Raw genomic sequence first — 70086 nt, 5'->3', positions numbered from 1 at the left:
GCAAGCTTGAGGACCCGAACCACTCCATATATGAGCCACGGGGGTGGAAGTGCTGGGGTTGCCCTGCAATTTTGCTGCCCATGGCTTGCTCAATGCATGGCCACAGTAGGCCCGGCCCAGGCCATGGCCTCCTCCCTGCACGTCGGGCCCTGTGTGCTCCGTCCCGCTGCGAGCTGACGTGGGCAGAGACCTGCTGTTCGTTGAGAACACTTGCACGGTGACTCCGCTAATAAATAATCTCACGAAAGTTTCCTTCAGCGCTATAAGATGCCTACTTTCATCTGGCAGCGCTTCAGGGCTGGCACTTCATCAGTAGATGAACAAAGCCAAGTAATACAGTACAAGCAAAACTATTACAGTCTGGGGTATTTCCAAAACGAGGTCCCGACCAGAAAAAAATAAAATAAAAGGAAAAAGATGGAAGAAGTAGGCAAGGAGGGGCTTTAAAAGCTGTTAGCTTTGAGCTGTAAATTTAGTTTAAATAACTTTTCTGGCTGTTTTGAACAAGCGTAGAAGTTGCATATCAGCAAGTGAAAGTTTCTTGCTTTGCAGAACAGTTCCATCAGTCTAAATTAAGAGTGTTCAGTGGGAACCAGGAATGATGCTACTGAAGAAATCACAGCCTAAAAACCAGTTAGCAGGCAGCTGTTCTTGGATGCCTTTCCACCACGGGGCTATTTGATCTCTCTGGAGGCTGATACAAGCCCTGCAGATGGGTAATGGGTTCTTTTTGAACAACAGGCCTGCAACGTTTCTGCATCTGCAATTGAAAACACTGTGGCAATGAAAGGAAGCAGGGTCTTTTAGGTCTTGTTTCTGGCTCTACCACTAATTTAATGCATGACCTTGGGCAAGTCAAAAAGCATCTCTGACCTCAGTTTACCTAGTGAGAAAGTGGGAGTGGTAGCACTTATCAGCTGCTGCGGTATCCGAGATTTCACTCAGTGTGTTTCCTCAATCTGCTGAAACAAGTGAATCATCCTGCCCGCTGTAGGCAGCCTTCTGCCCCGCTCTGCAACGCATCCTCTCCTTACGGGGCGCTGGTAACACGTGCTTGTAGCTCGGTGTTGGAGAGAGTTATAACCTGCTGCTGACCTCTGGCAGTTGAGCATTTCCAGGCAGCAAGGGTTGTGCTAATCCATCACGATGCCACTTGGCCGATCACCAAACTCTTTCCATGACATATCCTCATTGCTTTCAACCAAGAAGCAGAATTGTTCTTAGAAAAGCACATACACTTTAAAGCCTGGATTTTCTATCTTTTGCCACATTCGGCTTCCATACAATTAATTTAACACCCAGCTGGTAGTAAAATTAGGTGCTTCCTGAGCATTATGTTTTTTAAATTGCTTTCCTAATGCCTTCTGCTCTATCAGGGCTGTCCTGCTGAGGAAAGGGCTAATATCTCCTCCCAAACTCAACTTTTCACTCAGCATTGCTGTAGGAGAGAGAACAATATCCCTGTTGTAAATGTGGCATTTTATCAAAGATGCCCAACAGGCTCTCCAGCATCCTTACAAATCTTCCTGTCTGGAGGTGGTTTCACATCCCCGGGTTCTGGACTCGTTAGACCTTGCATGACAGCCGGTTAATGGGGACACCGTCCGCTGCGTATCCGAGGGCAGGGAGGGTGACTGCTCGGCCCATTTGCCACAAGGACAGGGAGGATTTTGGCGTCTAGCTTAGCACGTTGCGGCTGCTCTCTGAAATGGAGATCGGATTGTGGCTCCGGGAGCTGTGAAACCAAACCGACTGGCAGGCGTCAGAATCTATAGCAAGTCACAATAGTTTTCCTAACCTGGAAGGGAGGGAAAGAAGGGCCCTACAGAAGACATCCCGTGTCTGATTACACTCCATGCGTCCACGGCTATTGAAGCTCTCTGATTACCCTGTTTGAGATTTAGCTGCAACATCCCATTTGTTACAAGCAGATATGTAAAGTCTCCTTGGTATTCAGGTTCATTTAAAGATTTACATTTTGTATTTCCTTGCTCTTTTTCTGACGATGTACATAAAACAGAATTGTAAATGTTTAGGAAAATCAAAGCTATTCTTAGATGCCTGCAATTCCACTAAGTTTGTATTCTTTAATTTGCGCCATGAAAGGAAAAGGAAATCTGGGAGAGGAGCTTGTAGTTTGCTTTTTGAGGTTTCCTTTACTGCATTTCCATTGAAACTTGGGGCTTGGAGTTATGTTTCCCAAGGCAGTTTCAAAGTCTTCTCAGCAACCATTCCTTCCAAAGGACACGTCTGCAGCCGCCTTTCATACCTTCTCACAGAGCTGTAGTGGAGCATTTTAAGGTTAATTTCAACAGAACCAACTTCAGCAGGTGCCCAGAAGTTCAGCTGGACTTGTCTACCTTGGTGAAATTGGTAAATTTCTGGGTAAAATTCTGCCTACCTTTTTTGTTTTGTTTTGTTTTATAAATGCTACCATTTTCAGGGTAGAAACCAATGCCAAGCACAGTGCTGAGATATTGCCATGGCCATAATAAAATGGATTCTGAATATTGTGAGCCAAAATGCCAATCTCTCTCTCTGCCAAGTACCTCCTAGTCCCGTTGGTACCCGCAGCTTTACTCCAATGCACACACTGGAGATGGCAAATCAGGGGAGAGCGGGAAGAAGCGGTTTCAGATTAGGATCTCTGGAAGAAAATCACTCCCTGGGTAAATCCAAGTGAGATGAAATCTGCTCTTCTTTTCTTCTGCTTCATGCACAGTCAATGTCTTGAGAAAGTTCAGCCCCACAATACTAAGTGGGAAGTGAAATGCTGAACACAGCTCCAAACTGGCAGAACGAGAATTTTTCAAAGGAATGAGAATTGCATTCCCTGAAGCCAGCCCCAGCACTGCTCTTGGTTCTCTGCTTCTGAATCCGAAATTAAAAAGAAGAAAAAAAAAAAAAAAAGGAAAGGGAAAAAAAGAAACAACCCACCACCAACAAAACAAACAACAAACAAAAAAACACCAAAACCTGCTAGGAATAAGGAAGGCTGTTACTTCACCCTTTGCCCAGGTTTGTAGCTCTGTGGGAAAGGCAGGTTATCCAAACAAAAGCCTTGCAGAGGCTGTGTGGCTCGATGAGCAGAGCTCTGAAGTGGAATTCAGGAAAACCAAGCCCTCCTTCCTGCTCGGCTACCAGTCTGCTGGAAAAACTGAACGCTTTCCTCTCGACATGTGTGGTAACGGGAATTTCCAGTCCAGAGAAAATTTCTCATATCTAATATATTCCTCCGAATTAAATAAAATAAAATCGGAGATGTGGAATTTTCCACAATTGGAAAATTTCAGATCTGGAGAGCCCAAAGGCGAGAGCATCCCTGCCAGCCCTGCTCCTCTGCCTGGTGCTGGCTCAAGGTCCTGTGGCTGGGGCTGGGTGGTGAGGATGCAACCCGAGGAACCTGCTCGGAAGCTTGTGTTGGGAACCAGGAGATAGAAATTTGACGTAACAGATCGTTTCTGGGGAAGATTGTTTTTCGATTCTCGTCTTAAACCGCAAACGTGCTACCAGCTGGCATGGAGAGCACGTGCTAAGGACAAACACGTGCGTGCCGTGTGGGACCTCACCAGCCACGTTTAGCGAGGGACGCTGCGAGCTGTGGCCGGCCTTTGGACAGAAAAAGGGTGCTGCGTGTCCCCCATCGGGCTGGCTGAGCCTCACCGTGGGGCAGACGTTCAGCACATCTTGGTGAAGTTAGAGGAATTTGGCACGGTGCGTTACCTTCGCAAGTCAGCGCGGGAGGAATGCTTTGCACATATGAACTATCTCATGCTCACCAAAGCTCTTATTAGTTTCAGGCACTGGCCCCTGTATTATTATGGCCTTGATAACTTTATTAAATTCAGCCCCAGCTTATTCATCTCGCAGAATGGCCCTAACTATTTGTAGATATTTTAAAGTAGCCATCCTTGCATCGTGATCGCTTCCAGACCTCGCTGAGAGACACGCATGTGTTTGAAATGCCTGCTTTCCTTCTCCATTTCACCATAAAGTAGCCAATTTAATTTTGCACAATACCATTTGATAACAACCATGTGTGTGCGTCTTCAACGTTTATATACTTCAGAGAAGGTACTGCTTGGTCAGTGTGAGATAATTTCACAAAGAAAAACGGAACCAGATGTTCCTCCTTTTCATTTGGCTTCCCAGTCCGCCTATCTCGTTTCTAACGTCAATCTCCACTCAGGTTTTCCATTACCTTGGGAAGGGGATATCTTTACACTTTATGTTTTCATTACCAGTGTGTCTGACAACGTGTGCGGAGTAGCTGAGGTAGATGATTATCAGCTTAGCACCTCTGAGATCATTATTAAACAGCAACGATGCCTGCAAAGAGGAAGGGCGTGGATGTGATCGCAGGGAGGAACCCTCGGGGGCTGCATCTTTTGGACCAAACCTGGACGGTGACAGGTCCTTGCTGTCGGGATGGCCAAACACCCCATCTTTGGGGCAGTGACACCCCGGCACCGCTGCAGAGAACAGGACTGAGCACAGGGACCTGCGAGCCTCGGTGGCCCAGCGTTGCCACTGCAAGGCTGTGAAGTTATAAACCATCTCATTTACGGGTGCTTTCACCTTGACACCTCCTGCTGTTAAGCTCCTTTATGAGAGCACCACTTTGTGATCCTCCAGTGACTCACCGGTCTTGTGACACCCTGGCAGGCTGCAAATTTTGGCCGTCGTCCGCGTGCTGGCGGGACGAGAGGCCCTTGGAAGGAGGCCGTCACTGCAGGGAGCGTCCGGCCTCGCTCACAGCCGATTTTGGACCGGCCAAGCCGGGCAGGGACGGATGCCAGAGCAACGCCTGGCTCCTCTGCCCGATGGACCTCTGCGGATGGCTCAGAAGATCAGAGGAGAACTGCAGGAGGCTGTTGAGGGCCTCCAAGAGAAACCAAGTCCTCTGGCTTTGAGGGCATTGCATGCTTTCCGCTCGCTGCTTTTCTTTGCCCCTTTTTCTTTTGGTTGGAATCTGAGCTCAGCGTGAGCCTCGCCTGTATTACTTTTAGCTAAATCACCCCAAATTTGCAGAAAACCTTATATAAGCGTAAGCTGATCTTATGAGTCATGCTCATTGCCGTGAATGCTGTATGACATATGGCAAGGCACTGGAATGGGACACATTCTCCAAGCAGCTGGCTGGAGTCATGCTAATCCAGTTAGCGGGTGGCATGTAGGCCAATGAGCAGAGGTCCTGCCGAAAGAAGTCCCGATAATCGCCATTTCTCAGGGACTAATCCTAAATGGCTTTGCTCCCTGGCACTGCTTGCAGTAATAACAGCAGGTGCCTGTGCAGAAATCCCTTCCCCAGCACCTTCTTCATGTCTTTGCTTTCCAAGAGAGGAGTTGAAAGACTTCCTGATAAGGATACAGGAAAAAAAAAAAAAAACACTATCAATTTTTTAAAGGCCTTTTTCTCTTGAATTGTCAACTGTCTGTGATTTCTTTGCAGTCATTAAAAAAGTAATAATTTTGTCACTCTCTGTGCTTCCAATCCGGTAACTTGTAGGAGAAGGCAACGCCGGCGGGGGCCTGGCAGGAAGGAAGGAGGGATGTTTGCTTAATGCATGCTTAACTGGCAATCATCTTGGCAAGTTCTTGGCCTCTCTGCAGTCAAGGTGGCTTTCATCACTGGAGTTATAATTTGTCTCTGCCTTCCCGATTGCTCCTTCCTCCCTTTCTCTCATCTCCCTCTGCAATCTACCTGAACTAAAACAAATCCAGTTCCTACCCCAGCACACTGAGATGCACAGCGCAGAGCAGTGCCTGATGCTGATTAGCGTGGTCGCAGCTCCAAATGTCCTGTGCCAGCGTCTGCTGAAAAGGAAGCGGTGGGAACGAGAGCAGTGACAGCGGTGTTCATACCCCTCGTACCCTCGTACAGCACCGCCAGGCTGGCTGTGACTTTATTCCCTTTGGGGCTCACCGGAGCAGCCACCCACAGCCAATTGTCCCATTGACTTCAGTGGATATCAGATGAGATCTTTAGCTCCCGAGGGCAGGATTATCAACCTGGGATATCTCAGGTGAGGCCTCAGTTCCACATTAAGGCATACAGATAAGGGAATGGATTTTTAAAAGGGTGAGTTCAGGTATTCAAAGGCTCCGCAAATTCTGTCTACTAATTTTGCTCACAAAATCCTCATCCTCAGGTGTGCCTCACGCATCCCCAGGTATACAGCTTAGGTGACCCAGTTTGGAAAACACAAACTTCAGCTCTCTGCTTCTGTCTGCAAAAAGCAGGTGAAGTACAGCAAGGTGTAAAACCTCACCAGGATGCGCTCGGTGTCACCGTGCCGGACCCGTGCACAACTGTTGGAGTCTGGACCTTTGGGTGCTGCTGTGCCTCGGGCTAGCGAGAGCACCAAAGGGTGCTTGAGCAAATGAAACACAGCAGGTGTTGTGCTGACTTTCACGCAGTTACAGGGATGTTACAGTCTAACCTGACGCTGTGTCATCCAGCGCTCTTTGAAAAGTCCTGGGGAAGTCTCTTTGAAAAGAGGCTGGATAAGATCTCAAAGCCCTCGCTGCTCCTCCTCACCCCACCACGATCCCGACGCCCCGGTCCGTATTTTCTAGGTCATCATCCAGGCATGGCTTTCTCTGCTGTGAAAATGCTCAGGTCATTTGTTAGTGACAACAAGGGATAGATCTTTTGGTGATGTAAATCAATGTCACTTCAAAGCTTCAATGGAGCGATACTTATTTACTTCAGATATCAGATCCTTATGGTTTGCTTTTATGTGTGTCAAAGTTCTTCTTTTTGAAAGGTAACATTTTGTTGCAAATTTCTATAATTAAGCCACCTCGTTTCTATGGCAATAGACACTATAAAAAATAATAAAATAAATATTCCAGCACCGTTTAATTCTGGCAATGCCAGGCTAAAAACCTTTCCATCATTCCTCATTATAAAGGCAGCAAAACGTGCTTAACAGACTATCTTATCAAAATTAGTGAAAACATTAAACTTCCCCAAAAACCCTTCTTTTGAAAAGTTGTTCTAAGCAAGTTTCTAAAATCTCAGAAGTATTAAATCCTCATTAATATAAGCTCAATGTATTTATGGTGTCAAAAATGTGTTTTATAAAAGCCAAAAGCAGAGTTGCACAAGTTGCCTCATTATCAATAATCTAGCATCGTCCCTTTTATGTGTCATTTCTTTACACAATATACTATCATTTATGACTTTTAGCAAATACATCATGGCAAAGGATTACTCTCATCAGAGGCAGTCTTTGAAAAGGATATGCTAATTTCTAGAGAGCAAGAAAACATCAAAACAGTGCCAGCAAATAGCCAAGGGACTTTCATGTCTTAATATCCTTCAGAAGTGCTTTATCTCCTAGTGCAACGTGTATCATAGTATAAACAGGAAATGAAACAGCCAAGGCATCAAAGAACCACCAGTGCATGGCTGTAATTTTAGATCAGGTTTAATAAAGGTTATCTGCAGCAGGCTAATCAAACAAAAGGGTGTATGTTTTAAAGCGCCATTTGATAATTTTCATTTAAGGCTCCCGATCAAAGAGATCCTAACAATGTCTTACTGACTCCAGATAGATCCCTTTGCCTCACTTTTCAAAGTAGCTTCGTTTATTGCTGGTAAAACTGGTTTTGATGTTCTAATTTTTTAGGTGGAGGAGAGATCAGAAACTGCTCTGGTTTCCTGTGCACCTTAATTTGAAAAGCAATAGAAAGAGAGCTGGGGAGGAAATGAGCAAACACAGCCAGGGTCAGGAAGATCTTGGGGTCATTTCTACAAGTTTGCAGTGACCATAATGCCCGGGCAGGGGCTCCCATCCCAGACAGGGATGGTTTCCATAACACGAGGAGAGGAGAAAAACCTGGCCAAGAGAGGGCCAGGCCCTAGACTAGTTATCAGGAAGGCAAAATGGACTGGAAGAGAGGCAGGAAAAAGAAAAAGGGAAAAAAAAAAAAAAAAAAAAAAAAAAAAAAAAAAGGATCTGGAGCTCTTCTTTCAGAGGCAAGGCAGAAGGAGGCAGATGGCTGCTTTGGTGCCACCCCAGACTTGACACTTGTCTGTCCCATCCGCTGGGACAGCTCTGCTGAAACCTTGGTTTGGTTGGGGTGAGGGTGGCTCAGGTGGGCTGGGATTTGAGAAGGGCGACACCTGAACGTGTGGTTCAGGAGTCAGCACTGGCTTTGGATGCCTTTTCTCTGCATTCAGACAGAGCCTGGCTGGAGGTAGACTTGGCCAAAGGTAGGGACCTTTGGTAAGGACCTAAGGTAAGCTGGTGTTCAGGACCCCTGAAAATCCAGGCAGTGTCTCCAAGGGAAAAATTTCTGTTATTAAAAAATAATATATATATATATATATACATATATATATATACACATAAAATTATAATATACATATTTTTAATTTTACAAAATTATCCTTCTGTGGAACAAAACCTGCAAATTTTTTCCCCTTTGCTTATGGTTTATTTCTGGATTCCCCTTCAGGCCAGCTTTGCTTAAAGTTCCTGGAAAAATGGCTGTTTGATGCTTGCTGGAAGTGGAGCAATCCTCACAGTCGAGATTTGGAGAAGCCACCACCTTACAGCAAGGCCAAAGCACTTGTTTGGGATGCCAGGTTAGTCTTTCTCAATCCTAGTTTCTCTGTTATTCTGTCCAGGGAGCAAAGAGAGATGAGATTTTTTTTCCGTGTAGAAGCTTCATCAAAATTGTCATGTTTCTAGCAAGACAGATACGTTCGAGGAATGAAATATAGTTCAAATATTTGGTCAAAGCTTTCTGCACTATTCAAGCTCAGGAATGTTTCAACCTGGGTTTCATACAAAGGAGGCACTCCAGACTAAGCATGAGCTCTAGCCTTGAAAATTCAGGCATGAATACCTCTTGCAGGGGGCAGCAGGAGATGTACGGTGGGTAGCTGGGATGGCAGGAGAAGCCTCTGTGTGCCCACCCATCAGGTCCAGGTGGGTCTGGGTGCTTTGGGGAGAGCTCTGTGCTCTTCGGGACCAGTGGGGAGGGATGGGGCAGCGATGCCCTGCTGGAGGAAGGGGCTGAGCAGCTTGGTGCTTTCTGAAAGCCACTGTGCTTTGTGACTTGCATGTTTGTAAAGCTTGTTGTTATTTTACATGTCCAGATATCCAAAGCACCACAGGGGTTAGTTCTAAAGAAAAATCCAAATAAATAAAAAATTCACCCTTGGGTGCACTTAATATAGTTGGTAAGAAATGTGCTGACTCCCAGATAGTCTCCTTCCCACACACTTCACGAAACACTAGTTTTATACATATACATGTGCATATATTTCCTGCTGTTGCTCTCTTAAATATTTCAAAGTATTCTTATGAACAAATATACTTTTATCGTGGTATTTGTAGGAGCGCAAGACCTTGGTTGTACCCATCCAGCCTTGCTTTGCTTCTTTTCCTTTTCAAGTAAATTTTAAATTACCAAAGAAGTGCTGATAGTCACAAAAATCTAGTTATTGGCCATGAAAACTCAACCATAAGTAATCACCCCAAAACCGGTCCCATGAAATATTCATGTTTCAGGAACGCAGCTCCGTGCAGGGCGGCCTCTTCCGATAGTAAATGCTTCAGGAAAAGCAAAACGGTGATTCCTCTGTTTTGAGGAACGAGAAAGCTGCCAAACCGTTTGGCAGAATAATCTGTTAGAAAACAAAAAGCAGGGCTCGCTTCTCATTAAAAACCCCCAGCGAGAGGGAGGCTGCTGTCCAGGCAGCATCCTCCGTCCCGCCTCACCATCGACCTTCGCTGTACCTGCAGCTGCCCCAGATCCCTCCCTGTGCTGGATTACCGGCTCCAGTGCAGACACGGATCAATAGCGACTGAAGGCTAGTAATGACCAAGTGTCAGACACTTTTTAGCAGCTTATTTGAACTAATATTGGTACTTCCTAATCCCGTTATCAAAGGATTCCATGAAAAACACCATGACGGTTGGTACGAATTGCCAACCTTTCACAGATTCGTATACGTGAAGCCAGAGGAAGCCATTCAATAATCTTTTTCTGCTGACCTTTATTTCATGGGCCATTAAATTTCATCCATATCAAGTCTGGTAACTGGTGTCTGACTAAGGTGCAACTTGTGCTTGGCAAGAGTATATCTTCAAAGAAGGAAACCAGCCTTGGTTTGAAGACACTGGAGCTGGAGACTTCACCGCCCTTTGGCAGTTTTGCTCAGAGGTTATGACAGTTTATTTCTGGGCACTCATCTGCCCAAGGAAGTTAACTCAGGGCAAGGGAATGTGTGCAAGCAAAGCCAACAGTCTCTACTTCATCTGCAGACACAAACACGGGCACAAGAGTCATTCAAAAATACTTTACAATGACTGCTATGTCTACAGGCTTTATTTTGAATTTGTCTGCCTTGGGTTTCATCTATCAGTCCCCTGCTAACCAAAGAGCTGGGTGTTTGATGCTGATGTGCTTTCTTCAGGACTCATCCCCACCTTCTCCTTAATAAAAGTCCCCAGGGCTGGAGCGTGGCGATTTCTCATATCACCTCCAAATGTTTCTTGTCTGTTTTGTGTTGGCCAAATCAGAGAGTGGGTGAACTCCTGGCCTGGCTGCATTCAGAGCGACTGAGACATTTCTGTTGGCTCATGCTTGCCTACCAACCCCAGCTCACCGAGCTTGGAAGATTTTGCTTCATGTCCATGGGATGAGCTTCACCCAATAGAGGACCCACACGAGCCCCGTGCAGTGCCCAGACACCTCCTTTGCCCTCCAGCCCGATTTTCTCCTCCCAGGCTGTGGCCCCCGATTGCCACCAGCAAACGAGACAGACACCACGTCATGCCTGCATTTGTCATGTGGCCATCTGCAAAGTTACTTACCGGAGCCACTGTTTGCAAGGCTGGGGATCTGGCTCTGCCTGGAAAGATCATTTAATAAATTTTGAGTCGTGCCTGTGTGCAAGCAGGGCTCTCAGGCCATGCACATGCAACGCGGGGTCTGGGCCGTAGCAAACGGCTTTGCTCAAGATTTGTCTGTGACCTCTAGACTTTGGGAAAATGTGAACACGAGCTGGCAGGTGGCAAATAAAATATACATGGTCCAAAACATGCCTGAGCTCAGCAAATAGTGTGCCTAAGTCCTAAAATTATTCAGGGCAGTCTCCATAATCTTTATGGGAGAAAATTAAGTCTTCAAAGCAAGAAGGAATTTAAACTATCCCTGGTTCAAAGAAAATTGCCACATGCCGACAAACATGAAGAATGATAATATTTTGCTAAAGCCCCAGTAAATCGTTGTGTGGTTTCTCTGCATTTCCTTTCCCATTGCCATTCATTGCTCATGCATCCACATTCACACTGGGAGGTGAAGGAGGAGAAGCTCCCCGTTGAAAAGATAAGAAAAAACCAAAACATTTTAATTTGATATGATGCCCTGGGATATGGTTTTGACCAAGTAACGCTGCTTCCTGTGCAGGTGGCTTCTTCCAGGTGTCTTTGGAGCATTTGCCAAGTACCAGAACATCCCAAGCTAAACAGAAGCCATCAAGCACCTTATCAATCTGTCACATTAACAACTGTAATTAAAAGCATTAAGCAAATACACTAAAAGCCTCATTGGGAGGGTGCTAGAACCTGCGTATGCCTTTGTGTGCATGTAATTGCTTCAATTACAGTTCTAGGTTGTTAAATGTCTGTATGTACCCGGGGAACATGAAGGAAAATAAGAAAGGCCAAAGAAATGAATTTTTGTGGTGCAATTTTGAAGTGTGACAGCACGCTGCTGATGCCCTCTTAGTGGCAAAGATTTTCACATTTATTTCAATTAATTCCAATTTAGTTTGGTCTAAACAGTGACAGAGACAGATTGCACACACCCAGCAACTGACAGGAGTCAGTGGTTAGCACGAGGTTAACGTTCAGTTGTACAAGCAGCGGTAATTGAGCAATAGGACCAGAAGAGCTCAGGCCGATCCAGCAATGCCTTACTTGCAGAGCTGCACATGGAGACACTGCATCAGCAAAGTCAGTTCCCATTACGCTGTTTTGCCCTAAAGGAGCTTGGCTACTTTGGCAGCGCAGATGACATTAAACAGATGAAGAAGAAAAATGGCTCAAATATGATTATAATACATGTGCGTAGCTGTCACAGCCCCCTTTCAAATTGCACCATATGAAAATAACCTCATCAAAACAGAAAGACTTTTAGGGCTGAGGTTAATTGCAAAAAAAGCTCTAAATAAAATAATCAAAAGGCCCCAAATATTGCCATCGGTGCGAGCCAGCACTTCGCTCCGAACTTTATAGAACAAAAAGTTTGTTCTGCACTTGCAAACCTTGCCATAAAAAAAAAAAAAAAAAGACAAATCAAAACTTTCTGCTGGAACAACTCAATAGCTGTGTTTTAATATGCACCAGGTTGCTTATTATTCATGCACCAAAACTTCTGTCGCTAGCAAGCTTGAAGTCAAGCCCCAGCTCATCCACAAACGATGTCAGGCAAAGAGAGCCACATCTGGACCCAGCGCTAGATCCCCCCTACAACATTCTGTAGAGGTGTTGAACAAAGCCCCCGATCTACCTCCTTTAAACTTTGCAGATATTTGAAGGTGGAGCTGAGCTTTGCTGCCCCCTCAAAGCTCTGTCCATAAAGCTGGGCATCAGACTGCACGGGGCTGTGCATCTCACTGCAAAGCTTACAGCCCTCGTGAAGGGCTATGAATTTTTATTTTTATTCATGGCTATGAATTTTTTCACACGTGTGCAAGGAGCACAGGCCTTCAGAGAAGATTTGTGGCCACCTCGCGTGCGGTTTCCCCTCCCCCTGGTGTGAGTGTGAAGCTGGGTGAGACTCAGAAGCTCCAACAGAGTTTTGCTTTCAGAGTTGGGTTTGTTTAAGTGACTCGAAGCGGTGCTGAGCTGCCTGGATCGAAGCCAAGAGAAATGTTGATGCAAATCCTGCAAAGTAAACCTACCCCCTCCCCGAGTCACGTGCAGCTTAATTGTTTTCTATTTTATTTCACGCAACATCCCCAATCTATCAGTGTGACAAGCAACACGCTTCATGGAAGCACTTCTGATTTTCTTTCTGCAAGGCTGGAAAAATCTGCCTTCTGGCTCTCTCCTGTCCAATCCCTCGTGCTTACATTTTTAAGAGGCTGGATAACAAAGTTGAGCAACTGAATCAGCTTGGAGACCAAAAGTCCCCAGCGTTTATGTTAACTACTCCATATATGACTCTGAAACTAGTCCCTGAAGTTTGACTTGGGCATCCTCTTAACCTCCCATCCCTCAGCCCAAGACAGCTTTAGCTTATTACATCTCTCCATCCGGCAAATCCCCCTAAATCTGCTCTTCTTCCTCACTCTTTAGTAAGATGCAGGGGAAAATGGCCTGACCAGTGAGTTTTGCCCCCTCTGGTTTGTTTTTACCAAATCCAGAAGTTTCCCACCAGCAGCTCATTGATTCCTTAGCACCAAACCATCGAGCTGTGAGGGCTGCCCTTCAGAATCTAAAGCTACAGGCTTGGCAGGGCTAAGGAAGAAGACAACGATCCAGCACTGGGAGATGCAGAGGCTGAAGAAACACAACTGGAGAGCTGACCACAAGCTGCCACTGCGGCATCTCCCCAGGTACTGAGAGCATCTCCTGCAGGCAGCTCCGTTTCTGGCTGCAGCAGCGTTTGTGGCATTCCAGGCCAAAATTCCTCTCTCCTGATGAGGTGGAGCGTCGTGTTTGCAGGCTGCTTCCTTCCAGCACTTTTGGCCACAAATGGCCCGGAGCGTGAAGCTGGCACACAGTTCCACAGCCAAGCTTTTGGGATGTGAGACTGTTATGTGGTCAAACAGAGGGAGGGCACAGAAAGGCGATTAAGGCGAGGAAAAAGGGCTCTGGGAAGTAACATAATTGACTTCAGGCTTCACCCAAGCTGCTTATCAGCAACCAGAAGAGGCACCGTGTAACATGGCCAACTGCTCTTCCCACCCCTGTCCTGCACCAGGAGGTGGCAAGGCAAAACCAGTTTCCCCTGAACCTCTTAGCACCGATCAACCCCTTCCAGCCAGGGGCAGCCAGATTTTTATGCTAACACTTCGGGAGGCGGATTGGGCAGAAATGCTTCTCTCAGCTCTATGTGGGTTTGTTAATTAAAGTAAATGCTCCCAGCTGGGCAGGCAGGGAGTGCTGCTGGGGCTCCCTCGGGATGCCTGGCAGGGAGACTCCTCTGGCACCCGAAGCAGTTGGTCTTGTAGCAGTGTGGCGGTTTTGGAAGGTAAGGTCCTGGATTTGTTCTTCCTTTTAATGAACTTTGTGGGGGTTAAAAGCAAAGTGTGGCTTCTGTTCTTGATGTAGTCCTTATCCGCTTGGTATTGGAGGCACCAGGGAGCTTGCTGCTTCTCTGGGTGCTGCAGGAGCCAGGGCTGGTGGCTGCTGCATTTTGTTTCAAGTGGGAGTGGATGCAAATAAATCCTGCTGTTTTGATCCACGTGGGTGACAGCAGCCCTGGAGGTTCGAACTAATGCTAAGAGCAAACTTCATTAAACTCGCTGCGTGTCATGTGGCTTTCGTGCGAAGCTATAAACCACTGGTGGTGCCTGTAGTTTGCTCCGTGTGCTTACAAACCTTAGGCTGGACTTTGGGTTTGCTTGTCTTTGGGATGTGTTGCCAGTCTTCCTGCACGCAGGTCGCATGCATAAATACGTGCAGTTTTTACTACTGAAGTGCCTGACCTTCTGAAGGTTTTACTGGAGCAGATTTTTTTTTTTTTTCTGAAGGTTTTACTGGAGCAAGCTTTTTTAGGATCGACTTGCAAGGGGTTTGATAGGGCGCGGGAGGAGCGGGAGGAGCAGCCTGGGAACCACCCAGAGGGCTCTGACTTCTCCTGGTTTGTTCAGAGATGCTGGCTGCGTAACAGTCAGCGAAATGGGCCGTGTTATCTGGGCGTGAGAGATCAAGATACGTTTCAAGAGCTGCGGAGAAGCCAGCAGGAAGATCGGAGACAAGGGCCTTGGTCGGAAGAGATTAAAATGCTTTTGTGGGTTCGGTAGATCAAGGACCTGTTTTGTTTTAATTGAATTTGCTCCTAAATTTGTCTATCAGTGGTATACGAGCCATGAAACGCACCTGTGGGCTGTATGAATCAGCTGAGAAGGGATGCGATGCATTTTGCCAGCCTTGATGCTCTTCAGAGTACTTGCTTGTTTTGGCTGCTGCGAAGAGCTCTGGGTTATGACAACACAGAGGGGGCATTTCGGAGCCATTAGTGACATCTGCAGCCTCGCAGGAATGTGTCAGATAGTTAATTATTGTGTTGAAATGTAATTCTATCATGCCGCAACATAAGTAGTTTGTTTGGGCACTCTTTCCTCCCCCCTCACTGAAGATAAAGGAGTTAAGCTTAATCATTAAATCTCCATCTTGATCCATGTAGGTCACGCACCGAACCAGAGCCAGATAGCACAGCATTTAGCAACCTTATCTCCCTCACAATAAAGAGCAAGCAGGAAGCTGACTCTGTTGTCTGCGCTATTTTTTAATATACATTTATTTAAAGAAAAGCCATCTCAAAAATGGTGGCGCAGGGGGGGAAATGTTCCAAACGGCAGCTTCTGTAAACAGGATGAAATCAGATAAAGAAATTACTGTAAAAATATTGCCTCATCTCTAAAGCTCAGAACTTTTTTTTCTTTTGCTCTTTTTTATCTTTGAGAAAGATAATGAAAGAGGAAGCTTGAAACCACATTTCCATTGATGTTTGAATACACAACTGCTGGATTTAAGAACTGGAGGAGATCAAAGAGAATGGTTTTCATTCCGATAAAATTATAGCAGTTCTGGTATAGGGTGATGGGCTCATTTATGAACTCTACGACGCAAATAGTTGTTAAGGCACCTCTTTTTTTTTTTTTTTTTCCCCCTTTCCTTTGCTAAGAACTAAATGAGAAATGCCTGGAATTCCTAAGGATTAATTAGGAGTGTGGCTAATAATGTTATAATAGATACATACTAACAGTGTATGTCTCTCCAAATACTCTCTGGGAGCACAAAACATCTGTAGGATCCGAAGGGAGCAGGAATGTCTGTTCATTGCTACTGTATATTGCAGCTCACATGACGTGAAAACTTAACAGCATTAGGTTACAAAAGCGTGTATCCTGACACCGTGCTACGGTGATTTAACTTTTTATTAACACATAATCTGACATTCATTACAAAGTATAAACTGCAAGCCATTCATGTATGCAGAGCAAACACAATTATTTATCACGTGCTATGTTATGTTTTCGAATTGTGCAATAAAAGTAATCAGAAAGGATCTGTACAAAAAAAAAAAAAAAAAAAAAAAGAAAGAAAGAAATAAATGCATCTCTGATTGAATGGGAGATCTGAGGCTGCGGTCCTGTGGGACATCCAGGAGGAGTTCCTGTGCCTGTGGAAAGATGGAAAGATCTGGTGACCTGGGCAGGCTGTGCTATGGCTGTTGTGAGATTTTTGAGAGCTCAGGATTGTATCGGGGCTTGTGTCTGCTGCAGCGTGGTAACCTCACATTTGCATGCCCTGGGGATGTGAATGTGCTTTAACGCAGTCGATGCAGAAATGAATTTGTCCGTGCCGGTCATACAGCCTGGCTTGCTCTGGAATCCGGTTTGGGGGATATTTATCCGCTTTTCTCATGCTTCAGAACTTGAAGTTTCACACAAACAGTCTGCATCGATCATGGTGCAGATGGGAAACGGGAACTTTCAGAATTAGTTTTTGTCTATTTTGGTTTGTTTGGTTTTTGTAATGTATTGAAACAATTGAAAACAAGCCTGACCATCTCTGCTGTGGACAAAGAATGAGGGGGACGTGCCGGGGCTGTCTTTGGCTGTAGGACACCAATCCACATGGAAATCCGTGTCCGTAATGGCTGGTGTTTGAGCAGGTGATGGCAAGGAGCCTCTTCCTCCAAACAGTTGCACGGTTAATGACAATAATAGACAGGGGTTTAATTTTCTTTTTATTTCATGAATCTGCCAGGTTTCCTCTCCCTTGTTGACTGGAGCCTGATCCAGTCTGTTGGCTCAGCACCACCTCCCCTCCGTTCCCCGTTAATCTCTTTATTAAAACCTTGAGCAGAGCGTGGTTCTCATGGTCTCGCCTCTGCCAAGTTGCTTATCAGATGTGGCTTGTGCCTTAAAGAAGCAGAGAAGTGGGCAAGGTTTTACCCTGAATTATTTTATTTAGTTTCCTTTGCTGGCCAAGTGCCCCGTGTGACGCCACGCTGGGCTTCCCAAAAGAAAGGAAAAAGTTACTTCAACTTAAAAATAGCTTGCGTGCACTGGGGGGGCATGGAGGACAGCTCAAACAATTAAAATGGTGGTTATCCGAGTCATGCCTAATAAAGTCACCTGTGACTTGTTGAACCCAAGTTAATGGCCATGAAATGCGTGGTTAATAACAGACCGGCCGTTAGCCTGATGGGTGATGAGCCACAGGGAGCTGATGGAAGGCAATAAATAGTAGCACATATTTGGCAATTTAAACTGTCACTTGAAAAAATTGATCCCTATGTTGACTGTTTGAAGTTTGTATTTTACTTTTAAAATGCCTTCTAAGAGCTTCTTGCTAGCTTTAACTTTCAGTGAGACTAGTCCTGTATTCAGAGCTAAGCACTGAGATTCCCTGATGGTGCCAGAGCCTGTTCACAGGGGCCTTGCTGCCACTTTTGGAGCTGGCTGGAAGTTAGCAAGGCATCCCTGGGTGTCCATCCTGCTCAGTAGGAGCTGAAGGAAGAGCAGAGATAGGGACAGAAAAGTAAAACTGGAAAAAGGAGGTTGAAAGAGTGGGCAGATAGGCAATAGGACAAGGTTAGGATGTGCTCAGAGAGGTACTCGTGGCTGTCAATGCTGTGAAACGCTCCAGGAATCAGTAGGAGAAATGCCCGAGCTGACTTTGCAGATCCTTGCGCTTGCAGGTCTTGAACTTAGGATGTTTTTGCCCTAAGAATGATGGGGCTGTTAGAGAGCACAGCGCTGCCAAACAGCTTTCCATTCCACTTGAAAAGATGATTTGTTTATGACTTCCCGAACCACGTAAGTCTAGTGCAGGAAGGCAAACCACTTCACAGATGCTGCAGCAATGCTCAGCGATGAACCTGCAGCACGTAGCAATACCTGGTGAGCCGCAGGTATTTCTGATTCCCTGCGATCCCCCATCAGCAGGGCCGTGCTCACCTGGCATGGAGAAGCAGTTCCCTGAGCTCTCCTACCTGGCTGGTTGCTTTGCCATCCAGTGGGCACCATGGCAGAGCAGTGGGGCTCTTGGTGGCATCTGGTAACACTTGCTGGCCCTGGTTTTGCTTAAATCTCAGGAGAAAGACTGAGAAATTAAGAGAGAAAACACCAAAGTAGAAGGGATGTGGAAAAATCCTGTCTCTGTAGGGGTTTTGCTGTCATCTGAGGACAGCGGGAAGCGTCGAGGGGACTCTACCCTGGCAGAGTAAAGCCCCAGCATGGGAAAGCTGAGGTTTCTGAACCCAGAAGGTGACTTTAGCTTTCTTTTCCATTGCCATCTTGTGAAACTCTTTTAAACTGAAAATAGTTCTTTCTTCTGGCTGCAGAATGTAAAACAGCCTTCCTGGAAGAACTGAGGAAAAGTGCGGCACCTGGCGAGGTTACTTTGGTCACTCAGAAATTGCTGACATGTTATTCATTGTTCCTTATCTAACATCTATACACCTCTTTTTTTCTAGCTCAGAATGATCTATAGTTTTTCTTTTTTTTCTTTTTTTCTTTTTTTCTTTTTGTTTAATCTATTCATATGCTTAAAAAAGCCGGGGCCATTAAGCAGTCATTAATTATTGTTGTCGTAGGTGGCTGTGATGTTGTTGTGATGAAATATGCATTCGCTTGTACTTGCAAACTGTAAATGTGCGTGCGTTCATCATGTAGGCAGCGTGGGCAGGGTGGTGGCTATGTTGTTGTCTCTCAGAAAATACAACTTTTTAAATATTTTGGGTTGTGTTCACACCTGTTAACAAGGCTGACTTCCCCTGGGAAGGGTGAGCTGCTGCGTGAGGAGGAGGAGGGCGGCGGTACCCAGCAGATGGGTGCTGCTGTCCCGCAGCTCCTGGGGATGGGGCCACGTCCCCTCCACCACTGTTAGCCTGTCCCGTCCCCTGCCTGGGGACACATCAGCTTTCTCTCCACAAGCCCAGAGGATGTGGCTTCTGCCTCATTTTGCAGCAACCGAGTGCTGTCCTCGCTGAGCAGGGTGGCCTGGTGGCTCCCCGGGGGTGCTCGGGGCTAGAGGCTCAGCCTCGGGACAGGAGCGGCATCAAACCCAGCCTGAGCATCCTGCTGCTTTCACCAGCTCGCGCTCCTCCTTGATCGTAAGCACTCCTCTCGCTGGCTGTCACATCACAGGAAAGCTGCACATCATTCACTGCCGAGGTCTTTGAAGGGGCTTGGGAGGAAGGGGAGACCCTGTGGCTGCCCCCCAGCAGCTCCCCCGAAGCTGAGCGCAGACCTCTTCGGGTGCAGACACCTCCACTTGGTCCCACACCGGCCACATCCCCCCAGAGAGCATCCCAGGGGGCCAGGGCAGGCTCCTGGTCCTTGGGTGCTTCCTCTGCATCCCAAGCAAGCCCCTGGGGGCAAACAGATGCAGAGGCGGTGCCGGGGCCGGAGGAGGAGCAGCACCGCCAGGTCCCTGTGATCTCCTCATGCTGTATCTTCATCTTGAAGCGCTTACAGAGCGCTCTTAGAAGTGCGTTTTCCATATAGATTGTCCACCTGAGGATATAGGATCCCTTTGTAGGCATTACTTAATTTAATTAAGTTTCACCGTGCTTCTTTGAGGCAGGGAAATGATACTCTGTGGGTTTTTTACACCTATGTAAACTGAGGCGCAGGGGTTACGCATCTGCGGGAGCGTCCAGAGGCACTTTGCAGGAGACCTGCTTTTGAGGGTAGTGTTTCCTCAGGAAAGAAGAAAGAGAAGTCCTAAAAATCAGGAGGGGAAAATGCAAAGCACAGAAAAGCCTGAGAAAAGGGAAAATAATGTTTCGGAAAGCTACAGATTGAAGTAATTTTAAATAAAGCATTTGGAAACAAAGCGCAGCAGTTAGTTTAAAATTAAAATCTTCTGGTGGGGCTGTGGGGTGGGGAATAGGTTCTGCTTCAAACACTGCCGTCTGAAATGTGGGTCAGCCCTAGCTTTAGGAAGGACCAGGAGGATTTTCAATGTAAAATTAGAATTGCCAGAAGGGAAACGAGCGTAAACACGGGGAGAGTGGGGAACCCGTGCTGGGGAAAAGGAGAAGGTCCGAGATGGGGCCGTAACGCGTCCAGCTTGGGAGAATCCCCAGCCTTGCATGGAAAATGAGTTTTGTTTAGCTAAGCCCCAACTCAAACACACTTGAAAATTCAGAGTTTTACCAGCCTGGTATTGGGCTGTGAACAAGTCGCTATTGTTCGAGCGAAGAATGCCGCCCCTGTCACCCGCGCTTCGGGGCTGCGGGGCTGCTGAAGGCAGCCTGGCCCCTCCGAGCGAGGGAGGCACGGCGTGGGCTTGGGGTGAGGCTGCCTGCATTAAAAACACCAACATTTATACGTACAATAAACAATGTCAGCCCTTTGTCTTGCCCTGCCCGCTCCCCTTCTCCCCAGGGGCCGATCCGGCACCGCTGGGCGACCCCGGAGCTGCGGGGAGCGGCCGCTCGCTGCTTCGGTGGTTTGGGAAGTGCCTTTTCCTGAAGGAGACTTGAGAAGGGGAAAAAAAATGAAGGAGAGGAAAGCGAGGTGAGCCCTGGGTTGTGGGAGATGCCGGCAGCCAGGACCTGCTGGCTGGGCACCGCTACAAAACCCACGAAAGGCAGGAGCTGTCCTGCCTCGAGGGGTAGCCCAGTAGGCTCGGCTGGTGGCCGTGCTTTTGGAGCTCCCCCAGGGGTATCTCCTCTGCGTGCTGCTCTGCCAGCTTCCACCTGGGCTACCCCTGAGATGTGAGGTGGGAGAGTAGCACTGCTTTGTGGGGTGCGGGTCAGCTTCCCTATGGGGTGAACCCAGCTGCTGACACTTTCCAGGCTTGTTTATAACTTATAAACGACTTAAAAGTGCACCTCCGCTGCAGGAAAACATCATCTAGAGCAGATCTGTCACCATGGTAGTGGTGACATGCTCCGACAATGGCAGTCATTTAAAAGGACCTAGAGATGATACCAGTAACAGTACCCAAAGATGATCCCAGTAGAGCTGTTCTCTTCTTTATTTTATTCTAAAATAAACTAAAATAAATATGGTTGTGGGGTGCAAGTGGGACATGATAGAGTCAGGGGAAAGGAAAGGTCCAACCTTCCCAACACCACTCCTGTAAGTCGCCCAGGAGCAGGCTCCCTCCACCAGTATGACCAGTCCAGCTGGGGACTGGCAAAGGGAGGGCTCCAGTCCCATCCACGAGGTTTTCGGAGCTCCTTGAGGGTTGTGTGGTCCACGCAGCCCCCAGCCCTCACGTGGAGGCTGCGATACTCGGTGTCGCTGTGGGATGGGGAGCGTTAAGGAGTGAAGTGCTGCTGGTCATCGCTTTGAGGAGCAGGGGGTTTATCTGTGGGTAATTCATGGCTCACTGAAGCCGAGGAAAAGAAAGCGATAATTGAAGCTCGTGCCCATTTAGAATACCTTACATCAGAGCTGAAGAACTGAAGCTGTTTTTTCCATTGCAGAAATTATTTGGCCTTGAACCACACAGACCTCACTTGCTATTCTGCAATTGAAAAGAGCCTTTTGTGAGGATTTTTTAAAATAATTACTACAAAGCACTTCAAGAGGAATTCTGATTGTCGTCTATTTTTCATTTCATGCTTTCATGACATTTTTGTTCAAGGATGAATCTTTTATGAAATGTCTATTTTAGGTTACACCCTCCAGAACCTTATTATTTGCCTTAAAAAATCCGTCATGGGCAGGAGCATATTCTTTAAGCTCTCCCATTAGTATAACTAAATTCATCAGAGTAATATCACTATTCATGCAAAATAGGTGTCGTCTTTCTTTTAAACCTCTTGGCAAGTGGTTAAACTGATTTTAACAAGTATGCACTGCCAACTTCTTAAAGCCTTGAAACGTCTGAAGATTCCCAGGCTGCAAAGGACTATTTACATGGTTAAAATTATACACGTATCCCCTCTACTTAAAACTGTCCCCTCATCACATAAGACCCTTGCAAATCCATTCTGACTTCAAAAGGAGGAAAAGTTCCTCTTCCATGAATTTTTTTTTCCTCCTCTTAGCACAGCCTGGGCTTTCCAGGTTGCAAGAGCCACCAAATGTAGCTCGAGGGCCAAATCTAGGTTTTTGCTCCATGGGTGCTTCTCTCAGCGAGAGGGAAGATTAATGAAGGGTTGTCTATTTTTAAAGCCTATTGAAAAAATAATTTTAGAGATAAAAAAACTTAGATTTTAGGTATCCTGCTGTCCATTTTCGTAACATATCCACTGTGAAAATGCAGCAAATGATGCCACGAAATCCTGTGGGACATTTTCTAAGCCGATTATCAGGTTTACAGGTTGCACCTCCACCCTTTGGCTGTCCTTACACCTCTGCATCCCAGCTCCTTCGCCACCGTCCCTGCAAGGAATGACTCCTACCGACCCCACTGCTCACAAAAGGAGAACTTCAAAGTTGCATCCTCACTGTAACTGCATGGGAACTAATTGTGGTAATTCATAGGTATATCCAGGGAAGAGTATTTGCAGGCTTATTTGGCCAGGAAGCAGAGAGCCGTGCCGTGGCTAGCACAGCCGGTTGTAGCTACGCGGGCAGAACTTCCTCAAAGTATCTGCAACCACCCCATGGAGTAATAAATCTGAAATGCCGTTAAAAGATTAAAAGAATTGTTCTCATCCGAGATCTCCGGGTTATTGGAATGTGTTTGGGGAACTGCTTTGGCCTGAGCTCTCTGTCTTTATTACCCTTCCTCCTGGCCCGAAGCACTCCTGATAAATTCATTGCAGTTCCCGGGAAGGTATCGGGCTGCAGGCAGGGAATCCCACATTTGCTCAAGATTCTTGTCTTGTCTCCAGTCCTCTGGTGGAGGATGTCTGAGTGTCAGGAGGTTGCTGTGCTGATCCCAGAACCAAGAAAGGATTTGATGACACGGTCTGGCACGGGCATCATACAAGCTGGTGCACCTACTACGTGTGTAGTGTTTCCTGCGTCCTGTTTTATTTTCTAACTGTTTTGAGCTGAGGCAGTCTGCAAAATGTAGTAATGCTTCCAGGAAAGTGCTGAAAGTCAAATGCTAGGAACGTTTGTGTAAATCCTTTCAGTTTTCTGTCTTGTATTTGCAAAATTGAGATGCCAACAACTGCCTTGAAGTCAAAAGTTGTTAACATCTCGTGTTTTGATTCGGGTCATTGTTGAAAATCTGTATGCATATGCACACACGTAATGCGGTGGGGAGTGGGCTAAATGGTCAACCACAAAGCACGGATCCAGATTTGGATCTAAATTCTTCTAAAGTTCAGGAGTGCTCACATCCTGGGAGCTGGTTCAAAGCCATCTCGAGCTTACAAATTCCTGTCTGGTGCACTCGCTGCTGTACCTGTCTGACTCGAAGAGCGACCAGAGGAGTATCTTTCTTGCGAGCCTCTCATTAGAGAAAATATGAATTACAGAAAGTAACCCAATACCTACCCAGGCTTGCTGCCATGCTCCTTTCCCACTTTCTTCAAAGGAAACTTATCCTGCATTTTGTATGGATCCAAACCAGCACACAAAGGGAAGCGTGCACATTTGTCAGCCCAGCGATCAGATGGGGAGCTGCAGGAGGGGATTGCAGAGATGCTGACTGCTACGGGCACTGTAGCCTGGGCAAAAAGTCTCTGTCTTCATTTGCTGCTGATAATTTCGAGATAAAATAATGTTTAAGGGAAAAAATGTGAGTTTTATAAAAGTATCCACTTGTCTGGTTGGGGAGGGAGTGCTGGCTGACGGAACTGCTTTTGTTGTGCTCTGTGGGTGACACAGGAGGGTGGTGGAGCACGGGGCTGGAGGCATCGTTGCCCTCGTGCTGTGGACCCGTCGCCTGCTCCATTCTGCTACCACGTGCCCCAGGACAGTCCTGGCCCGTCGCTGCCTCTAGGTGCTGTTGGAATAAACACAAATATCAGTGATAATTCCATGTGTTCCTCTGCAAATAGGTGAAACGGTTACATTCTTCAGAGTCTGATGCTTCTTTGAGCAGCTGAATATTTCAGAAAGGTGGATGGGACCCAGATTTTCCCCCTGATAACACCAAGCGTGTTCCCACCAGCAGTGCCCGCAGGTGGCCAGTGGGCTGGGGGCACCCCGAGCATCTTCTGCTCCCTCGGCTGGGCCTGCTTTGGTCCCTCCTCATTATCTGAACGTTTTCACCCAGAAAACTGCTTTGCTGTGTGATCTAACTCCTTTGGGACCCTGCTGTCCTTACCGATGTATTTGTGTGGGGGTGCAAAGCAGGGTGTCCCTGGTGGGAGGGGAAGGCAGGACCTCAGCTCCTGTGTAGGGCCAGCTCCAGCCCGGGCTCTGTGTGAGCAAAATCAGGCAAATTCAGAGCTGGCTTCCACCGGCAGGCCCCTAACATTATTTTGTAAAGCACCTCGGGGTACCTGGGGTCTGAAAGGAAACTCTCTTTCAGAACATCTCCATCTCTGTTCTTTTTACAAAGCGCACTGCGTTTATTTGCAAGGCTTCTGAGCGGCGTTTCATGGTTTAAACGGGGCCATTAGGAGAAGCCCCAGGAGCTGCCGGCGGGGGCAGCTGGGGCTGTGCTGGCTTCTCAGCACCGGGCATGCGAGGCGAGAGCAGGAGTGAATGGATGAGCTCGTTCCCGTAGTCCCAGCCCGCAGTGACCAGCTCACCACAGCACTAATTAAGCAGCAGTCAACTCGGCGCTTTCAAAGCGAAAATGCTGTCAGCAGGTGAAGGGAGAAATCCCTTTCCGCTGGCGGCTGGTTAGTGGGACAACTGCCGGACAAAACTGGGGAGAGCACAAAGCCCTCAGCCTGCTCCTTTACATGAAATGAGACGGGGAGCTTTGAAATGTAGAAGTTGCGTGGCCGTCACCTTCTGCGAAGGGGAGAGGAGAAAAGTGTTTGAGAACAGAACCAAATTGCGCTTCCCTGATATTTTTTTTTATTAATTTTTTTTATTAAGGCTCTTCAAGGATCTTCTGATCTCACCAAGGTATTTATTATCACAGGCTATTTGTTATGAATCGTGGCATTGCTGCCAGCCGAAGGGAATTAACCGAAGGCAGCAGCCTCAAAGCAGAGAGCTGTGGGGCTCTGCAGCATGAGGGGCCTTGGGCTGTCACCAGAGGGACCAGAAACTGGGCATGGCTGCACTTCTGGACCATATTTTGGAGGGCTGGGGCTCCTGAGCTCCTTGTAAAGGCGCAATCAGCAGATCAGGCTTTGGTGCCAGCACCAGCATGGTGTCCTTTAAGCAGTGTCTCTAGGGTGAGGGGTGCTCTGCCCCTTCCCCACCCTGCAGGCAGGCAGGTGCTGCTGTCCAGGCTGCTGTAACATCCTCTGAGCATCGCTGCACCACGGCCAGGCTGCCCGTCCTGTCCCGATGCTGCATGGTGTGTGATGGAGCAGGCTCCAGGGGATGGCACAGCTCAGCCCGGCCATGCTCTCCATCCCAGTGCACATTTCCCTTTCTGCTCTGTCTGGCAAGGCTGTGCTTTCCCTGGCACAGCAGCAGCGACAGGAGCTGGAGGTGTTAACGGAGCACAGGCAACCCATAGGAAGCCGTAATCACTGTATGGATCTCAGAGGGAGCCCTAAAGACTCCTGTTTTGAGCAGACTAATTACAAAAGGCCAGTTAAACCGGTGTGAATCCAGCATAACCCCAGTGTCAGCCACGGCACCTGCCCCGGATCACGTTGAAGCCACCTGGGACTCGTCACCCTTTTTGTTTTCCCCCCCGTGCCCCCAGTACTCCCTGGTCCAGCAGCTGAGTCCTTGGCTCTATGTGCACGGCGCAGGCCTGGCTGCACGCTTCACATCTCTGCGGCGATTTTACAGCAGGTTTTTATGGGAATACTGCTTGTTTCTCAGTGCCCTGCTCGGGGCTGAGCTGCAGTGTGGCCGCACGCTGGCTCCAGGGCTGTGCCACCCCGTGAGACGTGTGGGATTTCAGTGGGTGAGGTGGGCAGGGGATGACCTGGACATGGTCGTACCTCCCTGACTGCCCCATTAGGGTTCAGGAGGGGGAAGCAAATTCCTGCCTGGCCCTTCTGGTGCATCAAATACTGGTGAGCAAGGTGCAGCCCCTGACACAGCCCCCTCTGCACCACCACTTCTGTATGGTCGTGCCACACGGGGGACCTCAGTGGGGTGACACGAGCTCCAAACCTCTTCAGGAAGGTCACAATGGGCATTCAGGGGTTTGATCCCACAAGCACTTGTAGGATAGCCCCAGTGAGCCCCCCAGGTCCTTGTTCCTATCAGCAGGGGCTGCAGCACCACGCAGGGGTCCCGTGAGCTGCACCAAGGTCATCGGAGGGGACGTGGTGCCCGTGAGCCCTGCGATCTCACCTGGGATGCACCTCCGAGCACCTCCACGGCAGAACAACGTCACCGAGGGGACGGTATTCAGAGAGGAGCAATAAAACCGATGAAAGGGCTGGACTGATTTATGAGGAAGGATTAAAAGAGTTACACGTGTTTAGCTTGGCAAAGTGATGACTCAGGGTGGGACGCGGTGTCTGTCGGCGAGTTTGAGGGGCGTAAATACCCTCGGAGGACGGGAATTATTCAGCCCGGTTCAAGAGGGAGTAATGAGATTAAATAAAGGAAATAATCTTTGTGACTGGGTTGAAGGAAAACATTCTTCATGGTTGGAGCCCATTTCCATGTGGAATAATCTCCGCAAAGGAAATCGCTGAAGCCTCGGGACTTGAATCGGCAGCGAGGAGCCGGGGGAGCGGAGCACCAGGGAAAACAGCACCGGGGCTTGGAAAACACCGAACGCTGTGCTTCCAGACATGAAAAAAAAATCTGAAAGCACCGATTGCTGTGCTTCCAGATGTAAAAAATAAATAAAAAATTGGAAAACACCGATTGCTGCGCTTCCAGCCGTGCCATGCGAGTGCAGCTAGGATGTTTGTACGCAGCCATCAACCGCCGCTTTGATGTGGGGAGGGAAACAGAGGGGAAAAAAACAATTGTACAAATTATCTGCATGCTTAGAACTGCAAATTCAAAAGGGAAGAAATTCAAATCATTATTAGTGCAAGTTTCCCAAAGAAGGCCATGGCCGAGCTGTCAAGGAGGGTTGTGAAATCCCTGCTTGTGGCCCAGGAGCGTGATGGTGAGAGCTGACCTGGAGCATCCCACGGCGCTGGCGGGTGCAGCCTGAGCCCCTGCATGACTAACGGGTCTGGGATCGAGTAGGAACCGAAATAAAGCAATTAGCAGGCTCCTGGTTACCCTAATAGCTTCTTATTTGTACGGCACTTCTTCTAACAACAATTATAAGGAAAGGTTTTTCCCCTGCGATTGTGAAAAGGGGGAAAAAACTGGTAATAATGTGGAGAGAGCAAGTCCATGTTCCAAACAAGAACCATATGTTGACTTATCATGGGAAATATGTAAATACAGGCTCGAGCTGATCCGGAGCACATGTTGTTAGTCATGAAGCAGCTATTTAAAATTCCATGGCTGGATCATTAACTTCACAGTATCCTTTATGGAAGACAACAGAGGGCAAATAATCAGAGTGGCACTGAAAATAGCCTTCCTCTGAAGAAATCTCATTTAACCGGGGTTTATGGGAAGGGCTTTGTGATCCGCCAGCTGAAGCGGAGTGGGGTCTCCTCGGTGCTGATTAACCGGGCGCCTTCCTCCCGTGCCAGCAGCGGGTCCTGGCCCTGAAGTCCCCATCGGACATCCCATGGCATCGGGAACGGCCCCGACTCATCCGCCCTGAATATGGGGAGCAAAAATGCTCACCAAGTGCTCACCCCTGGCTCCCAGTTGACAAGAGTGTACCTGAAGGACGTGGTGATGGATTGTGGGCTGGCCGGGAGGTTTGTCCTGGGGTTTCTCTAAAAGTTTGGCTGCTCTCAGCTTGTGTTCCCATCTCTGCTTTGCTGTTTGCTCTCAGTCACCCCGGGCAGGTCGCTCACGTCCGTCGTCTCCTCCTTTTCTCAGTCGATCCTGACAAGGCGCCTTCTCTCCAGGGCCGGCCGTGATCAAAGGAGGTCTAGATTGAAAGAGATTCCGTAATTAGGAAAAAAACTCATAAAATGCAAGAAAGAGATCCTGCACCCCAGAGAAGGCTCTGCCTTAAGGAAATGCTTTCGAGTGGTGAAAGAAGAGCTTCAGCCAAAAGCAGCGACCTGGCAGGGCCCGGCCCTGGCCCAGTCCCCTTGGGATGTGCGAGGAGGGAGCAGCCGTGGCCATGTCCCCCCATGGCATCCCCCCGAGGGCTCTTGTGGCCACTGCTTTGGTATTTTTGGGCAGGAGGCAGGGTAAAAGCTGAGCAGGATGCAGGGGTGGGGGGCTAAAAGCATCGCTAACCTGAGTAACCCCGTGGCAAGAGCCACCCGCAGTGACCTGGACAGAGGGGAGATGGGGAGAAGGAGCCTGGGGGAAGCAAAATCATCAAAACGTTGTTGGAAGGAGTGAGAGCTGAAGGGGGAACTTAAAGGAAGCCGTTCATGTGAATTCAGAGATAACAGGAGAGCAGTGGCTGTACGAAAGGGGAAAATCACAGCTCTAAGTGCGGGAGCTGCTGGGAAAGGTGGGGGCTGCTCTGAAATGCTCCAAATGGAGCAAATCCCCGGGGGTGCACATCAGGGGAGCTGGAGCTGGGGGCTGCAGGTGGCTGCACGGCAGCAGGCCATCCTGCCTAAGCTAAAACCCATGTTTTTAGGGTGTTTTTACATGTTGGGGGTGGGTGTTCTTGTGTTTTTATCCTGCCTGGCCACCAGTGCAGCCCTGCCTCTGCATCCATCAAGCTAGGCAGGGGTCGATGTGATGGGGGAAATAGGGCTGCAAAGGGACAAGCCCTGCAGAAGGGCTCTGAGCCCCAGGGATGAAGCTGACAGAAGATGAATTGTGGTGGCGGTGATCACCTGAGCTCTGATAACACCCAAAACGTGCACGGCATCTGCTGAGAGCATCTGAACACAGACCAGAGCAAGCTTGTACCTCCCAGCAGTGCCTTCCCTTGGAGCCCTCTCAGTTAACATCCCTCTCTTTACATCCCTGCTGAATCAGGTGCCCGAAGTGCACAGCCCAGGGCACGTTACCCAGGCTGTGCCAGGTTGATTTTCCTGCTGTTATCGGCCCCGTTTGTTATTCGGCCCTGTCGTTTGTCACAAGAGAAGCAGTCTGTGAATTCAGTGCATCCTTCCTTCTTTTTATTATTAGGGTTTTACGGTGCTTTAGCCCATGCTGCGACACCTGCTCGTGTAAAACTGAGGTGGGGCTTGGAGGGGGAACCATGCCACCCACCCCACAGCTGCATCCAGCCCCATCCAGGTCTGTTGTAACTTTATTCTCACCTGTGCTTGTGTTTAATTTAAGTGGGAAAAAGAAATCTGGCATCTTCTGATTTCCAAGTGACTGAACTGACCAAAAGCCTTTTTTTTTTTTTTTTTTTAATTTATTTTTATGCCTCTTCTTTGTAATGTGACAGTAGCTCGATTAAACCAACACACCTACAAATGCACCCACTCCCCAACCACGCAGCACCAGCAAGGTTTGGATTGCGTTTTCAATGCGATTTTACTGCAAAAAAAGGGAAAAAAAGTCGACAACTCTGACTCTTAGGGGCCGTTTGCAATTTCTTGCTAGCCAAAGCAACCCGTGGGCAGGGAGGTGCCTCTGCTTTTCCCTTCTGCAGGGCCAGGCAGTGCCCCCAGGCAGTGCCACCTGGGTGCAGGTGGGGACAGCAGCACTGGCGGCGAGATGCCACCACGATGCTGCTGGGCTGGGTGGGACATCCCATATTTTGGAGGTTTTTGTGTTTCCAGCCACCTTCTTGAGTTGTAGACGAGCAGATGGGAAGCTGTAACCAAACCCCTGACTGCTCTCTCTCGATAACAAGGAGTTTGTTTAAACTTCCATGATTTTTTTGAGAGAAAGCAATGTTTGCTCTTTTTTTATTTAAAATTTATTTCCTCCTTGTGTTTTGACAGTTTTGTTTCTCTGGGGCACTTTTATAGGAGGTTTTTATTATTTTACTACGTTATTCATCTGCATTTTAATTGCACACAATAAAACTTGAAAGCTCCCAGCAGAGAAAATCCTACTCGACTTTCCATCCTGTCTCACTGGGGATGAGTTGTTGGGGTCGCGTCGTTTGTCAACAACCAGGGCTGAGCCCTTGGTAAGAAACCAGGGCTTGTAAGAAAGGTGCTGATTTTCCTGACGTATGACAGCAACAACTTTTCATTGGCCTTGTCAAAAAATTCAGTTTAGCCTTGCCTTCATCTGGGGTTAGCGGGGTATGTTTAGAACAGAGCAGGTGTTGTCTGGAGGCAGGACAGGCGAGCCACGAGTGCCAAGAGCGAAAGGAGTCATCTTGGAATTAATTCCTGACGAACGGTGGTACCCAAAACATGGGGAAGGGATGCCCTGGAGCAGCTCTCCTTTGCTTTCAGTAGCTCTGCTTGTCAGCACCAGCACTGTTTGCTTTGGGGTTCACTTTGCAGAGTTATCTTGAATCCAGTCCCGTTTGCTGAGCACGGTTGGGTTTTGTTCCCTGATCTCCAAAAGCAAAAATTCCCATCTAAGTGCCTCGGGGGAGCTCCCTGCAGAAGTCCCGTGTGCTGTGGGGCCGGGAGAGCTTCCCCATCCGACAGCAGTGGTGGTTTTGGGGCTAAACCAGCCCCAGCCCCGCTCCTCACCTGCACGGAGCCAGGTGAGAGGGTCCAGCCCCCCCCTTAGCCACCAGAGCCAGCGGGCTCTGCAGGCGTGCCACGAAACAATAAAAAATGTGCCCACGTGTCAGGGTCGGATCCTCGGGGCTCTGTGCGAGACGTGGAGCTCGTGCTCAGCTCCCTGCAAGCATGAGCCAACATTTTGCGCTTGAAAGACTCTGGCCTGTAAATCACTTCACCTTTCCGTGGCTCTCCCTTGTCTGACAGGCTCTTTCTCCTTGTAATTATTATAGGAAAAAAAAAAAAAAAAAAAAAAAAAAAGGGAGGTGAGCAAGTTTTCACGCAGAAAGTGAAGCAGCTCAAATTGCATCCAGAAAAAAAAAAAAAAAAAAAAAAAAAAGTCCTCTATTAAAACATTATCCATCCACTCCTTCCTCTCGCCCCCAGCTGATATTTAAGGGGATCAGAAGCAGAATTGCAAGGCAGCATTTAAATCAGGCCGGCTGCGAGCTCCGTGTATTAGTGCACCTGTGTTTCTCATCAAACGTGCTACCAAAAGGGCTGGTTAGAAGCGCTTTGATCTGACTTTAAATATCCCCAAACATCAGGAACTGGAGGTATTTTAATCTGATTTTACTGGAACTGCGCCGATTTAAGGAAAACAGAACCCGAAATTAAGTTCATATTTTCCATCGATCCCTGGGGTTTGCAGGGAGGTTTTTGCTGCGAGTGGGGATGGCAGGAGAGCAGCAGCAGGAGCAGGTACCTGCAGGCAGCCCTCTGCCAGCTGCCAGTCACTGCAAGAAGCCTGGTGCTCTGTCCTTCCTTTCTTTCTGGACTCATTTTTTTCCTCCTTTAGCTTCTTTCCCTGCTGCAGTTTGGGTTTCTCTCCCCGGCTGTGCAGCACACGGTGTGTTTTCCCACGTGAGCACCTTCTCGGTCAGGAGATGTTTCTTGTCCTCGGGTCTGAAGGGGACCCCTCTGGTGCAAAATCCAGCGTGTGATTGAAATGCCCAAGGTCTGACCTCACCTGAACCTGCCCTACCCCGTTACACACGCATCTTTGCCTCACTGGAGATGTAGAAATGCTCCAGCTGCTGGGGACATTCCCAGCAAGACCGATGTCCCTCGCCAGCTCCCAGCCACGTTTGCAGAGGAGCCTGGCAGGGCTGAGCCTAGGGACTCAAACAAAACCCTGCCCACTTCCCAAACACCCTCTTTTTTCCCTTTTTTTGTCCCTCTTTTCTCATTGTTTGTCCCTCTTTTCCCTTTGCTGTGTTTGTCCCTGACCCTGCTCTGCCGTTTGCTCTTCTCTCCGGCGTGGGGACCTCAACCAGGGTCACCCAAGTTGGGGTTGGAGTTGGGGCTTCAGCCTTGGGAACGGCCTCAGTAAGGGGTTTATTCTCAGGCTACCTGCTCAGCAGATGGTTCTGTTTGTTTTGTTTTATGTTTGCTTTAATTCTGCTCTTAATGTGCCTTTTATAACGTCTTCTGGCAATACTTCTAGGCCCGCGCTGGATGGATGCTAGCCTCTGTTGTTAAAGGCTGAGGTTGGGCGGCTCTGGGCTGTGTTATCTTCAGATCTCTCCAGTTAGGCTTCAGAACGTGCTAAAACACTCGGCTGGAAGCTTTTTTCCCAGGACAGTGCAGGATTTTCCCAGTGCTGCCACGTATCCCTGAGCTCCTCTCCTTGTCCTGCAGGGATCTGCGCCCCGCTCTTCCCCCACCACCGCCGGCAGGGCCAAGCTGCAGCGTGCTGCGCTTCCCTCTCCCCCTCGGTTTGCTTTTTTCTTGGATGAAAAGAAAGCCCTGGCTTTAAAAAACAGGGGTTTTCAAGCAGATGAGGCTGGCTGAAGCCACAGGGAAAAAAAAAAAAAAAAAAAAAGGCAATATTTGAGCACAGAATGAGACAACTCGTGGTGTGGCGGTGCACTCGTCAAAAATAAGGTGCGTGCCCAGACTGGACAGGCTGAGAGGTTATCTCCCACCCTGAGAAAAAAGCTGATTTTTTCCTTTTCCTTTCCAAGTGGTGATTGTTTGGCTGGCCGTTGACTGAGGCTCGTTCTCGGACAAAGGCTGGGGGTTGGCGATAATATCAAAAAGGCCGTCGGAGCTCTGGGCCAGCCAAATTGTCGTTTCCTTACGCTGCTGTCATCCAGCCTTCTGGGGCACCGAGCGTCTGGAGCAAACAGCTGAAAAGTATCTTTAAAAACAGAGCAAAACTCTTCTTCCAGAGCAGTTCTCTCCTCCTTGTACCCAGCTCAGCCTTCCCTTGGATATTGTGCTCGACTGCAGCATTTGATCAAGAAAAAAAAAAAAAAAAAAAAAAAAGAAAAGGATAAAACATATAGGTAGAAATCAATGGAGCCTTTAAACAGTGCCCTGTGAAAAAGGCTGCACTTTACTGTTGTCTTTCTGAACCCTGTGAAATGCTGGGAAACTGTTTTTAATAAACAAGAGTTCAAACAGTGGGGCTCCGTAGCCAACAGTCACGCCTTAAACTCTAAACTTTACATGAAAACTCTCAGATCCCTTTGAACTCTTTTTTTCCTCCCTGGCAGAGGATTCCAGTGTTTATGCATTTTTTTGAGATTGCTGGCGGGATCATGAGGAGGGTTTTAATATTTTTTTTTAAACAATCTCCTGCCTTCAGAAACCATTAATGCCCACTAAGAAACATCAAGGCGTTGCTTTGAAGTGCCTTCTGGCTACAGCCCTCTTACACTCTTTGGTTACTGTGCAATCAAATAATTAAATGGAGTCTAAAAAAATTCTTTTACCTGGTAATTAAACACCCCATGTTGGACAGTTGCGAGGGTTTTTAAAGGCATTGCAAATCTACAAAGCCTTGAAGCACAAAAGCACTCCATGCTACAAGAACAAGACACTTTCTCCCTCCGTTGGCACCCCGGCCCGCGGGCAAGGTGAGAGCTCTCCCTCCTCCTGCAGCCTCACCAAGGTCAGGCAGCAGATCCCGGAGGAGAAAGGACAGCTGAGATGGTCGTAAATGAGCAGAGCTAAACTCTCAAACATTTTTATGATTTTTTTTTTTCGTTTGTTTGTTTGCTTTGGAACGAACCGTAAGGAAGAAAAAGTTGGAAGTGGCGCTTTGGCTACTCCATCAAATGCTGCGCTGCGGGCCAGAGGCCGGCCCCAAAGGGCAGGGAGCACGGACTGGGAGGCGAGCGCTCTCCAAAGGGCTCGGGGTGTGCTGTCAGCCAGTGCCCAGTGCCAGTTCCCTTACTGGGAGGAGAGGGAGGGAGAGGGAGCCACCTCCTCCCTCCCACGGGCACGCCGCCGCCGTCTCCCTTGGAGGCACCTTTTGGATGGGAGCTCTCCGGGACCCGGCTGCCTCCCTCGCTTCCCAGAAGTTAGCTGAGAAAGTTTTCTCCGCTTCCAACCTAAATTGGCCCTTCCTTCCTGGAGCTCTGCTTTGATCCGGGCATTTGAATCTCAATGCAAAACTCGGTGTTTCGGGTGGTTTTTGCATGGCAGCAAGGCGCTGCGGGCTTTAACCCCTGCCCGGCCGTGCTGCAGCGGGCTCCCTGCCTGTGTGCCTGTCAGTATTCCCAAACCACCTTTGGTTTTCCAGCATCTCCTCTGGGGCCGATGTCCTAAACACTGCCCTTTGTCTCTCCATCCTGCTGGGGCTGTTGGGAGGGTGGTCGGTCTCTGAACACAGCTGACTGGGGACGTTCATCCTGTTGTATGTGGTGGCTGCTGCGGCTGCACCGCGTGTGCCTCGCCTATCCCGTGTCTGCCAGTGCAATCCTGCAGTGCGTTACCTCTCCGGGATGGCCAGCTTAGCAGCTGGCTGTGAAACAATCAGAATCTGATGCTGTGTTTGTAGGGCTGCCCCAAACCTTCAGTGATGTAAGGATGTGAGGAACCAAGATCTTTAGAAAACGCCCAAAGTTTTTGCTCCAAGCTCTGCCAGGCTGCTGCAGCCACCTGCAGGTTCTGGGGTTTTTTGGAGTTTTTTTTTTTTTTTTTTTTGAAAGTTTTTTTGCTGGACTCTTTGCTGTTCATAATTTGGGTCTAGGTGAGATCTTGAGGGTTACCTGGGCTCCCCCACACCTCGGAGAGCCCCTGCCTGCGGGCAGCCTGGGGAGGGAGGAGGGAGCTGCTCGGCCAGGCTGTTGGTGCTGGGGGCAAGCCCCTCACAGGGACAATGCCAAAACATCAGCATCTCTCCAGGATTCATTGCTTTGTGAGGGGAGGGAGGAGAAAAACCAAGCCAGGAGCACCCTGGCCACGCATCCCATTTATTTAGCTGCGGGATGGGGCCGTGGCAGCGCCGGGACTGCAGATGAGGAGGCAGAGCAGGCGCCACGCATCGGGAATAGAGGTGGTTGGTTCAAAGCCGTGGGGTTCAGAGGTGTTCCAGACTCCTGCAGGGCCCAAGACAAATGTTGAAAGCCAGAATTCCCAGAGGGTCTTTCTGTTTTCTTTTTAAAAATAATAATAATAATAATAAAAAAATCTACCTGTCAAATTACACCGAGTGAAGCGCTGAATTAAGGAAGACAAGACTTAATGGGCTTTCTTCCCTAAAAATAGATCCTCTCGTGAAAGAGATGAAGGGCATTGCCCAGGGAGGTCAGCCGAAATTGCCTGAAATTACGCTATCACCTAGATGTGGTGTCCAAAATTAGCCTCCTCTCTGGCTGCGTGGGTTCAGTGCTCCCTGAAGATTAAACGCAGCACAAAATTCATTTAATCTAAAGAGAGTCTAGGCCATACGGCATGCCATAGTTTAAATGTCAGAAAAACTGAGCCCAGGACTCTGTGATGATTAGTAACATGCTAACGAAGCCACGGGGGAAGGAGCGAACGGGGGCTGTGCGAGGAGGCTGGGCAGGGCCGGGGCAGGAATCGAGGATGTTGCTGGGAATAATTGAAAGGGCCTGAACCAGGGCAGCTTTCCCTATCCAGAACCAGTTCTGATCTTTTTACAGAAGGGGAAGGAAGATGATTTGCTTTAAATAATCCTCCAGCCTCCTCAGTGTGGGTGTTTTCTGGACTCCGTGATTAATAGAGAGCACGTTGGAAAGCGATGGGATAGGAACCTCATTTAGAGCCCAAGCGTTCCTTACTTTTTTTCCTTTTTAATTAATCTGAGGTTGCTCCTGGAGCAGAGCAGTTGGAGGAAGGTGCTTGAGGAACATGAGGTTAATGGAAGGTGGAAGCAGAAGGGAACAACCATTGGCAATCCGGTGAGCGGTGTGAAGCAGCAGAGGTGCCAGCCTGGCCGGTGCACGGCTGCCTCCTGGTTTCAGAGGGAATAAACTTCCCACGATGGGGGGAAAAAAAACTCACAGAGCCCTGAGAAATGCTGGGGGGCAGCAGCACGGAGACACTGCAGGACCAGGGCACCTGCGAGGAGGAGGAGGAGGGGGTTTCATGCCTATAGTCTACCCTTATGGTCATGTCTTTGCTTTATGGTCTGACAAACTGGTGTGCAGGAAAGCACTGGAAAAGGCTACAGAGAGGGCCGATGTACTTGGGCTGCTATTAATTGTGTCGGGCAAGGGAGAGGAAACTCCCGGCCCCTCTGGTGGTGGCGTGGCACAGGACTGGGGGACGATGGCAAACGCGGGGCAGAGCAGGGTGAGTCAGTGCCCTTAGTCACACCGTCACGGCCTCCTGCTTTCACGCCAAAAGCCAGGAATTGAGGAATCAGACAGGACTCGTGGCTTGAGGGGGTTGGCGGATTTTTATTTGTTATATCGGGGGCAGCTTCGTGCGTTTTTGGACGCTGACTCAGAAGTTTTGCCGCCTTTGAGGCAGACGTCAGACATTCAGGCTAGAGGCAGGGGAGCAAAATATGTCATGCATCGGCTTTGACCTACCTGCCAGCGGGGGCTGAGCCTGCTTTGTGTCCCGGAGCAGCCTGGTTGCTGCTGGAGGAAGAGCAGTGCCCGTGCTCGGGGTACTCGGACGATGGCGAGGTGAGATGTCCCTGCAGCCTCCTTCCTGCCCACAACCCTAACCCAGCCCCCACTCCCCACCACTTCAGGCTCCATTTGGGATGGAGCAAGACCGTTGCACTTCTTCACACCTCCCCAGCAAACTCAAGCTGTGAAGCACTTGGGAAAGTGTTTTTTTTCCCCCCAAAAAAAGCCTCCAGGCAATGCATGCCCATAACAGCCCCCCAGCCCTCTGCTCGCTCCAGGCTCCACCCGGCCCAAACGCTCCCGAGGACTGTTACAGGTCCGTCGACACGTTTTAATTGTGTTTTTGTTGGACCATGACCCAGCCTGCAGAGCAGAACCACGGCTTTGAAGCTCTCTGCCCGGCGCGGCTGCCACTTGCCCCGTCCACGCCGCCAATTACGCGCCGCGCTGCAGCCCAAAGCGGGCAGCTCCCCTACCTCCGCGGGTGCTGCGGGGCCTTAATGAATGTTTCCAGCAGGCTTTGAAGATGAAAAATGCTCAAAGTGTTAAGTATTAGCGTGAGTTAGGCGTATGGAGCAGTTAGGTCTCGCTCACACATTCCTTCCTGCAGCGAGCCCTGCTCCGCGCTGCTTTTGCACAGCTCGGTGCTGGGCACGGTGCTGGGTGGTGAGGCAGTGCCTGAGCAGCACGGCTCCTTGCAGGGGGATGTTGGCTTGGAAATCTGGGCCCTGGGGTGCTGGGGAGGGCTGTGCTCCCTCAGACAGACAGGTATCTTCCCGTGTCATTTAAGAAAAATCGAAGTTGTACTTTTAAAGTCGTAACCGTGCAATTTTCCCACGCTGCCATTCCAGCTAAATGCTGACAAGACAGAGCTGTAATCACCATCTTTACCCCGAGACAGGCGGAAAAACAAAATGTTTCTGAAATGCTGAAGGTAGCTGAACACTTTCAGAGTGTCACACATTAAGGTTGTATCTAACGATCTCCATGTCCCACTTATAATTGAAACAGAAGAGAGTGTTCACTTTTCATTCATTTTTAAAAGACTATTCAAATACCCTTTCATCTCCGCTAAACAGCCTGCCATGTATTTGAAGCCATTTTATATTTTGTTTCTACAGACATCCAAAAAACAGAGGTGAGTATTTTGGAACATTGATAGAAAGATGCAAAGGCTTGTGAGGCACTGAATGGCTTCAAGCTGCCTCAAACGCATTTATCTTCCCAAGAAGAATTAGGCACAGTGTGATTCATTTTAATAGCAGAAGAAAAATAATACTACGATGTAGTGCTAAGTTCCCAACCTTTGATGGTAGACTAAAAAAAGAGAGAGAAAAAAAAAATCTTTCTTCCCTTATGTTGTTGAAGTCTCCCTACACCCATCCGTTATGTCCAGCTTATCAATTAAGATGAACCCCATGAACTTCAGATGGTTTTTAAAACAAGGCACCATCCATTTAAATGTGTAAAACTGCCTGCGGCTCCCTTTAAGTGCGGGATTCAGTCCCGAGCTCTGTGTACTCGGTGTGAAGTTGAGCCCTTTGATAGAAGTTTTACTGATGTTTTAAATGAAGTCTTCTCAAACACACAAAATAACCCAGATAATTTAAAACCTCACAGAAAAAATAGGGTGGAGGGAAAAGAAAAAAAAAGGTAGTTGGTGCCATTGGTCTAGCAGAAGAAAAGAGGCTGGCTTTGGTTACCAACAGGACAGACCAAAAGCTTTTCCACAATTGCTTTCCCAGGGTTACTTGCTTGAGACAGGCAAGGTCTGAGCGACAGCTGGGAGACAAATCCAGCCCTGGTATGGGCAGCTTCCCTCAGGAACAAATTAAGGTCGTTCATCTATAAAATAGGTTTTGTGCCACGAATACCAGCGTGAGGACGGGCACACGGTCAGCAGCTCACCCCTCAGCTCCCTCCCAAAGGCAGGCAGGCGAGCCAAGAGGTGGGGGTGGCTCGGGCAGGTGCTGCGGGTGGCTGATGGAGATGAGCTGGGAGCCAGGAGCACCTGGTAGGGACGTGCCCACCCTCCATCACCTCACCACGAAGCCCACGATGTGCCATCATGGGCTGCTCAGAGAGAGCCAGAATTAGGAGTCTGAGAAATCCCTCCTGGGCTTCAGCATCCCAAGAGAAAATCCTCCTCCTCTATTCTGCCTTTCTCTCCCCATCAGGCAGGTTTGCAGGCCATGCCAAATTTGTACCCGAGTCACCTGAAGGACCTGCGCGTGATTTAATTAATCACTGCACTCGAGTCCAGCCCAAGGCTTTGCCTTTCCAACTGGAGCTGCAAATGCTTCCCGGCAGGAGCAGCTCCTGCCAAGGAGGGTAGGGAAGGAAGGCAGGGCAGAGCTCAGCTCTGTTTTCAGCTGCCACCACACATGAGAAGAAACCTTTTGAGACATCAGGGGGTGGAAAGAAAGAAGTCAGACAATATTAATTTGAAAAATATAAAATTTTAATAAAGGCTACATCTCTTAATTACAATAATTATTGTACCAAGTAATTTTTTTTTTAAATGAAACTCTTTATAATGCATAATTTACAGTATAAGTAGAACAAAATGCCATGGCAAAAGTCATGAGTACAGGACTTGTAATAAAAGGCATAAAATATATTTATACATAAACCCCTTAAACAAACAAGGGAAAGCTTGAACCCTGAATATAGGGCGACGCATGGCCTAGTAACACCATGCAGGCACAGGTACTGTACTGATTAAATTTTAACAACACTAGAGATAGTGTATTAATATTTCCACCATACATTTTCTACAATATATACAGACTTACACGAAGTAGCAATGGCAAACAGAATGCACAGATTAACTTAATCAACACAAAACCCAACTGTAGAAATGCAAGGTCCTCCTCGGGAAAGGGTCGCGCTGTCCTAACACCCACGCACACGCACGCACACGTGAAGCTTCCCAAAGGGCTGCAGAGAGCCTGGGCTGACACCTCCCATTGCCTTCAATGGGTGTCGTGAGGGTAAGGCAAAAAAAAAAAGAAAAAAAAACAACAACAACAAAAAAACACCACCAAAAACCACCACACAACGAATCACACGCTCCACAACGATCTGAAAATACTCCTCGTCATAGTTACATGGCGTTTAAATAGAAGTTGTGCTAACATTGAAGTAGAGTGGCTAAGAAATTAGCTAGCTGTGTGGGATACATGCGGGTTTTTAACCTGGCTTTTGCCATGTGTCCTTTTGGGGTGTTACGTATGGAAATGGGAACTGGATGGCTCCTTCTACAGCTCTTCCACACTTGGGTTTTGCTCTAGCTCACCTCGACTGAGATAGGCGCTGGACACCACACGGCCCCCTCAACACTGACAGCAGCAAAGCAAAAACCTCACACCACAGAAATCCATGGACAAAATAGCAAGTTGGTGGTGTTATATTGCATCTAACATATTTCATGCTTAAGACCTTTATTTCAAATTAGAGCAGCATAGATTAAAATGCACCGGTCTCTAGATGGATGGTAGGACAGTATTTTTATTTCTTTTTTATTATTATTATTATTATTCCTTTAGAAGTTTTATCTTCACTTGGAGAAATATTGGGCACAACATCGGTCCTTCCCTCCTCCCCCTTCAAAAAAAAAATCGTGAATGCGCTCCTGGCCATACTCCTAAATTTTAGATAGTGGGAACAATATAAAAAAATAAAATAATCCTTCCTCCCATCACCCCACTTCCCAGCCCCTCTCTTCTCCATTGTTAAAGCAGCATATCCAAAAACTGGACTTAAGGGAAAACAGACTGTTCAATAAATATCAATAAGGATTACTGTTAAGGTAAGCTATACATAGTTTCTCTTAGTCCATAGATTTCAGATCCCCAGGAAATCATATATTATGTATGGAAGTCTCTCAAACACAGTCTGCATCTCCAATAGCCAACAGTGGTCATGTTTTTAATAAATAGTTCAGGGTTTTTATCATCTCAGTACCCAACTCATGAATAATAAATGCCATTTTTTTCCTCTAAGGCTAATTCAGCAAAGTCTTCAGAGACTTCACTTTTTTTTCTTCATTGGTTCAAAACTTTCCTTCAGAGTTTTTTTCCTTGTCATCACTACTGTTGTGTGTCCAAAGACTTTTCTAGCTTAAATTTTCTTAAGAAACACAGATGCCATCAATCGATCCTTTCTACTTTCCCAAGAATCCTTCCTTCGTACATGGGCAGAATTGTTTCATCTTCCCAAATCTCTTCAAACACTGCACCACAGTCAAACTCGTCGCTTGCTTTTTTGAAGTAGTATCTGTGGTGAGGAGAATTAAAACACAGTTAAAAAAATCAAAAGGTAAAGTAAAGGATGCTTTGGCAGCTCTTTAAACCACAACATTTTCAATCTCTCCCTCCTAGGACACTCCTCCAGCTCCCAGCGTGGCCAGGAAAACCTCAGGGCAGGTCAGGTCCAGCAACATGAAAGCGTCCCCGGCTCTGCAGGGATGTGAGCGGGGACGGCGATGGGATGGAGGGAGCGAGGCTGAGCACGCTCCTCTGCAGTGACAGCAGCTTCTACAGCACCGTGAGTAAATCACACGCGTTGGCAGTGGGTATCCTTAGCAGTAAGGAAAATTAGAAAGCGCGGTGATTTCTGGTCAAATATCTTATTTAAAAAATAAATAAATACAATTTCAAAGCGAGGCATTCTTAAGGTTCCCCTCTCTCACCACCTTCTTTCTTTCATGTGTTTTCTTGTTTCAAAGCCTAGGCCCAACATTAAAATTAGCAACTGTTATTAAAAGGAGAGGCTTTTTAGGCATACAGATGGATTAAAAGAAAGCCTGCCCAGCTTCCTGCAAAGCAGCAGCTGAAACTCTGTGGCACTGCTACAGAAAAACTGGGAGCTCCCCATCAGAAACAACAAAGTGCCTAATTCACATATCCATTTTAAATGACAGAAACTACTGTATTTGTTTTCTGATGCTTCCTAGCGGTCACATGCAAAGAGCAACCCCAATCTAGCTTGCAAGACGTGACACCAGAAGGTCAAGTAGCAGTGTCCTGCATTCCTTCTCTTTTGCTTTGGGTCGTTAGATCATGAAGCCAATGCTCCCAGAGACAAAAAACACCCCCCACCCCTCCTGTGTCAAACAGTAAGGACCCCTCTATTATCCTGAATTAGACCGTTCAGCTTCTTGATTAAAGGTTCCTTTTATCCCGTTTCTAGCTTTCTTCCTTCTAAGGCTGCTTAATTGCATATGCACAAATGAAGGGCTTCCATTCAGAGGGGTAGCATTTAGGGAGCCTGTCCGTCTGCCACCGCACACCTCCTCGGACATGCCTGCTCCCTTGCTCTCTTGGAAAAGTGCTTTCCCATCTGATCACCAGAAATGGAAAAACCTTCATCAGAATTACCAAAAAAAAAAAAATCAACACTTCCCACACCCCTCCCCTGGCGTTTCCAGACAACTGGGGTTAGCAGCTGTTTGCTAGGTGAAAGTTTTTCAAAAAAGCAGAGCAAATTAAGCTCACTTTTACTGGGAAAACTGAAAAAGCCAGGGCACGCTGTTAGAATTTCGTTTTTAAGCAGGGAATGTTCTATTGCGCATTTTTAACATACGCAGTAAGGATGACTTTCATATCTATTTATTTTCAGGGTAAGTTAAAATTATTTTGGTAGGGGGATAAAAGCTGGCTTTTTGGTTACAGAGATTGAAGCAGCTACATTTAGTCAAGGTATGTTTAGGATTTATTTTTGTAAGGTCAGTCCAAGCTGAATTGACACATGTTGTGTCTTTAAAGGTTCAGCAAGGAAAACATCTCATTTAAGTTCCTCACAGCCTGCGCTCACTGAAGGCAATGGCACAACTCCCACCACCGTTAATGCTGCAGGTCAAGGCCACAATTCCCCAGGCCAGCGGGCTTGAAACAAAACCAAAAAAACAAGGAAAGTTTGAATGAATTACAAAGAACTTTCTCTTCCCTTTCCCCTTCTCCGCCCCTCTCCAGATAACAGCCGTTCTTCCCAATAACTTCCTCCACAAGCTGAAGTGCTGGCTGTGTTTACAAAATTTTTATTTGAGAAAACACGCTATGACCTTTTACATAATTACAACCTTATTTCACAGAAAAAAAGGGGAAAAAAAAAAAAAAGGAGAGGAGGCAAAGCAAAGTCCTCCCCCACAACATCTTCAAACAAGTCGCTCTGCTCTTATTTGCTCAGAAATGGGCTTTCCATTGAAACATATTTTATGTGGCAAGCCTTGCTTTTCTTTTTTTTTTTTTTTTTTTTGGACATCTGGCACCAATAGAGCCGAGCAGGCCTGGTGTTACAGCTCTGTTTTGAACCACTGCCATGTTAAGATTACCCGACACCACCCAGTTTTTGTGTGTGTGTGTGTTTGTTTTTTGTTAACGCCATCAGTATTAAATCACTGCTTAATTCCTTCTTTTTTTTTGGGGGGGGGGGGGCAGGGTGGGGAAAGCAAAGCAGCAATTTTTTGCGGGGCTGCCCCATGGCCCAGCGGGCGCAGGCCTCGGCTTCGAGGAGGAGCAGTGACAGGGCCCGAGGTACCCGCCTCACAAACTGATTCAATCAATAAAGAATTTGGAGAGTCGAGCATTTATGCATGTCTTTGTGCATTAAATGAAAGGCAAAGGCTTCAAAGACATGCTTATTAAATGTGCCTTAAAAAGAAATCAATGCCAGATGTGACCAAAGCAGCCTAGTTAGTGCCTCCCCGTAACACACACGCTACTCTGGGCACTGCGGCCCTCTTCCCTGAAGGTCACCCGCAGTTTCACTCAAAGTCCAGCCAAAAGTCAAAGCTTAGATCAAAATGATTCCCTGGAGGTACACACATTTGTGTAATTAGTTTCACCTTGTGTCTGTGCAAGATAAAATACTGGGCACGTACCCAAGTTCCTTTTATAAATTTCAGTATTGTCTTTACCCAGGTGTAAAGGGGTGAGATCTAAGCAAAACATTGTTTCATCCTTGTCAGTCACTTAAAAACATTTTCTAAAGTAATTACAGTCTGACAAGGCACAAATAATTGCACCTGGAGGGGCTTTCAGGCCACAGAGGTTCTAGGATCCCACTCCAGCACTCAGTCATCGCACAAAAATTGTCACAGAAAACAAACACACACACAAAAAAAGATTATTTTTTTTAGAGGGGGTGGTGTATAGAGGGGTACTACAGCCACAGAGAACAGAGCAGCAGCAAATCATGGTGAGGCTGAGCAAACTGGGCTGCAACTGGGTTACGGGGCTGCATCCATGTCTGTAGTGAGAGGAAATGCACGGTGGGCAGTGCGAGACTGTAAAAGCTGAGAAGTGGTGCAAGGGTGCAAGGAACACCAGCACCTAGCCTGGAGGTTGTCCAGGTTGGGTGTACTTGCAGGTTGCTGCCATCTGATGGCAGCTGGGCGGGCTGCAAAGATGATTTGGGGGCAGGATTGGCAACATTTCAGCCCCAGCCCCACTGGGCAGCATCCAGAGACAGACCCCAGCTCAGCACCCTCCAGCCTGAGAGCTCCCCAGGGTGATTTCTGAGCTGCATAGGTAGAGTTTCCAAAGCTAAAGGGAAGCCAGCCATGGTGCACCAGCTGGAAAGTCCTCTTAACAAAACAAAATGACCATTTGGAGGTTAAATCCAAGGCTGCCAGTTACAGGGCAGGCTGCCTGGCTCTTTGAAGAAGTGCCAAATTCAGTGCAAATTCAAACCTTAAAGCTGGATCTTCACCCCCCGCACAGCCTGTACAAGAAGTGGCAGACAGATGATCCCACTAGCACCCAAATCCACTGGGAGATTACAGCAAAAAAACAGCCAACAAAGATACTGCCATGGGAACAAGAGCAAGGAAGGAGCAAACTGGCTAAACTGGGCCCTGGAAACCAGACACACAGGGTTCACTGGTGCTGTTTGAGGAAAAACCCAGTATCAATGGTGGATTTTTCCCCACAGGGCAGTGTTTTTTCCCCTAACAAAGAGAAAAGGCTTTTGAAGAGCTGAAACAAACTGGCTTGCACCTCAGCTACCTGTCTGCTCAGAAGCGTATCCCAGCCTTCCACTTACTGGATTTACAGCAACACTATTCAAACAAACACCAGGAGCTGTGGGACAGGGGTGGCCTTGTGCCCATTTTACAAACACACACCAAAAAATAATATAGTAGCAACAGGAGGACAGAACCAGTACGAATGTTGATGCCCCTGGTTTGTAAAGCAAACCCCACGACCCACCCCACTCCAGGGGCTCCAGGCCTTCCCTGCAAGGTGAGGTATTCACCTGGTAGTCAGCTTTTTTGGACCAGAGCTGTAGCACAAGGCTTGGCAGCCTGCGTGTTTATGCAACTTGGAAAGAGGCAGGGGAGGGAGAAGGAGAGGAGGTGGCCCAGTAGGCAAGCTGCTGCTCAGGGAGTGCAGCCTGTCCCATTGCTCCATCTCCAAGCTGCTCTTGGTTTGAGTGGGAAGAGAATAAGAATAGAAAAGCTGCAGGCTCCAAAAGGTGATGTAAATGTGTTGCTGTGGGCAGATCTGCAAAAATATCTGCTGATTCTTTTGTCTTATTTCAGTACATGAAAGAACAAACAAATGAGAAAGATTCTTACCTATAATTTCCCTTTTTGCTCAGCTGCTCTTTAAAGTGCCCAAGTGTCAGGCTCTGGGCCTTTAACATTCTCCTGTAGGGAATTTCTTCTCCGCAAAAAAAATAGGTGACAACCAACTCACTAGACTGAGAGGTGTGAACAACCGGGAGTTTCTTTGGCTCTTTGTGACTGTAAAACAAAAACAACACACACAAAAACTCTATTTTTCCACTTGAGAACAAGCAGTTTCACTGCGCTCAGTCTCCACGTAATGCTGGTCAGAAATACAGTGGGTGTGACCTGAAAGTCAGATATTCCTGTACTCGAGGTGAATTTGTCATGCTGTGTTTGCACAGCACTTAGCCCTGTGGGATGCTGGGCTCTGACAGCAGCTCCTGGTTGCTTTGATGGTGGAAATATCAGCATCACAAAGCGCCCAGCCTCAGGGTGCATCTGAGCTGCAGAGACTCAGTCCCAGTTTGTGGAGGGGAGAACTGAGGTTAGGAACTTGCTGTAAAATCAGGACCAAGGTCCAGATGAGCGTGCATAGGGCTCACCACGGGCTAAGCACCTCCCAGGCCCAAGCACTGTACATGTCTGATTTTAAAAGATTCATTTCATCTGCCTTCACACAAAGCATCTGACAAGCTCCTTTCTCATGCACAAATGTACCTGCAACCAGCAACAGCTAACAGTAAAATTACTCCAAGACTTTTTCACCTGAAGTACACAGGTGATCTTATTTTTACTCAGGAACAGCAAGGATAAAATTAACCGGATCTTGTCGTTTGAAAGTAAGGAACCCTTCTTAAAGAATAATTAAAACAATATTACACAGCAAAATGGCAATGCTCTGGTGAATGCCATGCAGCCAAATCTACAACTGCTGCTGAGGCAATGTACACTTGGCATGTCAAAAGGTCACAAAGTGTTAGTCCGCAGTAATTTAGTCTTCCTAATTTGTTCTAAGTCTTTGTAGAGTGGCTTCAGAAAAAAAGCTGCTAGCAAAGACAGCTGGTGGACTTAAGGTCAACCAATTAAAAATGAAAGGCTCTAGTCAGGTGGCTCAGTCTGGACTTCAAACATTACTCATTGCTTAAGATGAAGAGGGTAAGAAAGAAAACTTTAATTATTTAGGCCATTTTAGACCTCTCTGTAGCAGATTTCTTGTTAAAAGAACCATCCTGTAATTAGACTAATCCAATCTTTGTCCACTTTACAGGAATGCCAGTTAAAAAGAGCCAGAGACAAGATTTGAAAATGTTTTGTTCTTTCTTTAAGAAGAATGTTTGAAAGACTAAAACTTCAGATATAAAAATTTTCCCTCTTTTCAAAGCACAATCTATTTAATGAAAATAAAATTATTATAATATATATATTTCCCAATCCTTTTATCCATGTGCAATACTCACTCTTCTGTCATTAGACTTGCATTGCAAAAAGGGGTGTTTCCCCCCTGAACAGCAGCTGAGTGGTTTCGATCCCTCTGCTGATTTGAGGTTGAACATCTGAAGTTGGGGGGGGGGGAACAAATGGGGGAGAGGAGACAAAAAAAAGAAAAAGATCTTTTTAAAAATTGTTGAAATACGATCTGCTTAATTGAAATCTCCTGTGGGTCGTTAAGTTCGCTCTTTGTATCAACCCTCATATGTTGTAAACAATCAAAGGAAGAATTAAAAATGCTGTGGGCTAATGATCCTTCCATACCCAAATGAATGATAACCAGTCCAATTCTCCACTTGGTATGTAGCTGGAGTCCGGCCCAGAGGAAAAATGGGCAAATTACAGCCATCAAAAGAGTGGAAGTAATAGCCTAGGATTCAAACTATTTGTGCCGGGGTAGGGTGGGGTTGGAATAAGGAGGCTCATCCTTGGGGCTTGGCCAAGCTGTGCCGTCATGCATCCCCACGGTCCAGCCCCATTCCTGATCTGGACCTCTACCTACACCGTGAGGAAGGCACCGTCCACACGTTCACACACGCCTGCTGCAGCCTTGCTAGCTCCCAGCCTCCGTTTGGGTGAAGAGCACAACCAGCACCCAGCAAACACCCCTGGCTGACACTCCTACCCTGGGCAAACCCCCTACCGCTCCCCAGATCCCAGCACCAAACCCAGCTGGGGTCACCCCGTCTCTCCTGCCGCCGTTACCGTTGCTTCTGAGGCTTGGAGACTTCGGCGAGCCGACGACACGCTTCCTCCAACTGGGCGAGGGTGTTGGGCGGCGTGAGCGGGGGCATGGTGGGGTCCTGGACGAAGGGGTGGGCGGGCTGCACCCCCCGCGGGTGGCTGCCGGTCCCCCAGGGGTGGTGGCGGCCGGGGCGCTCGCTGGGGGCCCCCTTGGCGAAGTCGGAGCTGTAGGCCTTCTTTGTGCTTTGTGTGCTTGGGGAGGGGAAGAAGTCGGGTTAGAAAAGCTGGAAAATATGACTTTAATAGCAGCTCCTATTCTGCTCGCTCCCTCTCAAAAGTCTGTCATAACATGAAAGGAGGTTTATTGCCAAAAACATGACATTTTTGTGGTTTTTCTGGTTCTGCGGAACAGCTTTTATATTAAACCGGAGGAGCAAAGAGTCTCATTTGTTTTTAGCGATTGTAAAAATAGACAGCCCGTGTAATATATAAATATTTACCGGGAGCGATATTGCTGTAGACAGCTGCGTATTTACCTATGGGGCTTGTGCTTATTTTGTCTCTCGCTCTCCAGCATCCACTGCCAGACGTTCTGCGCCCTGTCCGCCTCCCCGCCAGGTAGCTGCACCCCTCCGGGGCCGGGCAGCCCCCCGTCCCCAGCCGGCAGGGCGACGCTCTCCGCTCCTCTGCCCGGCCTCTTGGTCAGCGTGCCCGTCCTGCTGGTGGCCAGAAGGGGACACGAGCCCGTGGTTAGTCACCTGCTCTGCCCCACGCACCCCGAGCAGCACCGACCACAACCCACCCACCCAAGTGATCCCACTGTGAGAAGGGGGTGGGCTGATGTCTTTTGGGTGGGTGGGATGGAGAAAGGCTCGCGGCTTACCCGAAGGGCTCCAGTGGAGGGAGAGGTGGGTCCGTGCCTTTCAGGTGGCCCTTGCACTTGGAGAAGCAGTAGTAGTCGCTGCCGGCAGGGCAGCAGCACTGCGCCCGCTGAGCCGCCTCCGCCTCGATCTGCTCCTTCGTCTTGGGTACGGCGTGGTGGTGGATGTAGTGGTGGTGGACGTGCTTGGTGGTCTGCTTGGTGATAAATCCCTTACCCAGGAGGGTGCAGGCGGCCGGCGAGGCCACTCCAGGCTGCAGCTTGCCTCCTGGCAGGCGATCGGGGGAGCGGGCGCGGGGGCTGTGCCGGCCCATGCCAGGAGACTGGCAGCCGGGGGTCTTCAGCACGCGGGAGAGGTGCTCGTCCAAGATGGCCTGGGGGTCCTCCTCGTAGCTGCCAGACGGCAGGAGCGAGAGCGGGTGCTGTGGGTGCTGGGGGTTCGCCACCTCCCGACTGCTCTGCAGGCTGGCAGGGAGCTCCGAGCCCTCCTTCTCCTCGTCCTGGAGGTGAAGCATTGGTGAGGAATAATTGAAGAGGTTGGGGAGTCAGCGAGACACAAGCTGGGACATCCCCACCCTGGCTTGCCCACCGCAGAGCCATCCCACGGGAGCTGCGCTCCCCCCTGTGCCCTCAGAGCAGGCAGGATACGGCCCCGCTGCCTCCCCCAGCCCAGCAGCATGCGGGATCTCTGCCCGGTCCCAGCAGGGTTAATCCTCCTACCTCCTTGATTTGCTGCAGCCTCTCCTCCAGACTGTCCATGGTTTCCTGCTCCTGCTTCAGCTTCTCCAGCCGGGAAATGAGCTCCGCAGCGAAGGCAGCCGGCTCCACCGGGGTCATCTCCTTGGGCAGCCGGTGGGTCCTCTACAAGGAGCGGGGACAGAAGGCACAAGGCATGTTTAGCGGGCGGCGCGGGGCGCGGGCGCTTAGCCGGAGCAGCATCGCCGGCCCCGCTACGCTTGTTGTGTATCCATGTTTGGATGAAAAAGACGACCGCAACTAGGCATGGTCTGCTCTGGATTTTTATGAGCTAGTGCTGTGGCCTCATGGAGTGACATCCTCCCCACCAGCGTTTGCCTTCGGCAGGAGCAGTTGGTCGCACTCTGAGGAACCCCCGCTTGTTCTCTCTGTAGTACAACCAGCCCATCAGTAGCTACTCTGAAGTAGAAAATCTTCAAAGACTGTTGTCAAACATCAAAAAAAAAAAAAAAAAAAAAAAAAAACCTCTGAGGTGGGAGGGAGAGACTTTAACTCAAGGAATAAAGTGAGTATAAACAGAAAGGAGTTGGAAATTAAAAAAAATAAGATGGGGGAGAAAAAGGGAAAGAAAAAAAAAAAAAAGAAGTCAAACGGTTGCAGATCAGAGAAGTACTGGTAATTTATTTCCTGGCTACACACTGGGCACCTTTGAGGTAGTGTTGTCTCAACAGTGTCCTAGATCTCTTCCCCCCCCTCCATCTCTTTGTACAGAAAATGAAGAAAGCTGCTGCAGGCTAGCGGTGCTACACTGCTGAGCTTGGCTGCCTCAAGCAGATCTATCAAGGGAAAAAGGGAACATCTCCAAATCAAGTGCAGAATATAAAAAGGCAAAACGAGAATTTCTGCCAAAAGAAGCAAACATGGTAGGCAAATTGGGGGGGGGGAGGAAGGGAAAAAGAAAGCACCCACCTGACTCTCCCCTCCTTCCTGCCACCCCCACGCACCCCCACTCCACTCCCCTCACCCCTACTTTCACTCTTTCCTTTTTTTTTTTTTTTTTTTTGCTGAAAGCAGAAAGCTGAACTGCCAACTCTTTCACATACTACCCACCAGATGAGGTGGGGCCTCTCTCCGGCAACCACTTAGCTCCAGAAATGATGTGAGGGTAGAAAAAGGCCACTCTGCTGGAAATTGTCACTCTTACACAAGCTGGCTCTATTCAGTCCCTGATCAAAGCACTGCCTTACAGAGAAAGTCGATTTGCACGCCCTGGGACAAAATAATCTAATTTACAAGCTCAGGCTATAGAACTTTCTTTATGGAGGAAGGGAAAAAAAATACCAAAAAGAAAAACCACATAAACCACCCCCCTCCACCAGAAATATCATCTATGATTTCTTGCTGCTTAAGACAGCAGAAAGAGGAATTTTAGCATATTAATCTCAAGACAAGATAAGTTTATACTTGTCTGTGTAAACAGTTTATTCACTGCAGGAATCAGGAGCCTGCGAGTCAACTGAATTAGCAAGTCAGCGAGTTAATTTTCAAGAGCGAGGCAGCTCCACGAACTGGACCCCCTCAAAGCAAGGCAGCGAGAGTTCTGAAGGCACATATTTGCTGCAAATGTTTCTCTTTCGGGAGAGCCTCCTTCCTGCCAGCTGACACATGGGGTGCTTTTGAAGGCTGAGGGTGATGCGCGCAAGGCAAACCCTGGTCCGTGCGGCACCGAGGAGGTGTCAAGGCGGTGCCCGGCTCCTGCACCTGCAGCCGACGCTCTGCCGGACCTCACCAGAGCATCCATGCTTGAATTTAGACCAGGAGGGCAAATTCAGTGCCATGGAAGAGCCCTAATTAGCACCTGGCTTTCAGGTGATGACCAGATGCGCCTGTGCGTAAGCGGGTTTCTGCAAGGATGCTGAAAGCACACGGCTCCTGCCTGATGCTGAGCAAGGTCTTTCCTGGAAAGCTCTGGCACTGGGCAAGGATGGAAACGCGCCCCTCCCCTGCTCCCGTCCCTCCACGTGTTCCAACATCCCAGGGGTTTGTCCCAGGCCCTGCAGCTCCCACCTGAACTTACCGGAAAATGAGGTAGAGAAACTTGACCGTTGGCCTTAACGCTCCGATGCATCTCCCTCTGGAGCTGCTTCTTGCTCCCAATTCTGTACGGGGGGATCCCATCTCTGCACACGGAAGAGAGGTCACCGTCAGCTGGGGCTCTTGGAGGCACGGCACGGCAGATCAGCCTGGCTTCCACGCCATCACCCCGGGCCCTAACCCAGCCAGTTCTCCATCGGCTCTAAAATACCCTGGGCTTGCTCCAGGCCCCTGTTCCCAGCTGCCCCAAGTGCCCTGGATGTCACCTGAGGCCAGGATAAGTCACCTGGCAGCTCGGGAAGGGGCTGTGCCACCATCTGCATGGCTGAGCAGCAAGCTGAAGGCAACTCCACACGAAGAGGCCCCAAAGATCCCATTAGCTTCACTTCTGAGGCATCTCCCTGAAAGGCCCTTCCGCTGATAGGCCGAAGCTTTTGCCCTTCAGCTTTGTTGCAATTCTCACCGCCAAATTAGGCTGAGACCACAACTTTCTTCTAGCCCTAAACCACCCCATGGGACATGGGCACTACGGAAACAAGAAGAAGGAGGCTGACGGTGGATGGCCACCGAAGGGCTGCTCCCCACCTCTAGCCCTACTGAAGCTGCTGAGATGTTTCTCCTGCCCTGGGGCTGCCCAGCACCAGCTGGCCACTGCAGGGTGCAAGCAAACACGGGCCATGCCCTTCGGCACAACGTCACTCCCCTCATGGCCAGGAAGCCACAAGGAGAGGCCAGGAGAGGAGCATGGGTGCCAAGAGAGCACTGCACGGCCTGCTTGAGGCGACACGGGGCATTCTCATCCGGCCACGCAAAATAAAATAAAAAAATTCCCTCAGTTGGGATGAAAGGGCCTCCCGCAGACAGTGGGGACAACCAGAAGAGCGTGCCTGGAAATCCTGAATGTCTGCTGCCACCCCTTCCCTCAGACTCGTGGAATAACCTTGATCTCCGGCCCAGTCCCTTTCATCCCTCTGCCCCCACACCTTACTCATCCCCAGCACAGCAGAAAGCTGTGGTGGCCGAGCAGGCAGCAGCAGCCCCGCGTGCCCAGGCCATGCTGGTGGTGCGAAGACACGTTTTGGGTGCATGGCCAGAGCCGACACACAAGGGGATGCCACCCCGGGGTGTCAGGTCCCTTGTCTGGGGGTGATGGCTAGATCCCACCGCTCCACGCTCACGGGTTGAAGCGCCCTGTCTCAGGCCTTCATGAAGAGCTCAGCTAATCCTTCAGTGGCTCTTGGAGTGACTGTTTTGATGGGCAAGACGAAGTCGCAAAGCCCAGAGTGAAAGAGCAGAACAAATTCATCTTCGTGAACTTGGAAAAATCTTGATAACGAGAGCGAGCACGCTGGGAGCCCACAGGCAGTCTGTGATGCCACAAGATGATCACCAGGCTCCTGCAGACGCAGCCTGTGAGCGTGCATTGTGCTCCAAGTGAAAGGAGCTGATTGTGCCCCCTGCACAACACGGGGCTGCCTTGTGGGGAGGCAGCTGGCCGTGGCCACCAACCGCAGCTGCTGGTGGCCCCCGAGTGTTTGTGCTCCGTGCGTGGGCACCTGACGTGCTTGCATGAGCCTGGGGGAAGGATGGGGAAGAGCAAATCCTGAGTGAAAGCCAACTGAGCTGCACCTTCAGGGAAGCATCTGTTCGCTGAGGCTTACTGAGATGAAGGTCTCTTAGGGAAGACCTTCATTACAGGGAATAATGAGTAAAACAGACATTTGAAAGGTAAGTCAACGCCAGGGTGAGCACATTACCTGCACCCATACAGAAAGGTCTAATCCCGTTAGCAGTCAATGGCAGAGGAGGTGTCCTCCATCAGTGGCAGCCCCAGAGGGGAGCGCAGGGGGGATGCTGAGGGTCTGTGCTCAGCACCCAAGGCCACGACCAAGGGACAAGGAGGAGCTCCTCACCTCCCTCCCGCTGGGTCTGCCCGCAGGAGATGCCATCCCCACATCCCCAGCCCTTGTACCAGGCTGGGTGCAGCTCTCCTTGCGGGGTGTCCCCATGTTCCCTGCGCTGTGGGACCACCTCTGCCCAAAGGGTTGGTCCATGAGCGAAGGAGCAGGAGCTCCAACAGGAGCCAGGCAGGGTGGCTCGAAAAGGAGGAGAAAAGCGAAGCCCTGCAGCAGCCGACTCAAGAGCGCGGCTCCTCTCTTTATTTAAGATCTGCCCTTGTTCAGGTCAGTGTGAAGGCCGCTCCTTTCCCCTAAACCTCCTCTGGTTGCACAGCGGAGCCCCAGATCAAGCCTCCTGCTCCCTGCTTTTACAGCCCTGCCTTGTCAGAAGAGTTTTACAACTTGTAATGAAGTGCAGAATTAAAGGAAAAAAAAAAAAAAAAAAAAAAGGTATTTCACTGTGATGGGAAGGCAGTGCAGCTTGGGAAAGTCAGCCTGGAGAATGAGGAGGGACTTTTATAGCCAGTTTGATGAGTGCTTTCTAAATCTGGGCCTTCCACATGAAATGGGGGAGAACGGACAATGCCAGATTAGAAGGGCTGAACAAAATGCGGTCACCTACTGCAGGAGGGACAGGCGGGCAGAGCTGGAGCCAGGCTCAGTACAGCCAACAGATACGGTGAGGGGCAAAACCCCGACCCCCTTTGATGAGGAGAAAGTGCCTTTAAAACAAAAAGGCTGGGCTTTGCCAGAGGCTCCAGCACAAAGCACGGGTTTAGGGTCAATGCCAAGCACGAAGGTGCTCCTCTTGGTGCAGCCTCTCCCCATGCTCCAGCAACAAACATTTGCACTCACCTTCTTGGCTACTGAAGGCTGTGGGCTGAGGAGCTACAGGGTTTAGGCACTAAATAGTAGAGTTTAATTATAAACATTTCAGCTAACCAGGCTGGGGCTAAGCCAATCTGTTTCTGGGGGAAATACTAGTTTGAAGTCTTCTACCCAGTCAGCTGCCATTTAAGCTGAGCCAATTATCTTAGCCTTTTGACTCAGATGTGCCTGACCTAACCTGAATGTAGTTTTACTGCTGCTTTGAAATATCAGACTCATGCGCATATGCATTCACTCCCATCTTCATTTGGCAACGGCTCTGAAACAAGCCTCTGATCTTGCCAACATCAAAAGCCTGGTTTGTAAGATAAGGTAATATTTGAAGTTTGCTCAGCAGCATTCCCCTGTGTCCAAAGTAAATCCATAAATAAGATATAAGCAAATAAAAAAAAATCCCCTTTCCTCTCCCCCCCCCCTCCCCAATCAAGAAATGGAAATATACATTTGCATGATGCTTTGTGGCTGTTACAAAACATAGGCACACAGGCTGATCCCTGGCATCTAACATAGAAAAAAAAAAATAAAAAAAGGCAGCTTGTGCATTATTTGGAGACCTCTCCAAAGTCCGGCACAGTTGAGGTTTTAGATATATTTTTTAAAAAACTGCCTTTGCTGTTATGTCTGACAGACTTTTCCAGAACAAGTTTTTGCTCTTCAGTCGATACCAACGCAAGCCAAAGGAACTCATTTCCATTCGCCCTGGCGGAGCAGAATAAAACCGGGTCCCCTGCTGAAAAAGTGGCAAAGCCTGGCAGCAGGAGAGCCCCCTGGCACGGCCCGCAGGAGCCGTGGGGCTGGTGCCCCCACCGCATGCACAGTGCCTTCAGGAGCCGGCAGAGCCAGGTGCCAGGAACTAATCCCAAATGTTTTACTGCCATCTTGGCAGCGGCCCTCCGTCTCCGTAAAGGAAGTTTTACATCAGCCTTATACTTCAGCCGAGCCTCAAGAAGTGCCAATTTACCTCTCCGGCTCTCAAAACACAACCGCCCCGCTACCCGCCCGCCCCCAGCCCCGCAGATGGAGCGGGGACGCCCGGGGAAGTGGCTCCACAGCAGGACCCGGGCCTTTGGCAGGGCTGCTCCCCCCCTCCAGCCGCCCCCCAACCTGGAGCTGTGGGCAGTTTAATCAGCCAAGCTTCCCCAAACTCTCACAGCCTGCACGGGCTATTGTTATGGCAGGAAAAAACAGGCAGGCTTCTTTCATGCGCTGCTTTATGGGGAGCTCCTATTCACTTGTTCAAGGAAATTTCAAAGCGGGCTGCTACCCTCTTATCCCCGCTAAGCTCCCCTGGACTAACAATGGGCTGAAAGCGATTCAGTTAAGCCTTTCATCCACCATGCACTTTATTTCTCACTCAGTGCTCTCATCTGTATAAGGCCTACAATTGGCATTGCTGTGAAGAGAGGGTATAATCCTAGCCCTGTGAATCCCAAGTGACCCTACACTGGTCCAGAAATGACTAACCCAATGAATGCTCTGTTGACACATGATCACATACAACCAGAGCCAGTAAGAAGAAATAAAGAAGTCACCCTATGATTCAGCTCTTTTATTTAATGCCAATATTGTTCAATAAGGGAATCTAGTGGGACAACAAACTATTTTTTTCCATAATATCAGTTCAAAACACACTTGTGCATTAAAAAAAAAAAAAAAAGAAAGAAAGAAAAAAGCTTTTGTTTATGCATCAAGGATTTTTGGTAAATCCTGTTTTCCATTGTGCAGCATCATGCAGCACTGCTGACTTAAAAAACCCAGAATGCAAATCTCCCCGAGGGGAGCACGGGAATCGCTGGCCACAAGTGACAGAGGCACTGGGGAAGTTTCACTGGTGAGAGCAGAGCGCAGCGCTGTTATCTGGCAGGTTGGTTTTTCTAGAGGACTCGTACTTAAGTGAAGATCATGAAACACAAACGGAAGCATCTGCCTTCTATCCAGTTGAAGAAAATGGTCCTTAAGAGCACTGTGCGAGCCCTGCCGTCTCTTCTACCCCCAGACACAAAAGCCCCATTTCTCTCCTGCTGGGGAAGGCAAACTGGGGAAGAACAGTCGCACACCGCACTCCCAGCTGCACACTTCTCAGCAGAGTCAGGAGGAAAGCACAGATCCTGCAGTTCCTGGGCTCAGCCACAAAACCACCTCTCATCCCTACCCTCCGAACACACTCAGCCCTGCTCCACGCAGCTCCATTCAAATGGCCCTTTGAAGACTGCCCCAGCCACACTAGATGAGCAGCTATTTGCCCCTTCAGGTCACTGGCCCTATTAATGTACATTCTGCCATTACCAATGAACCTTAATTACAGCAAGTACTTCCTACAGGAAGCAATCTCCTTCTCTTTGATGACTGATAGCTAGTTAAGGAAGCCTGGCCTTAAGACAGAAGGCAAAGGGAGATGCCCTCCTGGGTTAGTCAGGCAGCACTACCAGCACAGGGGAAAATACATTTGCTCAGCTGCAGCTGCACAAAGCCAACAGAGGGTTCACCACCTCACTCCACCCAACACCTACGGCGACAGCACGAAGCACGAGGCTGCCAGGCCTCGCTACGCCCCCCAGTTTGGCAGGACCCTCACTCCCACCAGTCCCCACCACGTTATCAGCACGGATTTAGGGGTGGCACGTCCCAAAGGGCCCGAGCAGGACGGGATACTCACACGCTGCTGTCCGTCATCGACATGGAGTCGTCCGTCAGGGCATCACTGGATATTTCGCTGTCGTTTGCACTCGTTGCGGGGGCAAAGACGTAGCCGGAATTCACATGGTAGGGGTTAACGGGGTCGTTCCTCTTGAAGGACCTAGGGATGAGCAAAACAGGAGTCCAGTTACCAGTCAGGCTTGTGCTGGAGGACAACACACAGGTTTAAGGGCAGCACTCTCCTTTTGGGAACCACGGACCAGCTGCTCAGGCTCTTGGGGAGCAACCAGCCGTCCACAGCGTCTAAGAGCATCCAAAGACCAACCTTAAAGATGTTGCTTTTGGCGTTGGACATGCAGTTTAGAAAATCCCATGAAGCACTCTGGCAAAAAAATTAAATCCCCTGGGTGCTCTGACCCCTTTAGAGAGTTGCTCCTTAGAGCTTGGCGCTGCTCTGCTGTTGGCATCAGCAAGCACAAGATCAAGAAGCTCAGAGCTCAGGTCCCACTGCACTCTGCTGAGGGTCCAGCTAGTAAATACTTCAGTCTGCACTGAATGCAGGAGTTAGGGGCCCTGTGGGAGAACCCGTTGTGGTATCTGTGTGGCCTGCAACAGAACTGCCCAGAACTGCTGGGGCAGGACCACCGTGTGTCACAGGGAGCTCGGCCACAGCCACCATCCACTGCCTCTGCCCTGGCCTCCCAGAGGGCTGCCATCTTCCCCGCACTATAAAGAGCCCCAATTTAAGGAGAATCAACTACTTCCTAGGTTTGGGGTTTATTATGCTTAGGGTTGGGTGAGGGGAGAGGAGGATGGGAGGGCAGGACCAGCACGGCGTGCTGTGGGTGGTGCTTTGAAGGGGAAGGTGGCAGCAGCTCGAGTTAATGGTTACTGACACCAACACCACGGGCTTGGCAAACCCAAAAAGCCCCAGAGGGGTGTTTGAGCTGAGCACCCAGGAGCAGACACGAGGAATTCAAGGCGATGGCACGGTGGTGGCACCAGCAGTGTCACCGTGTGGGGGAAAACGGGTGTCCCTGTGCCCGCTGGGGGCCACCTCCAGCACCCCCAAGGTCCCAGCCAGGATCAATAGGATCATCTTGGGCAGGCGATAAGGGGATTAGGCAGGGAGCTTCTGAAGCTGCGTGTTAAGGTGCACATTTTGTTCCTCTGCGAGGGAAGATGGGGCTGTTAAGCTTCCGCCTTTGTATATCAAAGCAAAGGGCCTTGTCATCTGATAAGGACTGCTGATTTTAATAATTAGGGCCACTTACCCAGGACTTGGGGGCCTAAGGAATGTGCCAGCAGGCTCGGCAGGTTTTTTAATGGGCTTTCAAGCTCCCCACCCCCACGGCGGGGCTGGATGCAAGCGAGCAGCAGAGCGGCCCTAATGGGGAGCAGCAGAGCCCTCCTGCCGCTACCCACCCCATCGCCACCCACCCCATCACCATCCCACTTGCCCGGGCTTTGCTCCACTCTCACAAACATCCAGCCTGCCCCACCGGGAGAACAGAAGCCTTTACAAAGGCTGAAGTTAAAAAAAAAATAATGAAAAAAGCAAAAAAAAAAAGGAGAGGGAAACATGGGGGAGCTGATGGGCCTCTCTGGTATGAGGCGCAGGGCTGGGGCTGCTCGCAGGTATTCAGCCCAGCCGGGGCTGCATTCCTTTCCAAGGGAGGCCAAGACGTTTCTGATGAGGAGATCAAGATGTTAAAAAATATATAGCCAAAAAAAAAAAAAAAACCAACAAAAAAACACCAAAAAACGAGATAGCGAGGAATGCCACAGGAAAGAAGTTAAATCTTCAAAGATAAATTAATTCCACATGTGGGCGAAACACTAAGTTATCCCACTACTACTCCAGAAAAGTTCCTCTAGAAACGTGCAGCCTTCTGCTCAGCGTCAGGGGGACTCTGGAGTCCCCGTGACACTGCCCAGGTCCTCGGGGGGCTGCTGGGCTCACTGCATGGGATGCAGCTCATCGTGGCTTTGACTTGAAACCAGCTCAGGTATAAGGAGAGCATCTGAGGACCATGGGGCTCGGTGGAGCAGGATGGTCCCCAGCCCAGGACCACTGCCATGCCCAGAGGGGTCTGTGCTGCCATGCCCAGGCAGGCTGTGCTGCCATGCTGTGCTCTCCCCGTGGATGCGATTGCTGGAGAAGCTGCGGTGGGGGCGGAGGCAGTGGCTCCGTATGAACACGGCACAGGGCGAGGAGGTGTGTCCAAATGCAGCGTTTGGGAAGATATAATTAGAGAAAGTGGCCAGAACTAACTCATCTTCCCAGGCAGCACCGGGCTGCAGCACTGCATCACCTCCCAAAACCCCAGACACAAAAACCCCCAAAGTTTACGATTTTTTTTAAAGCTCCCCCTTCGCCACAGCACCCTCCAGAAACCCCCACATACTTTATGCAAAGCAGCCCCCGCCGGTTTGCTCGCTTTAATTTTTATTTTAATTCGACCACCTTACTCCAGTAATTGCACCCAGATGCACCGAGCTGCCTGCGAGGGGTTTAAATTCCAGGGGAGAGCGGTGGGCTCCTGCTGCAGATGCTGCGCCCAGGCACCCCCCCACACCCCCTAGAGCCTCCAAACCCCACATGCAAAGTGTTTTCAGCTGTCAGGGAGCAGTTGCTCTGTAGTTTTGAGAAGGCAGCCTGATGTTTCCCCCACTGCCCTTATCCTGATGCTCGGGCAGCTCCGTGCGCTGCGTTGGGCCAAGGGCACAGCAGAGGTGGTGCACGGCCCTGAGAATTTCAGGGGCTCTTGGTGCTATCCCCTGTTAGAAGGTGCAGTTGCAGAGAGTGTTTTGTTTTGTTTTTTTTAATCACCAAACTCTACTTCCTCCAAATGAAAGCGCTCTGGCAGTTCAAACCCCAGGTTTACACAGAGAGAAGTGAAAATCTACAAGGAGCGTTTTGAGGCAAAACTGAATCTCATTAAGTGTTTCCTTGGGACAAACATCACCGGGCAATCACAGGTTTAAAGGCAAAAAAAAGGAAAAAAAAAAAAAAAGCCTGCACAAACGTGAAAAAAAAAAGTGTATTTTAACAAAACTATGTTAATCACAGCTTCCATGCTCTAATTGTAGAACACTGCTCGGAGCATAGCTTTACAATGGCATCATTTACTTTGATAATTGAAGCCAAACTCGGTTCCAATAACTTCACACAAAACGAGCTCCACCGGCGGGTTCTTTCAAAGGCCAGGAAGCCCTCGGAGCCGGCAGAAGGCCATCTGCAAGCCCCAGCCTTCCCCGAGCAAGGCCAGCCCCACTGATGTTAGAGCCCAGAGCTTAATGGGAGGCAGATGAGTCCACCTTGGCCTGAACAAAAACACCCTGTGCGGCGGCGCTGCAAAGGAAGGAGCCCGGCTCTGTGTACACAAACTCGTGCATGATAAATTTAGAAGCGCGTATAAATAATAGCTGGAATTCCTGGACAATGGGGCCAGGTCCAACGCTCTCGGCGGCGCGGGGAGGCCGCTTTTAACCTCCCCGCAAGGCGCAGGGGAGGGCAGGCGCTCTAAAAGGACGAGAGCTCTCTAAGTGGAGAATATTTCCTGTGTTAGGGCTCCAGATACACCAGGCAGTGATTCGCATGCACGTGTTGTCACTTCACTTCTCTTCCTGGCCGGTGCTGGGGCTGGGGCCAAAGTCTTGCAGCTCGCCTGGTTTCTGTGGTCTCCAGCTTGCCATGCTTTTGGCCGTGACTCCGTGCCCTGGGCTTTCCAGGTGGTCTCCCATCCAAACGCTGGGCTGGCCCCAGATTGCTCAGCTCCTGGGATCAAGTGCACTCAGCCCGGCTTCTGCTGCTCTGGTCACACCGAAACCCACTGAGGCAAGTGGGAAGAGCTTGCACAGCACTTGCAGAACATAACACGCTGGGGAGGAGAGCAGGAATCCTTCAATTCCATCGCACATACTAGGAGGGAGGTGTGGTTTGGCCGCTCACCAGGAAAGCCTATGTGTAAGCTTCAGCTCCAATCCTAAATGCAATCCTAAATGCTGAGCGATCAGAGATAGCCCGTCCATATGCTCATCAGCTCCTAGCACATGCACGCACAAGTGGCTTCACAAACGGACAGCTCGGGGAGGGACCCAGAAGCATCTCAGCTTGACCTCCCTCTCTTTGCATTGAGATCTCCTGGCCCCATGGAGAGCAAACGCTCCTGGAAACTCAACAGAAGGTGATCAAAGCCAAAGGCACCACCTCGTGTCCTGGGAGGGTAGATCTGATGCGTGAGGAGCAAGCTGCACTAATCCTCGGTCAAAAAGAAAAGGGATAAAAGGCAAGGGGGGAAAAAAAAAAAACCCACAGCACTCATCGGGCAAGGAGCCACAGTTGTGCGAGAGCTCTCACGGACAAGGAGCATGTGGGTTTTCAGCAGGGCCTGCAGCACTGCTAGAACATTACAGCCCAAGCCCTTCCAGCTCCAAACACCAACAAAGGCTGCAAGATAAAAGCATCCAACATCCCCCTCCTGGAAAGCAGGCGGAGGGGCAGCAGTTCAAACCAGGTTCTGCAGAGCAGCAGCTGCTCAGGCAGCGACACGGCGAGGCACGAGACGAGGATCCCCCCAAAAACCCCACGTCCCCCACACGCCAGCTGCCAAGCGGCGCCTCCGCCCCGCGCCGTCTCCCAGCAGGAGAGCCCCCGAGGCCACGGCCCTCCCGTCCCACACCCACGCTGCCGGCTGTCACCCCTCCAGCAGAGGGGAAGGACCAAAACCGCCTCGTTCAGCCCCACAGCATCGCCCCTGCAGCTCGGAGGAGCCCTCCCAGCTCCTGCTGGGGCAGGAGGAGGCTCGGGCTCGCAGCCCCGCACCAGGAAGCCCTGCACAGCTGGAAGCTCTCTGCAGGGCAGGAGGAGAGAGCACTCCAGCACAGCCTCCCCTGCGAGGCAGAGCGCAGCCCAAAGCAGCCCGCTGCCCTTTGATGTCCATGAATCACAGACACGCTCTCAAAATTCCTGTAAACGAGATGTCAAACACTTACCCTAGCAAAACCCAAACTCCTCGTCCAGCAGACAGGAGCGCACATCTGCCAGCAGAGCCCTCTCCTCTCAACCCTGATTCAACAAGCCACATTTATGGTAAGGGTGGGGAGAGGAAAGAATACATTTTCAGAGGATTATACAACTCATCATTTGCTCATCAGAGTCTCTCTTCCCCATCCCCCTTCTCTCGGAGAGGGCTCTGGCTCTCCTCACCCTCATCTCCTCACCTCATCATCGTTTCTTTTGCTTCCAACAAAAGGAAGGGGTCGGGGTGGCAGACATGCCCCTACCGAGGGCACCAGACTGTGCCATCCCACAACCCACACCATCCTCTCCAGCTGCCATTAGGCACAACCACGTCTCGCAAGTTCAGCTCTGAGTACACAGCCAAGAGGAGAGCACCAAAGACCTGCTCTTACTCCACACCTGGGATGTCTGCGCTACCTTCAGCACTCCAAATTAAGTATCCCTCTGTATACGTTGGCTCGAAGCCACCCGAAATGGCTTTGACACGATACCAACCGCGAACGCGCCGAGAGAGGCTGCCTATCACACAACCACCGCCAAAATAAAAGAAGATTTTCTGCAAGTTGCAGAGTTTGATGTAGTAAGTGCATACATTTCCTGCTCCACGACCGCACAATTGCTTCCCACATAACCAACGTAGTTAAACGCTGGCTGATGGTGAAGTTGGTGGACGAGTAGGTTACATTATTCATGTGTCTATGTGATCCTCTCTACTCCTGCGCTTAATAGGTTTGAAAGTTGAACCAATAATTAACGTATGTCCGGAGGACATAGTTGCTATGAAGTTTTTGATCTATAAGAGAACTGAGAGAGCCAACAGAGCTCAAGAGCACAGTATCTTGTTTTCCCTCTGCAGAGAAGGGGAAAAAAAAAAAAAAAGGAAAAGCCAACGCCCCCCAAATTCCACAGCACTCGGAGGTGCGTGAAGCACCGTGTCCCCTGCGAGCCCAGCCTTCCCCGGCCTCGCTGCTCGCCACCCACCAGCCTCTCCAAAAGCAGCCTCAAAGTCCTCAAAGTTCACCCAGAGCACAAGTCCCACGGCTTCCCTTACCTGTAGCCGCTCTCGATGGTTTCCGTAGCTCTGACGTTCGCTGTAACCCTCAACGTCTTGCTGGATAGTCCAACCACCGAAGGCAGGATTTTGTTTTTAAAGTCTGCACAGCTCCATTCCTCTTCTTCATTCAAGGTCGGGAGATAGCCACAGACAACTTTTAAGCTCCCCAGTCCGTTGCTGTTGATGTAAGCAGGATTCTCTCCTCCACTCCTTACATATTCGAGGTATATATCAGAAGTTAAAAACATCTGGTAAGCATTTTCCTCCATCACAGTCTGAATCTCAGTCTGTGCCTGATCAAACATTATAGAATCTATCTGCTGCTTCTTGATGCTATCCCTTATGTAGGTCTTGGTAGCAGGCTTGAGCTGCTTGGAGACAATGCTGTTGTTCTCGATGTACCTTTTGTATATAGCTTTGGCTACTCTTAAAGTTTTGGTATCCTTAAGGTCCATCTGCCTGAAGCCATTGCAGGCAAACCAGAAGTCTAAGGTATCCACACATTTTTCCCTTTCCAAGAAGGTCCGAAAAAGATAGGCACCATCTTGATCTCCCAACAAGGAATGCAAGGATTTGGTCCATCTGGCCAGAGGGGAGTCTGGAGACGCGCTGCCTTCCGGCTCCCCGAGCCCGTTCTCATTCCTCCTCGGGGCAGGAGGCACCGGCATGGCCTTGAAGCTTTGGCTTTTCCCGAGGAAGGAGCTGGGGGGCTGCGGGCATGGTGCCTCTCCTTCCTCCCCCGGGACAGGGGGCCGGGGGGCGTCTTCCCTGAAGCTGCTGCTGGGGTCTGGGAGGTGGGCGAGGACCACGGCGCTGCTCATGGCTCCGGAGCCCGGCGGGGAGAGGGGCGAGGAGATCCTGCAGGAGCCGCCTGCGCCTCCGCCTGCCTCTCGCTCAAGTCAGCAGGGGATCCTCTGAGCCTCCTCTCTGCAAAGGGAAAAAGGGAAAAAAAAAAAAAAAAAAAAAAAAAAAAAAAGAGAGAGAGAGAGAGGGGAGGGGGGGGAGTGGGGAGGGGGGGGAGAGAGAGAAAAAAGGAGTATTGATCTAATCAAAACCAGATCCTCCCAACATCAAAGACAAAAAGTAAACAGGCTTTTCAACTCTTCAAAAAAAAAAAAAAAAAAAAAAAAAAAAGAAAGAGAGAGAGGGGAGGGGGGGGAGAAAGGAAGGGGAGCGGGAGCGCGGCTCCATGGCAGCCCGGTGGCGAGCACCAGCCCCGCTCCAAGCAACTCCCGGAGCACTTTTAGGGGGCCGGGGGGGGCACCGAGACCCCCCCCCCCCAACCCGGAGAGGCCTCGGGGGGCGCTGCCCCATCGGCTGCTGCCCATCGGGGCCCCCCCAGCACCCTCCGGACCCCCCCTCCCGGCTGGGGCAGCGCTCGCCCCATTTCGGGGTACCCCCCTCCCGTTTGGGGGCTTTTTGGGGCGCTTCGCGTGAAATCCGGGAGCGGGGCACGGGCAGCCGGACACCACCCACTCCTCCACCCCCCCAAAAAAATTAAAAAAAAATAAAAAAATAAGATGGATAAAGGGGGAGGAAGGGGGGGCGGCAGGCGTACCTGGGCGCAGGGGGCAGCCCGGGCTCTCTCCGGGCAATAAATGGAAATGAAAGGGAAGGGGTCGGGGTGGGGGGGGGGGAGGACCGGGGGGGGTGAAACCTCGCTGCCCGGCGTTGCACGAAGCCCAGGCTCGATCCCGACAGAGGAAAAAAAAAAAAAAACCCTGCTCCCTGGAAAAAAAAAAAAAAAAAAAAAAAAAAAAAAAAAAACCTGCTCCAGAAATGGCGACGGGCTGGGAGGAGGGAGCTGGGCACCGCGCAAAGGGGGGAAAAGTCCGGCACGCTGCGGCTCCCCCCGCAGCCCCCCGAGCGGGGCCGGGAGGGATAATCACCGAAATCAAGGCAGAAACAAAACCCCCGAAATAAAAAATGAAATAAAACCGTCAAAAGGGAGCGAAACGGATGGGGGGGGGAAGCGGCCGGGGGGGGGGGGGGGGGGGGTGCGCGCCCCCCCGAAGTTGCCACTCACCGCGCAGCCGGAGCTCGCTGCGCGCCCGGCTCTGTCCGGCTGTCCGTCTGTCCGACCGGCCTTCCTCCTCCTCCTCCTCCTCCTCCTCCTCCTCTCCTCCCCGGCGGTGCAACCGCATCGGAGAGCATCGGGGGATGGGGATGGGGGGGGGGGGGAAGGTGGGAAAAGGGAGCCCGGAGGGGGGGGGGGGGGGGGGGGCTCTGCGAGGGAAGGAGCCCCCTGCGATCCGCGCCTCCCTCCTCTCCCTCCCTCCCTCCCCTGGCTGCTTTATTTTATTTATTTTAAATACAAAAGCGCTGGCCCCTCCCCCGCCTCCTCCCCCTCCCTCCCTCTCCCCGCCCCCCCCCCCCCCTCCTTATCCCCCCCCCCCCCCGGGCTCTCCCCGCATCAAAGCGGGGGCCGCCGGAGCGGTCCTGCAAGGGCGGTAGCGAAAGCGGCGTTTTGAGGCCAAAAAGCGGGGAAAAAAAGCAAAAGCCCTACAAAAAAAAAAAAAATCACCGGGAGTGCAAAGCAGAAGGAGCCCCCCCCCAAAAAAAAAACCAAAAAACACAAAAAAACACAGCCCGGTGCTCCTGCCTGTGCGCATCCCCAGGGCAGGGAGCCTGCTGCGGGGGGGCTGGTTTTGGTTTTTTTTGGGGGGGGAAGAGAAAATATTTCAATGGGGGGGATAAAAATAAAGCCCCCACCCCTCGCTCCCGGCATCCCGGGGCGGGTACGGAGTTGCCAGGACCTTATCAAAGGGAAGCGATCGGCAGCCACCGCCCCCGGGCGGGGGCACCGCGGCACCGCCGCCCCCAGCCTTAAAGGCGCAGGAGGGGCCCCCCCCGCGCCCCTTTAATCCCCCCACGCTCCCCATATCTCCCCCATATCCCCCCCATATCCCCCATACCCCTCCATGCCCCCATCCCCTGGCCAGCCGCAGCGCTGCAGGCTGGGGGGGGGGCACTCTCAGCCGGGCAAACTCACCGAAAAGTTTTCCTCTCGGGGAGAAAAAGCCCCCCCCTATTTTTTTTCCTTTTTTTTTTTTTAATATTTTTTTAATAAACAATCCGAAGGCATCAGCCTGCTAACTGAACGGTGGCTGCTTGCGGTCCCCTTGGCACATCGGCACAGCTCCTTTCTGCCGTCGTGTTCGTGTCCCCCCCCCCCATTTCCATCCCCATCCCCATCCCGCCCCCCCCCCCCCATCTGTTAAATATTAAGCAGGCACGGAACGGCTCGGAGGGGGCTGGCTCCGTGCGAGAGGTTTTCATTAGGGCTTGGCCCCCAAACCTGTCCTCCAGATCCAAGGCTCCTGCTGCCCTCCGCACGGCCCCGCTCCCGGGGGGGCTCCGAGGGTCCCCAAAGGGCTAAACCCTCTGCCCCCCCATCCTGCTGCCCCCCTTCTGATCCTCAGCCCCATTTCCGTGGTGCTGGAAGGCTGCAAACAGCCCCCCTGCAGCTCCTGGCACCCCACAAGCCCATATCCAGGGGCACCCCATATCCAGGCTGGCCTCAGCACCCCCCTTCTGATAGGGGAAAAGCTCCATAAAATGAGCCCCATGGGGCTGGGAAGGTGGGGGGGGGGGGCAGCTGGGCAGTGCAGGGTGGGCAGTGCAGGTGGGGAGCCTCTAGGAAAATAAATAATAAAATAAATAATATAATGCCTCTAGGAAAATAAATAAATAAATAAATAAAATAAAAAGGCACCTTCTGGTTTTGGTGCACCTGAGCATCATTTATGGTGTGCTCAGGGCAAAATCACGCGCGTGGTGCTGTGCCCTCACCTTGTCCTGGCGCAGCCTGGGGTTGCCCACGCCACCCAAAATCACCCACGGCCCTAAAAAGGGAGCCAGAAAGGACCCAGAGCTGAGGAGCATCCCACCAGCCTCATCCTGCTGCCCCACATCTCCACCACACGGGTGGACCCTGCTGTGAGACCCCAGGGGCACGAGGAGGCACGTGGGACCCCGCTCACATCCCTGTTCCCAGCAGCTGGCACAGCGGGGAGACAAACCCCAGCTCTGGCCCCAGGGGCTGAGGGTGACCCTAGGATGGAAATCAGAGAGTCACGGCCATAAAACTCCCTGCCCACCCAAGCCGCCTTCTCGTTGTACACTGCTGAAAGCACAGCTCCTTCACAGCACCCTAAACGAGGCAGGCGTCCCCACCAGGAGCTCGACAGCTCTTCCTAAACTCTTGGCCCCACTGGTGGCACCGTAATCCCAAACCGAGCAGCAAGGAGGCCACAAGTCCTGGTAGCCCTGATGTGGCATCCTCCAAAGCTTCAATCCCACCAGCTCTGGGATGGCCGAGTGCACCCAGGAGCTATGAGCAGCGAGGAGCTGACCCCGTGCACATTAACAGGTTCCTGGCCCGTGCAGCCTGGGCTAATAATGCAAAGTAACATGGCGCTGGTTGGTCATTGCTGCCCCATTACCCATTTTTCAGGCCTGGGAAGGTCTGCCACTGGACAGGGAAAGCAAACTTTCTGTCAAAGCTACGAGTCCTCTAATGCTGAGCAGTAAAAGCCGTACGTGGGCCCAGCACACAGCTAGGAGTTATTAGGGTTACCGATATTTTTACTGCCGCTGGTGCCGAGCATCAATGCCGCGGTGCCAGATGCTACCGAGCCACACTAAAGGATCCCTTCCTGGGACAACACGCAGCCTGCATCCCCCAAACTCCTCGTGATGGGGGTGTGAGACCTCCTCTAGCCCAGGAGAGACCACTGCCAGCCGCCAGGTCTGAGCTCTGCCTGCTGCTGTGTCCCGAACTGGCTTCGTTGGCATTAAAAACTCCCTGTCCCATTTACCACCATAGCACAGAAAAATTAAGCCATTGCAACAGAAGCTGGAAACCTTGAACTTTTCCACTTTGAAACAAAATCTCTCCCAGCATCATGTCATTACACCTCACGTCGGCATCAAAGCGTCATTCATCCAACCCCTTTTCTCCAAGCCCCACCGCGCCGTAGCACTGCCCTCAGCCACACGCTGCACCCAGCCATAGAGCGGCTCAGGTTCCTAAATTTTCTGCATTATTCGGGGTCACGCATGCACCAGCACGGCCCACCCGAAGAACAGCCCACCGTCCTGCCCCGACACCGCAGGTGGACGCTTTGGGAACAAAATTAGAGGAGGGCGAGCCCCTGGGGCCGTGGCTTTGTGTGCAGTGCCCGCGGAGCAGCCCGTCCTCCCAGCGCCGCAGTGGCCCCATTCATTTGCTGCACGTCCAGTCGGGAGTCTGTTTTCTCATCCTGCCAACGGGGAAGAGTCACGCAGTGCCTGGGGTTTGAAAGTAATCTGATGAACTAGGCAGGCGGTGGCAGGTACAAGGAGGTCCTCCACGGTTTTCTTCATCTTTATCAGTTTCTGGAAGTCCTTGTTCGCAGATCTACAGGGAATCTCTGTGCTCAGGTAGCAGCTGCAGTCATCAAGAAAGCAGAGTATCTTTGAATTTTCTTCTGATTTTCCAGTCTAAACTTGAATCTGAATTCCCAGGCTGAACAGCAGGAAAATTAACTATTTATATTTTATTTGTTAGCTCTTTTTTTATTTTAGATATAAATTCAGTAAATGCATGAAAAAAACAACAGCAAAAAGCTCTGTAAGGTAGCATCACCCAGTTGAGCTAATGCCCTCGTGGTGCCACTGCAAAGGCCAGCCACATCCTCGCCTTGCTGGATGCTGCTACAGATCACACTCACAGCCAGAGAAAGAAGCTTGAAGTCACATCATGGCACCAAAAAGGAATAGTTTTAGATGAAAAGAAGAATCCGTATGCACTGAAGCTCCATCATAAAGAGAAATGAATTCTTTTTGTGTGTGTGTGTGTCTGAGAGAGCTTTTTTGGAGCAGGTGGTGAAAAACAAACCACTGGAGGAAAGAAAAAAAGCAGTGGGAGCCGTTAAGGAGTCGAAGAGCTCCCGGTGCAGCGCAGCACTGTCCTGCCTGCCCCCAGGCAGCTCGGTGCCTCTGCTGCCTCTCCTGCCCACGAGGCCGTTGCCTGCAGGTGTCCTGCTCCACGGGAGGTGTCTCCAGGCTGGTGTCTGCCTGCAGAAAACGAGGTCAAACGGCAGCGATGGCGAGGCTCTGAAGGTGACACCGGGGCTGTGCTGTTCAGCTCTCCTGGCTACAGTTATTTATGGGTACGCCCGAGCCGAGGGACCTACACCTTGCCAGTTCTTAAACGTTCACCTTCAAACAGTCCTCTCGGTGCTGGCACGTCCAAAGGCGATGCTGCTGTCCCCTCCGGCCTTGTCACATCACTCATTCAGTTCGGAGCAAGCCTCGCTGACAGCCTCCACCCACCAGGGACCACTGCATCCATCGGGTGCCTCCTGCCACATGCATTCCCAGGGGAGGAGAGGTGCAAAGTGTCCTTGGTGCCTTGTGCAAGCGTTGGATGCTTGCTGGGGGGGCTCACTTGTAAGCGAGTTGTGCTGCTCCACTGCTCCATCCAGCCACGTCAGGTGCTTGGCCAGCTCCAGGGCCAGCTCTGACGGCTGATCGCTCTCCTATATGTTGAAATTCTAGTGATGTGGGGAGCATAACCAAATCTAACAGCCTGGTAAATAACAAGAATAGTGATGCCTACATCTTACATTGCACTTTTCCTGGACTGCAAGTCCCGTACCACAGATCAAAGTCGGTGCCCATCACCACACAAACCAGGAGACACCGAGGACAGGGCAGCGCCTTCCCCGTGTCCATCCCCAAACCAGCAACAAAGCCACAAAACACCACCAAGCCCTGGCCAGCCCCAACCACTTTGGCACCAGCAGTTCAGAGGCGAGCCAGCAGCGACGCCGACCCCACCGCCGCGAAATGCAGGGCAGCGGCGTGCCGGGGGGCTCGGCACAGCCCGAGGGGACCCACGCGGCAGCACGGCCCAAATCCCAACGTGGCATTAGTCAGAGGCTGACGTCACGGGCGCTGTCATATGCTCAGCAAGCTGCGGCGTTCTCGCTGGTGGTCATGTTGATAACAAGATCAAAGGCTCGCGAGTATTTCAACAGAAGTGCTGGGAACAGTCTTGATCAAAATAAGAGGAAGGCCCTGTATACAGGCGACATGAGAGGTTTGCAACCCACATGTGAACCTTTGAAGTTATTCTTTTTTTTTTATTATTATTTTATTTTTTATAAACTAGTTTAACATCATTAGTTTAAGAGGTATAAAACCGATCGGCTGTATAATCTCCCCGCATAGTGCAAGCACAGAGCATTACCCACAGGCAGGCGTGCTTTGGCGGTGGAGAAGAAAGCCCTGCCAGAGACACTCAAAAATAAGACAAGAAAACACACAATTAGTTTTATGGGATTTGAAGTTCATTTCAGAAATCGGCATACTTTTGTTACCAAGTATTGCCAGATAAGTCTGATACATTTTCTCTGCCTATAATCCTTTTAACATTTCCATTCCCCCCTACAGACTTTTTTCCTTGATGTTTTGTTCAGCGCACTCCCTGCTATCTGCACACGTTTGGCCGGATTTTTTAGACTTGAAAGGG

General features: G+C 50.0%; 1 protein-coding gene and 1 long non-coding RNA gene across 4 annotated transcripts; one reads left to right on the top strand and one right to left on the bottom strand.

Annotated features, from left to right (window-relative positions):
• The first annotated feature begins 20657 nt into the window (after positions 1-20657).
• Positions 20658-46600, top strand: LOC116496580. The gene is made up of 3 exons (XR_004254030.1): positions 20658-20737; positions 41090-41255; positions 46490-46600. It is a non-coding gene; the product is annotated as an uncharacterized LOC116496580 (long non-coding RNA).
• On the bottom strand, positions 39738-64649 carry AXIN2 (axin 2). 3 transcript variants are annotated; one of them, XM_032199784.1, is made up of 11 exons: positions 64594-64649; positions 62565-63494; positions 56507-56647; positions 51048-51150; positions 48995-49135; positions 48278-48774; positions 47931-48113; positions 47416-47646; positions 46680-46775; positions 45289-45456; positions 39738-40985 (listed from the first exon to the last, which is right to left on the bottom strand). In XM_032199784.1, the coding sequence occupies exons 2-11, from the start codon at positions 63386-63388 to the stop codon at positions 40859-40861; spliced, it is 2511 nt and encodes an 836-aa protein (XP_032055675.1). In that variant the 5' UTR covers positions 63389-63494; positions 64594-64649; the 3' UTR covers positions 39738-40858. The 3 variants fall into 3 exon arrangements, with proteins under 3 accessions (XP_032055675.1, XP_032055677.1, XP_032055676.1); XM_032199786.1 differs by having other exon boundaries at positions 47931-48110; XM_032199785.1 differs by lacking the exon at positions 64594-64649 and adding an exon at positions 64126-64149.
• Between the last annotated feature and the right edge of the window lie 5437 nt (positions 64650-70086).

This window comes from Aythya fuligula, chromosome 18 (assembly GCF_009819795.1).
Source record: "Aythya fuligula isolate bAytFul2 chromosome 18, bAytFul2.pri, whole genome shotgun sequence".
NCBI lineage: Eukaryota > Metazoa > Chordata > Aves > Anseriformes > Anatidae > Aythya > Aythya fuligula.
This window is presented reverse-complemented; position numbering and strand designations above follow the sequence as displayed.

Coding starts and splice junctions, on each gene's coding strand:
- AXIN2 (XM_032199784.1), bottom strand. CDS start 63,388: ATGAGCAGCGCCGTGGTCCTCGCCCACCTCCCAGACCCCAGCAGCAGC. Junction 48,114..48,277: donor CCTCCACTGGAGCCCTTCGG/GTAAGCCGCGAG, acceptor TCTGGCCACCAG/CAGGACGGGCACGCTGACCA. Junction 47,647..47,930: donor AATAAGCACAAGCCCCATAG/GTAAATACGCAG, acceptor CCCCTCCCCAAG/CACACAAAGCACAAAGAAGG.